General features: G+C 36.5%; 2 protein-coding genes across 4 annotated transcripts; one reads left to right on the top strand and one right to left on the bottom strand.

The window, feature by feature from the left end:
- Window positions 23,518-28,669, top strand: LOC109843004 (probable mitochondrial adenine nucleotide transporter BTL1). The gene is made up of 5 exons (XM_020411925.1): window positions 23,518-23,885; window positions 25,243-25,337; window positions 25,841-26,168; window positions 26,978-27,215; window positions 28,202-28,669. Exons 1-5 carry the CDS (start codon window positions 23,697-23,699, stop codon window positions 28,450-28,452), a joined length of 1,101 nt encoding a protein of 366 aa, XP_020267514.1. The 5' UTR covers window positions 23,518-23,696; the 3' UTR covers window positions 28,453-28,669.
- On the bottom strand, window positions 29,366-41,730 carry LOC109842839 (ADP-ribosylation factor GTPase-activating protein AGD12-like). Of its 3 annotated transcripts, none has more exons than XM_020411742.1 (9): window positions 41,576-41,730; window positions 41,397-41,471; window positions 33,439-33,523; window positions 31,823-31,898; window positions 31,256-31,419; window positions 31,055-31,178; window positions 30,768-30,884; window positions 30,568-30,663; window positions 29,366-29,850 (listed from the first exon to the last, which is right to left on the bottom strand). In XM_020411742.1, exons 2-9 carry the CDS (start codon window positions 41,431-41,433, stop codon window positions 29,569-29,571), a joined length of 981 nt encoding a protein of 326 aa, XP_020267331.1. In that variant the 5' UTR covers window positions 41,434-41,471; window positions 41,576-41,730; the 3' UTR covers window positions 29,366-29,568. The 3 variants fall into 3 exon arrangements, with proteins under 3 accessions (XP_020267331.1, XP_020267332.1, XP_020267333.1); XM_020411743.1 differs by having other exon boundaries at window positions 30,768-30,881; XM_020411744.1 differs by lacking the exons at window positions 33,439-33,523; window positions 41,397-41,471; window positions 41,576-41,730 and adding an exon at window positions 32,926-33,414.

Genomic DNA, 70,359 nt, shown 5'->3' with positions numbered 1-70,359 from the left:
AGAGACAAGTGCCGAGTGCCGAGTGCGGAACTGCGAAGTGCGGACAAAGAGTAAGAGAGAGGAAGTGCAACTGGCGGCTGCGGGCTTGGATTTAGGGTTTCGGTTGAGGTTTGAGGGATTTTAGTGAACAGGTTGTTAGGTCTCATGTTTATGAGACTATTGTCTAATCTTATTTTGATGATTAACAAATAATTCCTAATCTTATTTTCTAGTATTTGTGTTTTCCTCCAACATGCATCTACGTTGGATTTGCGTCTTAACGTCGATATCTTGGAGGTTGGTGGAAATCAGAATGAAGCTTTGCGCATTCAAGTCAAGACTCACTATCGTGCTTCATCTCGCTACCAAGATCGAGCTTCACGAAGATTATATGCTTGGTATAGTGTTTATAGCTTAGGTGTTTACTTTATGTGTTATACTTAAAAGCTCAAACCATACACACACACACACATTATTTCGCAAAACGGTCAAAAAATGTTTAGCTCTATAAATATAAATTAGTTTTCAAAAGTCATCTATTTGGGAAGATAACATGTTTAAAATAATTTCATTAGAATCATGTGTTTAACGATTTCGTATCTTTGTTGATTCTGGTAATATATGAAATCATATTGGTACGTTTTTGCAAAATAATGAGTTTTCACAAATGGAAAATGTTTTTTTTAGAAATTCCTTTTCTAACATGTTATTTTCATATATATAAATATTTCCCAAGTTTTACTATTTTTGGAGTTGATTTGCTATTTTAATTTGAATTTAGGAAATTAGCTTTTCAAAATTCAGGTTTCTGTGAATAGTATTTTAAGTCGACCGATTTTATTCACCGGTTAACCGACCAGTGTAGTTTTTACAGTTTGTGTTTTACAGTCGAAGCAGTCGACCGACTACAAGTATCAGTCAACCAAACAATATTTTTCAGTCGACCGATAAAATTCATCAGTCGACCGATCAACGACTAGTTTTTTATAACGGCTAGTTTTGGCTGCTTTTGTTTGAGAGACTATAAATAACCCTCAAGACTTGGTTTTTTGCGTAGAGTTTTACAAGAAGTTTATTGGGGTGTTTTGCTGTAAGTTTTTGAGAAAAATCAAGTGTTTGTTTATGTGAAGAGAGTTTCACAAAGAGAGATTTCAATTTCATCTTTGAGGAGTTTAACCTCAAATCTTCATATCTCTTTGTTTAGAGAAGTTTTACAAAACTCATTATCTAGCTTATTTTCATTTTTGATTCTCATATATATGTGCTAGATTAATTTGAGTTTAATTTTGTTTTACTCATTGTTTATACACACACCCATTTGAGCTTTAGTATTTCACATTTTGTATATTTGGGTTGTGAGAGTGTTTCGTTGAGAGTGAGCTTACATATCGTTCTCATTTGTATTGGAGAACAAATCTTTTATTTGCACGCATTATGATAACACATTGTAATACACAAGAACACTTAGAGGAGTAGTTGGAGAGAGACTGGGGTCAATTCTAAGAGGAATGAGTTGGTTGTAAAGCCTAGGAAGAGATCGCAAATGTTAGACCCTAGGGGGGGTGATTAGGGTCTTATGCTAATCTAATCCGATTTTATGCCAATTAAAAGTAATTAATTAGTTATCCTAGCAAGTATGAAATACAACAAGATAAATGAGCTAGGCTAAGCAATATGAACAAATGAATATATCCTAGCAATGAGATACACTATGAGATATATGTAAGGATATATAATTAACACAAGGGTAAACAATCTAAACTAGATAGTGGGCAATTAATCAACAAGCAATAAACAAAGGCGATATAAGATATGAACATAAAAATAAGTACGCAATGCAATCATAAACAAACAATATGATTACGGAGTTCGGTCCCCACGACCTACATCTCCGCTCCTCACCTCGAGGAGATCTTCACTATCACAACCGGGTTTTCTACGTTTACCCGAATAAAGTTTACACCACACAATACGGTTTTCTAGTTTACCAAAAACTCTACAACTAAAACACTCCACTCTACACCCTCTCAAGTGTTGAACTAGACGTGTCTCCCTCAAGTGCTCGGATACAACCTCTCCCTAGGTTCGTCAACCGATGCCACTCCTCTTGGGACGATCCCCGACTCTCGCCACACACTTCTCTCGGTGTACAAGTGTATTACAAAGTGATCTTACAATAAAGCACAATACAAAGTGTTTTTTCTTTATAATGGATGAGAACGAATTATAAGCTCACTCTCTAAGTTACACAATCCCACAACCCAATTATACTATGAATGTAAATACAATAAGCTCAATGGTTGTGTATGTGTAAACAAAGAGAAAATAAAATCAACTAAACTCAATATGAATACTAGCTTAATAAAATGATAATCAAACAATATAAAATATAAAGGTAGATTGAGTTTAGAAAACTTCTCAGTTGATCAAGAGTGGAAGGAGAAGAGTTGGATGCTCAAACACCAATAGATGATCTCCTCAAGCTCTTGTGAAATTGATTTCACAAATTCAAACTCTCAAATGCTTAAAAGCTTCTTAAACAAACTTAAACAACACTTAAACCCTTGTTAAAACTTTGTTAAAATATTTCTTGGATGGTTATAAGTGTTGAGGGATGATGGGTATTTATAAGAACTCAAGACAACAACCCAAAGCCAAAGAAAAGCCCAAAAAACAAGGTAAATCCCCAAAAAATTGGAATAAGGGAAAATAGAGTCGTTATGCTACAGTAACTTTCGCGGTCGATCATGGAACTGTAGCGATCGACCGTGGGTACTGTAGCAGTCTGGCAGATCTGATTTTTCTGCGTCTATGCCTTTGTAAAATCGATTAAAAATAGTAAATTAATTCCAAAAATCATGAAATTTTGAGGGAAGGTTTTAGACATGAAGATAAACATGTTAGAGAAAGAATTTCTAATATATCACTTTCCAGTTGAGATAAATAAATGTTTTAACATAATTATATAGTTTCTGAAAAAACTGCTGAAAATACGGTTTTGTAAATTCAATTGAAAATAACAAAACAACTCCAAAATTAGTAAAACTTGGGTAAATGTTTTTATATATGATGATAAACATGTAAATGAAGAAATTTTTCAGATCGCATTTCCCAATTATGAAAACATATCTACTTTGTAAAAACATGCACGGACACATGCACGTACATGAACAAAAAACTTGATTTTTCCAAAAACGAGTTCAAACAATTTGGAAACACTTTAGAATAGATTTGTAGACATTATACGAGATATGAAAATAGTTTGAATAAGTCTTTAATACATAAACACAATATTTTTCTAAATACAATAGAATATGAAACATATGAGTATGAATATGAATATATATTTGTTTCATATCTATGAAATTAAACCAAACCAATTTATCCACTTGATCTTCAATAAGCTTGACTTGGTACACTTGTGGATGAAGCTTGAACTTGAATCTTTAACTTTGAATGCATAGGCTTCACTCCACAATTCCGCCAACCTCCATTGGATATGATCGTGAATGCGCAATTCCATCAATTCTTCAACACGTTGTTTGCCTAGAATAAATACAAAAACACAAATACTAGACAAACAACATTAGGAGTAAATTGTTTGTTAAACATCATTAAAATAAGAAGGCCAACAATCTTCCCTTTTTTGATGATGACAAATAATTTACAAAAGGATATATGCATGAAAGGAAATGAATATATAAATTATAATTCACATGCATATAAACAAGAAAAAATATACTCACAATATTTCTCCTCCTTTGACAACATCAAAAAAGGGACAAAGGGATGAAGAGAGTGAAAACTCCCCCTATCAATATGCATGGGTGAGTATAACACATAGAAAGATATAGGGATTGCTCCCCCTATCAAAATACCTTAATGAATATATGCAATGAATGCTAAGGCATACATATGTGAGCAAGCAAGAAACATGCTAAACACAACTCACATACAAAAAGACAACGAGAACACATATAAATATGTCAAAATAAAAATAGTGTCTCATTAACACAAAAAAAATATAAAAGCCATATAAAAGAATAGATTTATGAAAACAAAAGAATTTGATCAATAAAAAAATCTGTTTTCATGTTCAAAAGTATAATTTTTCAAAACCAAGAAAAGGAAAAAGAACAACACTAAAATACTTGGTTTTAAAAATCAAATTTGTTTTGGACACGAATAGATGATCCATGAGCACACATATAAATATCATCATATAAGTAAAATATAATGAATTCAAAATAACAATTCAAAACAAAATCTTTGACAACAAAATTTCAAGAGAGGCAATAATTTATCAAGCTCTTACGCTTATAACAACCCATATAAGGACTTTTAGTACCCGGTAAACATGATTTGGAAATAAACACCCAATAAACCCGGGGGTTATATAAATACAAACCTCTCATCAAAATAGAAACTAATAATCATGAAAACAAAAGAATTTGATAAAAAAATTATTTTCATGTTCAAAAGTTTAAAGTATAATTTTTCAAAACCAAAATAAAAATAAAAATAAAAACACTAAAATATTTGGTTTAAAATCAAATTTATTTTGGTACCCAAGTATTCTTGGTACCAAAAGGTTTAGGACATGACCCCTATCATTCAAGCTCAAAGCCCTAGGGTTATGAACCCATTTGGGCACATTTAGTGCACGGATCCGGTCATAGCAATAATTATGCAAATGACCCATTCGATTGTAATAAGTGCAATGAAGAGGATACATTTGGTTATGTTGACCATGTGGATGTGCATGAGGAATATTTGCAAATAAATATGGTCTTTTAAGATTATTTTGCAAATGAGAAATATTTTGAAATAATGTTGGTCTACTTGAAATATTTTGTGATTTAGAAAATTTTCGCAAATCAAAACAAAACTTAGCTAAGTGACCAACTCTACCACAAAAATCACAATGATACACATTATCATGCTTATGATGAATAATGGGTGCATGTGTGTGTACATGTGATGAAGAAGAAGCCTTATGAGATGCACATGGAGTATTAGCAATCTTAGGTTTGTGTGCATCATAGCAAAATTTAGCAAGGTGTCCTTTATGACCGCAAATAGAGCATTTGTAAACTTTGCTATACAAGTGTGCATAGTGAGTGGATGATTTAGACTCAGATTTGGCACACATATTCATAAGCTTCTTATGATTATCAATGCATGAAGTTAATGTTAAATCTAAAGATAATATGCGATTTTTGACAAGATTCAACTCAACATTAGGCACGATATCATTGATAATAGAAGTAGAGCATGTATGGTTATCAAATTCATTTCTAATGCATTCTACTTCTAGCATGACATCTTTATTTGCATGAGTTAAACTAGCAATAGATGAGCTCAAATTTTTATTTTCCAAATTCAATATATCATTATTTTCTTTAAGTGTAACATTCCCTTTAGCAATGATATCATATTTAGAACCTAGCAACTCATGATCGAATTTTAATTCTACATGCTTGCTTTTAAGATCAATAAAGTCATTTTGCAATTTTGTATAGGCACGTGATAATCTCTCATATGCACAAGCGAGTTCATTAATAGATAGATCATCATCGGATTCCGAATCGCTTACCACACTAGGGTTATCCCCTAATGGTCGTGTGCATGATGCTCCTCTATCACTTGCTAGGGTTATCCCCTAATGGTCGTGTGCATGATGCTCCTCTATCACTTGAAGTCGATTCCGCCACAACGTGTCGAATCTCCTCTAATTCTCCTTGATGTGCTTCAAAAAGTTTCCAAATCGTGTAAGCACTATCAAAATGAGCAAGTTCGTTAGAAAGTTTCCAAATCGTGTAAGCACTATCAAAATGAGCAAGTTCGTTAGAAATACATAGTTCAAAAGCATTATGCAAGAGTTCTAACATTAACTTGTTCAAAATGAGCAAGTTCGTTAGAAATACATAGTTCAAAAGCATTATGCAAGAGTTCTAACATTAACTTGTTTATTGTAAACATTTTCTTATCATGATTGCTCCACTTGGATTTCTCTAATGTGGGCAAAATGTAAGCACAATCAATAACTTCCCATAAGTTAATATTTCTAGATTCAACAAATATTTTAAATTTAGAGCACCATTGAGCATAAGGGAAATTTCTATATTTTGGAGCAATATTTGGATTATAGCCTAAACAAAATATATTTATATTCATGATATATATGTGAATATATGCAAGCAAGACAAATATAATCATAACTAGATTAGCACAAATAAGATAACTTGGATCTTTAACTCAAGGTGATTAGACCTTAAATCATTTTAGGCCCTAGAGGGGGGGGGGGGGTGATTAGGGTCTTATGCTAATCTAATCCGATTTTATGCCAATTAAAAGTAATTAATAAGTTATCCTAGCAAGTATGAAACAACAAGATAAATGAGCTAGGATAAGCAATATGAACAAATGAATATATCCTAGCAATGAGATACACTATGAGATATATGCAAGGATATATAATTAACACAAGGGTAAACAATCTAAACTAGATAGTGGGTAATATAATCAACAAGCAATAAACAAAGGCGATATAAGATATGAACATAAAAATAAGTGCGCCAATGCAATCACAAACAAACGATATGATTACGGAGTTCGATCCCCACGACCTACATCTCCGCTCCTCACCTCGAGGAGATCTTCACTATCACAACCGGGTTTTTTACGTTTACCCGAATAAAGTTTACACCACACAATATGGTTTTCTAGTTTATCGAAAACTCTACAACTAACACACTCTTTTAATCCCACTCTACACCCTCTCAAGTGTTGAACTATATGTGTCTCCCTCAAGTGCTCGGATACAACCTCTCCCTAGGTTCGTCAACCGACGCCACTCCTCTTGGGACGATCCCTGACTCTCGCCATACACTTCTCTCGGTGTACAAGAGTATTACAAAGTGATCTCATAATAAAGCATAATACAAAGTGTTTGTTCTCTATAATGGATGAGATCGAATTATAAGCTCACTCTCTAAGTTACACAATCCCACAACCCAATTATACTATGAATGTAAGTACAATAAGCTCAATGGTTGTGTATGTATAAACAAAGAGAAAATAAAATCAACTAAACTCAATATGAACACTAGCTTAATAAAATGATAATCAAACAATATAAAATATAAAGGTAGATTGAGTTTAGAAAACTTCTCAGTTGATCAAGAGTGGAAGGAGAAGAGTTGGATGCTCAAACACCAATAGATGATCTCCTCAAGCTCTTGTGAAATTAATTTCACAAACTCAAACTCTCAAATGCTTAAAAGTTTCTTAAACAAACTTAAACAATACTTAAACCCTTATTAAAACTTTGTTAAAACATTTCTTGGATGGTTATAAGTATTGAGGGATGATGGGTATTTATAAGAACTCAAGACAACAACCCAAAGCCAAAGAAAAACCCAAAAAACGAGGCAAATCCCCAAAAAATAGGAACCAGGGAAAATAGAGCCGTTATGCTACAGTAACTTTCACGGTCGACCGCGGTACGGCTATCGTGGGTACTGTAGCAGTCTGGCAGATCTGATTTTTCTGCGTCTCTGGTTTTGTAAAATCAATTAAAAATAGTAAATTAATTCCAAAAATCATGAAATTTTGAGGGAAGGTTCTAGACATGAAGATAAACATGTTAGAGGAAAGAATTTCTAACATATCACTTCCCAGTTGAGAGAAATAAATGTTTGAACACAGATATACAGTTTCTAAAAAAACTGCTAAAAATACGGTTTTGTAAATTTAATTGAAAATAACAAAACAACTCCAAAATTAGTAAAACTTGGGGAAATATTTGTATATATGATGATAAATATGTAAACGAAGAAATTTTTCAGGTCACATTTCCCAATTATGAAAACATATCTGTTTTGTAAAAACATGCACGGACACATGCACGTACATGAACAAAAAACTTGATTTTTCCAAAAACGAGTTCAAACAATTTGGAAACACTTTAGAATGGATTTGTAGACATTATACGAGATATGAAAATAGTATGAACAAGTCTTTAATCCATAAACACAATATTTTTCTAAATACAATAGAATATCAAACATATGAATATGAATATAAAGATATATTTGTTTCATATCTATGAAATTAAACCAAACCAATTTATCCACGTAAAAAAAAACATGTATGAGTATAAATATTTATTTATATGCTTGTAAAAACTTTGTTTGTGGATAAACCAAAATCCAAATTGTGTACATATATATATATATATATATATAACTATATATATATACATAGAAACCAATAAATTGTGTGTGTATATGATATTGAGCTTAACGTACTTAACACACATAATATAACACCTAAACTAAATTACCCAAGCTTGATCTTGATCTTCAATAAGCTTGACTTGATACACTTGCGGATGAAGCTTGAACTTGAATCTTTAACTTTGAATGCATAGGCTTCACTCCACAATTCCGCTAACCTCCATTGGATATGATCGTGAATGCGCAATTCCATCCATCCTCCAACACGTTATTTGCCTAGAATAAATACGAAAACACAAATACTAGACAAACAACATTAGGAGTAAATTGTTTGTTAAACATCATCAAAACAAGAAGGCCAACAGTAAATCCAAACATTTAAGGAATGTGACACGGGTAGTCCAACACTTAGATGAGTGTGGCTTGTGGGATTGACAACGTGTATTGTAAACATTACCGGTGAACATTGAAAACCGTTATTGTGTAGTTCGTGTTGATATAGTAGAGATCTCCTCAAGGTGAGGAGCGGAGACGTAGGCCATGGGTTGACCGAACGCCGTGATCAATTTTTGTTGTTTGCAATTGTGTTTTTGGCACACTATTTCTCTTTATATCTTGTGCTTATTGTTTATATCGCCTATTGTAAAATTGTTTATCCTTGCATATCCTCTTGCATATCATATTGCTAAGGACTTTGCATTATTAGTTTTAATTTGGCATCAATATCGGATTAGATTAGCAATTACCCTATTCACCCCCCTAGTGTACTTTCATAGGTCGGGTATGGTTTCTAATGGGTACGGGTTAAAAATTAAAATGTTATTAGTGATGTGGTCGGTTTGAGCGGTTTGGGTTGAAAAGTTTTCAACCCGATCCGAACCGACTTACAAACAAAACCGAACCAAACTGCTAATTTTTGATCGGTTCGATTGGTTTTTGGGTCTGGATTGAATCATGCACAGCCCGAACCGCTATGGACAAAAGCCAAAAATATCACATTTAAACAAAAAAAATGTGTCAAATTTTGATTGACTTGTCCATTGTCGTGGTCAGGGCTGGCTCTGAGGGTGTGCGAAGGGTGCGACCGCACAGGGCCCCTGAAAATTGGGGGCCTAAATTTTTTTTTGGTAAAATAGGTTGCTTCCAGCTCTGTGACCCTTCTCCTCTCCCCAAAACCAGCTCCCCAAACCAAATCTCTCTCCCCCTTTTCTCAAAAACCTTCTTCCTCCCCAAACTAGATCTCCCCCCCAACTCCAAGACCCTTCTTCCTCCCCAAAACGAAGCCTCCCAAAACAGTATCGAATCGACCTCTCTCTCCGCCACGACACCGCCAGATCCGCTCAGATCTGATCTCCAATGGCATCGAGAGAGGGGTTCGTCTACATCGCCAAGCTCGCGGAGCAAGACGAGCGCTATGACGGTAATATCTCTCGATTCAGGTCTACGACAGCTCTACAAATGGACTCCGATTTCTCCATCAAAAAACGATGAAGTTCCTGCCACACCCGAGGACCCGTCGAAGAGGAAGTTTCGCTATGTTCCGGTATGATTCATCTGTTGTTTTTTATTATAGGGTGAGAAATTTCATGCTTTGGCTGTTCTTTAAAATCCATTTTGTTCATTATGATAATTTCTGTCGATTTATTTCATCCAAAATAGTAATTTAGGACGTGGGTTTTTCTTTTGGATACTCCTGGATGTAAATTTGGTGTTTTATATGGAATCATAACTTGAGTATGATCTGATTTTCGGAGTTCTTAAAAGAGTATTGAAGTGTTCCTGAATTCTTATTCGGCAGAGAGTGTATATTTTTCACGAAAATTCCTTTCTTTTATCATATCTAAGAACCCTAACAGCCACCAAACACCCATAAACCCTATTTTGAATTCTTGGTGAGGATTGGAGGCTTTCAAGTTGGGTTTTTGTTGATTTTTTTTGGCTTTTGGAGTGGAGATCTCCTTCGACGTTGCTTTTAACAAGTTTTTCCTTCAACCCCAGGCGAGTATCATCTCTACTAATCCCCCTCCCAGTTTTTTAAAAATATTTTTGAAGAGTTTTTAATGAGTTTTATAGAGCCTAATCAATTATTTTGTGTATAAAAAAATTGGATCTTTTGTATATATGTATGAAGACTAGGTCTTTTCATGTTAAAGAGATTAAGCACGAATTTATAGAAGTGTTTTAAGATCTGAAAATAATTTAAAATATCGTTTATCTGAATTTAGATGTCTTATGCTTCGTTTTAAAGTTTTGTGCATGATTGAAGGTTTACATATGATTTCTTGTGCAAATAATCATGCTTGTTATGTTCTGCTGAAAATCTGCTGCACATATACTTTTGAGCTAGAAATTTGAAATAACAAATGAAATCCAAATTGAACCAAACTAATGCCAATTGAAAGATATGTGAATCTAGTTTTCAAAACAGAAAACCATACCTAAAGATAATTTTGCTAGAGAAAGATATACTCATTTTACTGATGATATATCCTGCAGAAAATATGCTGCACATATAAAATGTTTGACTGGAAATTTGAAATATCATATGAACTCCAAACTGAGCCAAATTAGTGTCAAATGATATCTATGTGAGTCTAGTTTCCAAAACGAAAAACTATTCTTAAAAAGAGTTTGTCCAGAGAAAGATATTCTCATTTTACTAATGCTATGTTCTGCAGAAAGCTGCAGATGTGCTGATTTGAGTCGACTCATCGGAGTTTTTCCTATTTCGTTTGTATTTCTGCTTGATCAACTACTATGCTTATACTTTCATACAGTGTTCATATATGATCGAGGGTTCTATTGAACTTTTGTTGAACATGAGTAGTTGCCTTGTTTATCGAGTATTAAATTGTAGTATTCATGTTTTCATCTACACATATGAGATGACTTTTCTGACACAAGCTTAGATCTGTACCGTGAGGCATGCACAAGAGTAGAATATGTATACCTTTACTTCTAGTATTCCATGGTTTATATATACAGTCCTCGTGTTGGACTATAATCCATTGAAGTCCTCGTGTTGGACTATAATCCATTGAAGTCCTCGTGTTGGACTATAATCCATTGAAGTCCTCGTGTTGGACTATAATCCATTGAAGTCCTCGTGTTGGACTATAATCCACTAAAGTCCTCGTGTTGGACTATAATCCATTTCAGTCATCGTGTTGGACATTTACATATTTGACCACGTCTTGGACATTTGTTAAGCTATGAGTATGACACTTATCTAAATCAGGACATGACATGATTACATGAGATTTGGACATGATAGCTACCTAGGCTGTACATGACACTTATGTAATTTTGACCTTTGACACTTATTTGGTTATGACATGACACAGTATTTAAGTTTTGAGATGGGTTGTATTTCTCTTTATTATTGTTCCTGTATTAGATTTTGGGTTTGGTGTTTAGGGATTTACAATTTGAGATACAAGGTATATACATGAGGGTTTCCTTGTTTGGATTATTTCGCTCGACGTACCTATGCTCGTGTTGTAAATCTCTAAATACTAAAATCCTCTTTTGTTAGGATCTATGATTTTAGAATATTATGTATTCACTGTATTTTCATATACAACGAGCCCTATCCTTTGGGGTTGGTTGTGATGATGCTCGCTAGCGCTTTGACGCTCGTTGTCCCTCCCCCTTTCAGGTAACGAGCCAGGGGCCCGGAGAGTCGCAGGTTGATGGCGACGCATTTTAGTTTTAGCCGTCTATTTAGTTATATTTTCTTTTGAGCTCCACTGTAGACTTTTGTGTAGACATGTGAGAGTTTTATTCTAGAAATTTTAAAGGCTGTGTGCCTTATTTCCCTTTGTCAGACATTTTGTATTTGAGACTTGTTGAGGACTCCAGTTCATTTATTTCAGACATTTACTTGTATTCCAGTATATTAGATAATGAAATATTAAATCTCTATTATTTCATCAGTTGATTCTTGTATAATCTTTTACTTGCTTTGTACTACACCTGTTGTTGATTCCACTAGAGAGATAGTAAATGTGATGGTGAAACATGTTATTGCACGGTGTGGTGCATGGCAGGTTTAACATTTCTGGTTTCACCTCGGACTGCAGCCTTGTGTGAACCCAGGGGCGTCACAGTAGAGATATAACCTAACCCTCTTTTAGTTTTATTGTAATAATCAAGAGGTTTTCCTTCTGGGGAAGAAAGCCGAATCAGCACTCGTCTTCCTTTCCTAATATTTAAACATTCCTGTTTACCAAAGTCGTAACCCATCCTTTTCATTAATTTTATGGAGTTAGGTTCATGATAATAGAATTGGGGGGATCCCCGGTCTTCCTCTGAACTCTCTCGCTGGAGTAATTCGGGTTTGACTCTACCGAAATAGATTGACTTTTGCCCTTTCCTTCTAGACGGGACCATAAAGAAAGCCTTCTGTGCATCTTCCATCTCTTCAAACATAGTGAAGGATGATTTTATAGGCAAATTGAGTAATACCTCGGCGTACAATGTGCGCCATGAATCAGTACATGCATCTATATTAGACACATTGGACAAGTACGCCAAATTAAAATCTTTATTAATGTACCACTCGCCCTCACTCGTTACATTGTTATTATCCTCACTCTGACCCATTACATTAAAATCCAACTCCCACGGACAATCCTCCTCAGGATTGGGCTCGATGTCAGCTTCTTTGCCACTGTCAGCGGCCTCATTTGATTGCTCTGGCTCTTAGGTATCCAGATCGAAAACCGAATCAGTGTGAAAGTTCTCCACCCCTCTGAAAGGTTTCTTCTTGGCAATTAGAGTTCTGACTTCTCCCTCTTCATCGACATATTTCATGACCTGATGAAGAGTAGATGGGACATTACGATTCGCATGAATCCAGGGTCGTCCTAACAACAAATTATAAGATGTCTGCATCTATAATGTAATAAGTCACTTCGAACTTGAGATCTCCAATTTGACATCTGAGTTTGATTTTACCCAAGGGTCATGTGCTATTGGCATTAAAGCTGAAGATGGTTGTCTGGGTAGAACTTAGCCGGTGCAGAGGAATCCCTAAGACTTGCATGACCCGGTATGACATGATGCTGAGTGCTGAGCCTGGATCTACTTGTATAGGGTTGATTTCAGAAGAGCTAATATACCCTATATAGTACAGAGGTCTATCATGCTTATGTTTAATCTGCATATCTTTCTGAGTGAATGATATGCATGGCAGACTTCTTGCAGCTTGTAGACATTGTATACAAGATTGTTCTTTGGAAGCTTCTGAAACCGGAGTGACCTAAGTAATAAAGCTTTCTGTGTTTGTCGAAGCTTCAATTAGAGCTTCCATTGTGGTCTTGGATAATCGTAGGAGCTCGTATAGGATGATCCTTGTAGGGATGTTAGCCAATTACGCCATGACGTTGAATCGGAAGGGCGTGTTCGATCCTCCAGTATCCTATTGAAGAAGGTTCTGGTTGAAGCAATGCTCTTTCTATTTCCCTTTATCCATTGTCTTCTTAGGAGCAGAACCCTCAACCTCTGGGGCTTGCTCTTCTGCTCCTTGAGCATATTGGCTATAATTTCTCAGATATGTTTTCCCTGATCGGGTACCAGGGTTACCTCCTTGATCTGCTGCAAGGATAATCCTCTCTTCTTCTCAGTCCGTGAGAGGTTTGAGATGATGATCATCCTCAGTTATAAAGGTGCTAATCATATTGGATGACTTCGCCTTGCCTTTCTTCTTCTTTGTGGATGCACTTGTCCACTGTTGGTCTTCAATTAAGTTAGGATGGACCCACATGATTTTTCCTTTTAGAACAGTAAGGGGTACCAAGCCTTTATCCTTCTGACTATGTGGATCAGTATTTTTCATGTGCATTTCTCCCTTAGGGATAGGTATAACGCCATCCGTTGTCGTTACAGGAGAAAAATCTCCGAACTGGACCGATATCAAATTTGTGGATACGGTCTTCTGTTCTGGTTTGAACTTGAGTACATTAGTATCGACTAGGTGTTATAGAATATCCTTAAAGATATAACATTTCCTTGTTGGATGTCCTAACATTCTGTGATACCGGCAGTAGTTAGGATCATCTACTTTTCCTGCTTCATCAGGTTTCTTCACTTCAGGAAGTTTTAGTTTGTTGTTCTTTCGAAGTAGCTGGAATAGGGTGTCCACGTGTTCCTCTTTGAATGAGTACTGTTTGGGTGCCCTCTGTTGATTCGATGTCTTACCCTGTTTTGCAGGTGATGCTCGGGTGCTGGTATCAGCGGCCAGAGTCTCCTTTTCCTTAGGTCTGGGAGCATTGCCTTAGATGCGTTGTGTTTGCAGATTTGGCTTATTAGCTTCTTCAGCTCTGACTCGAGCAACAATCTCTTCCACCTGCTCTCCTTGTGAGACCAACTGAGTGGGGAAATAGAGGCATTACGTGTTAATCCGAGGATTAAGGGTCAGCAGGCCATATTTGCATTATCCAGGAGATTCTTGAAGGACAAATGGTCCCATATATGTTGCATCGCCGGCAGAGTTTATTCAGCAATACCGCGTGATTAGGGTACGGGTGGAGCTTTCTTCGTGATTTCTTTTTCAGCTAGGATCTAATTTAATTTAGAAATTCGGTTATCTTTCATACCTCCGTGGGTAGGCTTCAGCTTGTAGCACATTCTTTAGATATTCTGTTATCAGTATCTACTCCTCTAGGGGAGGTGTCCACTCTATCTATAGGAGATATGTCATCAGATTAGATGAGTCAGAGTTTGTTGTCGATTTGATAGCGTTGTATATGTCCGGGTTCGATGTTATCCTTGGTAAGGTTTGGTTATCCTCCTACCAGGCTAGTATTGACTGCTTTGTGAAGACAGTCAATTTGGAAGCGTCCGATGGGTCCGAGATTATTATAGCAACCTCTCAGGGCTACCATTTTGCGGAGTTGTTTCTGGCGTACATCGAGGAGGCAATGCGACGGGATCTGAGTATTGATTTATTGGAGACTAGAGTTGTCTCAGAGTATCAGGATGTCTTTCAGAACATACCTGAGTTACCTCCTGTGTGAGAGGTCGAGTTTTGTATTGAGTTACAGTCGGGCACAGCCCCAATATCCCGTGCACCCTATCGTATGGCACCAGCTGAGATGAAGGAGCTTCAGACCCAGTTGGACGAGTTGTTAGCTCAGGGTTTTATTCGCCGGAGTCATTCTCCGTAGGCGAGTTGTTAGCTCAGGGTTTTATTTGTAGGAGTTATTTCTCCGTGGGGCGCACCGGTCCTCTTCGTGAAGAAGAAGGATGGTAATATGAGATTGTGTATTGATCATAGAGAGCTGAACAAAGTCACTATCCGAAATAGGTACTCTTTACCTAGGATTGATGACTTGTTCAACCAGTTGCAGAGAATGTAGTATTTCTCGAAGTTTGATCTTCGTTCTGGTTATCGTAGTTACGGATTTGGGAGATGGATTTTCCCAAAGAAGTTTTCCTAATTTTATGTGAATCTTTAGATTTTCTAGTTAGGTCATTTGGGTTGACTAATGCACCGTGGTATTCATGAATGTGATGAACCGAGTTTTTCCGTCCCTTCATGGGCCAGTTTGATATTCTCATATTTTCGAGATCGGAGGCAGCACACGAGTAGCATTGCAGACTCTTCAGGAGCATCAGTTATATGCCAAGTTCAGTAAATGCGGGTTTTGGTTTTTAGAAGTCAGATTGGTTAGCCACGTCAACAGCAAAGAGGGCATAGCAGTGAATCCGGCTAAGTTTACAGTAATTGTTGATTTGGAACCGCTAAAGACGGTGATAGAGATTCGAAACTTCTTGGGTTTAACCGGTTATTATGGGGAGTTCATCCAGGACTTCTCGAAGATTTCGACGCCTCTAACACGCCTTACGAAGAAGGGTGTACAGTTCATTTGGAGCACGGTGTGCCAGAAAGCCTTGATACCTTGAAGGCTAAGTTGACTACAGCGCCGGTTTTGACTATTCCGAGCGACGATAGAACATACGATGTTTACACAGAGGCATAATTGGCAGATTTAGGAGGCGTCTTGATGCAGACTCAAAGGGTAGAAGCATATATTTAGAGTGCACGAGCAGAACTACCCCACTCATGATTTGGAGTTAACAGCGGTAGTATTTACATTGGAGTCACGAGACATTACTTGTATGGAGCACAACTTGAATTGTTCACCGACCACCATAGTTTAAGTATCTTCTCTCCCAGAAGGAAACTCAACCAGAGGCAGCAGCGGTGGATTGACTTTATTGAGAACTATGAATTCGCGATTCAGTATATCCAGGAACAACTAAGATGTACAAAGACCTAAAGAGACAATTTTGGTGGAGTGATAGGCATAGGAAGATTTTAGAGTATGTAGCTAAGTGTCTTACCTGTCAACAAGTGAAGGAGTAACATCAGAGACCGACAATAACACTTCAGTTCTTACCCATTTCGAAAATGAAAGTGGACGGATATTTTTATGGACTATATTGTAGGGTTGCCGAAGTCAAAGAAAGAAAATGATTCTTTTTGGGTGATAATAGAAAGACTAACGAAGTCAGCACATTTTATTCCAGTAAAGACTAACTGTACAGCTAAGACGCATTCGAGGATATTTGTTCGGAAGATAATTCGACTTCATGGAGTTCCAGATATGATGGTATCGGATCGAGGTTCAATGTTCATTTCGTATTTTTAGAAGGGTTTCCAGGATTCGTTTGGCAACAGATTTATCTTACAGTAGTGTATTCCACCCACAGACGGATGATAAGACGGAGAGAGTAAATCAGATGTTGGAGGACATATTGCGGGCTAGTGTCATTTACTTTCAAGGCAGCTGGGAGGATCATATTTCACTGATAGAGTTCGCTTATAACAACAGTTATCAAGCGACAATTGGTATAGCCATGTATGAAGCATCGTACGGGAGGCCTTGCAGATCGCTTATATGTTGGGTAGAACCGGATGATAGTTTAATGCTTGGACCAGAGCTTATGGGACAAAAAAAAAAAACCTTGATCAGAGAATAGATTCTATCCACTCAGAGACGGCAAAAGAGCTATACAGATAAGAGATGAAGACCTTTGGAGTTTCAGATTTGAAGAATTAGTTATGCTAAAAGTATCATCTATGAAAGACGTTCAACGATTTATACATCGCGACTCCCACAATTTGTTTGATCAAGTAAATTAAATTTTTGTATGACTTGTTTATGGCTTATGGTTACTTGTATGGCGATGTTTATACTTAACACTAAAATGAGGGTATTAACACTTATCTCCTAAGTACTTGGAACATATGGTATATATATGAGGGGTTCCTTGTTTGGATTTTTCGCTCGATGTACTTGTTCCCTTTAATTAGGGGTTAAGTGGGAGTATTTACATTTTTTATGGTTAAGTGTAGACATCGAAGATGATTTTCGGGAGCACGAAGATGTTATGCCGCGCGACTTCTGGTACCTATGGAGGAAGTGTATTGATTTATGTGTACGATTATTTGTGTGGTTATATTTTGATTTAACGCTAGAATGAGGATATTTTCACTTAATTCTTAATCTTTCGGAACACATGGTATATATATGGGGGGTTCCTTGTTTGGATTTTTCGCCCGACGTACTAGTTCCATTCGATTAAGGGTTGAGTGGGAATATATTCATCCTGGACTGTTAAATATAAATATCCATATATGCTTATCAAGAGTAAAATTCTAAATGTTTCTGGTTGCGGGTTGAATTAGACCAACTATGTGTTTTTTCTAGTATTATTATTTGATTAAGTATGATTTCTGAATTTCGAGGACGAAATTCTTTTAAGGGGGGAAGAATGTAAAACCCCAAAAATTTGAATACTTTATGATAAATATTAATAAATATGTTATACATTTATAAATAATATATTATGATGTTGGAGTATGCTAGGAATTGATTTGAGATCAATTCAATGTATATATGTATATATGTGAGTACAAATACACAAATCATGCACAAAGGCCAAGAGTGAGAATCTGGGAATTTTGACTAGTTGAGAGTTTCTATGTTTTTCACACCGATTCATTAAGAATCTGGAAAAGTGTATAATACCAAAGTTGTAGGTATCTTCAAGAGCTTTCCAACAAATCTTAGATCACCTTATTCCGAGATCGTATGAGAAAGTTATAGCCAAAATACCGAAGGAGTATTTTCCTAGTCAGACTAGGTTTCCTGGTTCGGGTCTAACAGGTTTGTTTCGGGTTTGTCTCTATAAATACCTATATTTTTCACGAAAATTCCTTTCTTTTATCATATCTAAGAACCCTAACAGCCACCAAACACCCATAAACCCTATTTTGAATTCTTGGAGAGGATTGGAGGCTTTCAAGTTGGGTTTTTGTTGATTTTTTTTTGGCTTTTGGAGTGGAGATCTCCTTCGACGTTGCTTCTAACAAGTTTTTCCTTCAACCCCAGGCAAGTATCATCTCTACTAATCTCCCTCCCAGTTTTTTTTTAAAATATTTTTGAAGAGTTTTTAATGAGTTTTATAGAGCCTAATCAATTATTTTGTGTATAAAAATTGGATCTTTTGTATATATGTATGAAGACTAGGTCTTTTCATGTTAAAGAGATTAAGCACGAATTTATAGAAGTGTTTTAAGATCTGAAAATAATTTAAAATATCGTTTATCTGAATTTAGATGTCTTATGCTTCGTTTTAAAGTTTTGTGCATGATTGAAGGTTTACATATGATTTCTTGTGCAAATAATCATGCTTGTTATGTTCTGCTGAAAATCTGCTGCACATATACTATTGAGCTAGAAATTTGAAATAACAAATGAAATCCAAATTGAACCAAACTAATGCCAATTGAAAGATATGTGAATCTAGTTTTCAAAACAGAAAACCATACCTAAAGATAGTTTTGCTAGAGAAAGATATACTCATTTTACTGATGATATATCCTGCAGAAAATATGCTGCACATATAAAATGTTTGACTGGAAATTTGAAATATCATATGAACTCCAAACTGAGCCAAATTAGTGTCAAATGATATCTATGTGAGTCTAGTTTCCAAAACGAAAAACTATTCTTAAAAAGAGTTTGTCCAGAGAAAGATATTCTCATTTTACTAATGCTATGTTCTGCAGAAAGCTGCAGATGTGCTGATTTGAGTCGACTCATCGGAGTTTTTCCTATTTCGTTTGTATTTCTGCTTGATCAACTACTATGCTTATACTTTCATACAGTGTTCATATATGATCGAGGGTTCTATTGAACTTTTGTTGAACATGAGTAGTTGCCTTGTTTATCGAGTATTAAATTGTAGTATTCATGTTTTCATCTACACATATGAGATGACTTTTCTGACACAAGCTTAGATCTGTACCGTGAGGCATGCACAAGAGTAGAATATGTATACCTTTACTACTAGTATTCCATGGTTTATATATACATTCCTCGTGTTGGACTATAATCCATTGAAGTCCTCGTGTTGGACTATAATCCATTGAAGTACTCGTGTTGGACTATAATCCACTAAAGTCCTCGTGTTGGACTATAATCCATTCCAGTCATCGTGTTGGACATTTACATATTTGACCACGTCTTGGACATTTGTTAAGCTATGAGTATGACACTTATCTAAATCAGGACATGACATGATTACATGAGATTTGGACATGATAGCTACCTAGGCTGTACATGACACTTATGTAATTTTGACCTTTGACACTTATTTGGTTATGACATGACACCGTATTTAAGTTTTGAGATGGGTTGTATTTCTCTTTATTATTGTTCCTGTATTAGATTTTGGGTTTGGTGTTTAGGGATTTACAATTTGAGATACAAGGTATATACATGAGGGTTTCCTTGTTTGGATTATTTCGCTCGACGTACCTATGCTCGTGTTGTAAATCTCTAAATACTAAAATCCTCTTTTGTTAGGATCTATGATTTTAGAATATTATGTATTCACTGTATTTTCATATACAACGAGCCCTATCCTTTGGGGTTGGTTGTGATGATGCTCGCTAGCGCTTTGACGCTCGTTGTCCCTCCCCCTTTCAGGTAACGAGCCAGGAGCCCAGAGAGTCGCAGGTTGATGGCGACGCATTTTAGTTTTAGCCGTCTATTTAGTTATATTTTCTTTTGAGCTCCACTGTAGACTTTTGTGTAGACATGTGAGAGTTTTATTCTAGAAATTTTAAAGGCTGTGTGCCTTATTTCCCTTTGTCAGACATTTTGTATTTGAGACTTGTTGAGGACTCCAGTTCATTTATTTCAGACATTTACTTGTATTCCAGTATATTAGATAATGAAATATTAAATCTCTATTATTTCATCAGTTGATTCTTGTATAATCTTTTACTTGCTTTGTACTACACCTGTTGTTGATTCCACTAGAGAGATAGTAAATGTGATGGTGAAACATGTTATTGCACGGTGTGGTGCATGGCAGGTTTAACATTTCTGGTTTCACCTCGGACTGGTAAATTTGGTGTTTTATATGGAATCATAACTTGAGTATGATCTGATTTTCGGAGTTCTTAAAAGAGTATTGAAGTGTTCCCGAATTCTTATTCGGCAGAGAGTGAGGCTTTATTTTGGTAGAGAACCAGAGGGATGCTACTATTTTTTTTGGGACATAGGAAATGTGGCTTATTGGTCATTGGATGTGCATGAGGTTCTAAGAAACAAAAATAGTTGAAACCATTTAAAGAGGATGAGCAAGAAGGTGGTTATTAGAGAAGTTGATTGCTTGCAGGAAGGTGATGACATTTGCCGATGACGAGCTCTCAAATTTATTGATATTTTGTATATAGAGAAGAGCCTTGTGTTTACTTTTCGCACATGGCCCCTAAAATCTCAGAACCGGCCTTGAAGGTGGTTATTAGAGAAGTTGATTGCTTGCAGAAAGGTGATGACATTTGCCGATGACGAGCACTCAAATTTATTGATATTTTGTATATAGAGAAGAGCCCTGTGTTTACTTTTCGCACAGGGCCCCTAAAATCTCAGAACCGGCCCTGGTCGTGGTTCAGCAATTTTCATCAGGAATGAGGCATCAAGTCTCTCTCAAAATTGTACTAGACCCTTGTGGAAGTCTATTACGTCTTCAACCATCATTGTCAAACCTTTTTCATATGCTCTTTGACAAATATTATATTCTTCTCATCTTAAAAGATCCTTGTTGCATATTTTATTCAAGTTTACGTCTTTTTCAATCTCTCTTTGGGCATTTATTTCATTATATGCCTTGTGTTGTCTAAAGCTGAATTCCTAATGTTTAGAAGTTGAATTTCTCAAGCCATCTAGAGACAGTGTAGTCCGAATATCAAAAACTCAAGTGTTTGATAGAATTTTAGGCAAAAAATGATTCTGTACCTATTACTTGAAGAATTTTCAACCCAAGCAGTTTTATGAGTACGATAGGAGTCCAAAACTAGCAATAATGTCATAATGATACACAACATTAATCCAAATCCATATAATTTCATTTAATTTATAAGAGTACTATGGTTCTAAAAATATGTGATTTTATCTCGCCTGCGAGATTTTCATTATTGAAACTCAGAATATCGAAATATTTCTTGATATTTATACATACATTAGTTTTATAATATTATTTTGAGAAAGGTATTACTAAGGGGTCATTTTTTTGTCAATGGAAAATTTTATTCATTCATAGAAGTAGACGCCTTAGATGCAATCTAATGATGCACGACTTAATGTATATATTAGACTATTCTAATGGATGATTCGTTCCATGCACCGTGATCTACATATCTCAAAATGGTTATAAAATAAAATTCATGATGTTTTTTTTTTTGAAAAGGCAGGTAGGTTAACCTTAAAATAAGATCATAAAACTAAATTTTAATTGTAGATTTGACATCCCATATGTCAAAAGTAGGATTTTTACACCAAAGTTTTTACTTTAAAAAAAATATTAATGAAAATCCTAACTTTTTGTTCTGGGGACTTACATCACCATCAAGAAACTTTAGATCTAATTTAAATAAATATAAGATGCAATCAGATCTGAACCTTAAAATAAGATCAAAGATACGAGCAACCCTAATGTGCTCTGATCCCAATGTTGACTATACAATGAACATGTTGAATATTGAAATCTCTTATTTGGAGGTTACCTGTCCCGAATCTTTTGGAAGGATCGCCACACATCCATTCTTGATCTTTGAACATGACCGGAAGGCGACCACATCAATACGACGAAAAGCCCTCATATATCATCCCGCGACTAGCGCATAAATCATAGAATTGAGAGAGGAAGAAGATGACAATAGTCTATTTTTCTATATTCGTTTTATCTCTACATAAGTGCATATTTATAGAGTAGATGACAAAATCCTAACCATTTAGGACTAGAAACCAGTTCACTAAAGGATTGGCTTGAGCCCAGTGAGGCTCGACCATTCAATTGGGCAACCCCATAAATTACTAGCACAAATAAACAAAGTTAAGAGTCAAGAGGCTAGGTAAAGCGATAGAACTCCCTAGTTTTTAGGGGGGGTGGTAATAGGGCTGTGTAATAAAACTAAAAATGGGGTTTTATATAAAAATCACCTTAACTTTCCTCCAAATTATAACAACTTATCGCTTTTATTGTTTTTTTACATAAACCACCTACATTTGCTAAAATATTTTCAATGTCACATCTTCGCCACTATGTAGCCCAAGAAGAAAAAAAAAACACTTTTTTACCCTTCTCTCTCCACATTCCCCTCTTCTCCCCTCACTCCTCCACTTCCTCTCCTCTCCCTCTCCCTCCTCGTCCACTTCCTTCCTTCCCTCTCCTCTTCCTCATCCACTTCCTTCACCATCTCCTCCATGTCCGGGGGTTTCTCCAAACTCCAATTCTTTCATACCTCCTCCTCCTCATTACCCTCCTCCTCTTCCCTCCTCCTCTCCCGCCAACCTTCCTCCCCCTTTCCCGTCCTCCTCTGCTCCTCTTTTTTTTTTCTTTCTTGAATTAAACTGAGGGATTTAATAGTAAGTTTAGAACTTTTTTGAAACAGAAAGCGCTAAAAAGCGTGACACTAAAAACATCTTAGCAAATATATTCTATTTTAAAAAAAAATAAAGATGGTAAGTTACAATTTGGAGGAAAGTTAAGGCGGTAAAAACCCTTGAAAAAATCCAAAAGAGAGGTAATTTTGTGACAAACTACTCACAGACTGACACAGTGACCCCACAGAGGGGAAAAAAAGCAGAGGACCTGCACCGTTCGCCCTCGAAAAGGGGCCCCCTAAATCCGGTCGGCCCATAATAAAGTGGCCCGCCACGACTCGGAGGAAGAGCCCCAAAAGGCAGCCCAAGTACCTCATAGAAGAGATACCCTTGAAATAAAAAAAGGCGAGATTTTTTTTTTTTTGTTTCACCTCTCCTTTTTTCAAATAAAAAGTTCTTTTCGTTCGGTGCACAATCTCAAAAAACACTTCATGGGTTTCGAATCTTAGGCTTCACTTCTCTCTCTTCTGTCCAAAAGCAGAAGGCATTCAAACATCTGAGAGGTACAATGGATTTGGAATCGGCGTCTCGGAAGAAAAAGCAGCTTCTGCTTCTTTTGGATCCTCCCATTAGTTTGGATATGGCGATTCCAAAGGAGTTCCACTCCGATAAACACGCCGCCGCCGCCGCCGCCGGAGGAGGCGGCGGAGGTCTCTGCCTCCAGCTTCGGGTCCCCAACGTTGGGCAATCGATGAAGGTGATCCTAGCTAATTTTGGATTATTTTCTGGTTTAGTGTGCTAAAATTCTGTTTTTATTGTATTTTATTAGATGGGTATATTCTAGTTTATCATCTGTTTGATGTAATGCCAACAAAAAAAAACCCACTGTTTTTTAATGACAAGTTTGTAATAGAGCTTAGTTGTTTGCTGTTTTTGGTTTCATGGGTCAAAAATATGTTATTTATTGTGTTTAATGAGAATCCTGTTTGATATAGTGCGACAAAGAAGTACCTGTTTTTATGACCTATTTTTATTTATAGAAATGTTAGGGGCACACCCCCAACCACAATCTTATTTTTTTTATTCACGTATTCTTTTTTTCCCCCTGTCTAATGAACTAACTTTTCTCTTTACTGCTTTAGAGTAGTTCTTCTCTATTTGGTGTTAGAATTCCTTTTAAAAAAAGATGGGTATATTCTAATTGGGCTCTTCTGTATGATATAATGCCGCAAAGAAAGAAACAGCCGTTATTTATTTATTTATTCATGTTTGTTGTATCCATGTATCCTTTATTCTTTGAAACAAACTTGAAACTTGATATCAGTTTCTCCTATTTCTTTTATATGGTGGGTTTTGCGAATTAGTTTATGCTCATGCCCGCCCTTTGCGCTCATTGCTAGTTAATTCTTTTTATCAAAATCCAGTTCTGGTTTATTATGCTCATGCCCGCCCCTTGCTCTCATTGTTGTCTAATTCACGGCTCACCCCATTTTTATGTGTAGAGTTATACATGATGATGATAATGATGACGCAACCGAGGGTTTGTGAACTCCACTAATCATTTTACATGATTATTAGATGCATAGTATCATCAACCCAGTTTCTAGAGTGCGTTTACATATTGCAGTGTGTATCAATTGGAACTTCCTCTTGCGAAAGATTATCCAGTTGTGTTCATTTGACTGTTGTCTAATCACGACTACTTACATTAGTTATTAAATGAAATTTATAAAAATTCACTCATATCTCATTTATGAATCTAGTTCATTGTAGGCTGTAAGCTAAACTTATCATCTGTCCTCTTAACCTGATTCTTGCTTAGTGTTGGGAATTAGAGATTTTCTTTCTTGAATGCATGAGCTTAAAGAGCGGTAGCAATAAGGTGATGCCTTGGTGTTTCGTTTTCTTGGTGTGCTCCATAGTCTACTGAACTTTCAAAGAAAAAGATACACATGCGACAATGATGAGATTACAGGAACTTAGTTGTTGATTTTCTTGCATTTATTCTGGAGATTGATTGCTGCCCATGGATGGAATTTAAATGTGAGATATAGATGACAAAAAGTGGATGCTTGCCTTTTATATATAATCATTTTGTTTAAATCATGATGCAGAGCTTCTTTAAGACTAGAGAAGTTGGAGAGTTTGTCAGTGGGGCATTAGCTGGTGCAATGACAAAAGCTGTTCTTGCTCCTTTAGAGACCATCAGGTGCAGCGCTCTTTTTCTCATTTTAACTATTTTTTATTCAAGAAACTTCCTTTGGCAAACAGAGAAGGTTTGTTCAGATTATATACTCATCTGGGATTCCTAAAACTGTGCTCAAGTACCAAGGTTCTCTAGTATGTTACGATAGCTTAAGGAACACTATATTTTTCTGATCACGTTTTAGTTTTAGATCGTCACACACTCATGGATATGCTTGTTCGTGGATCTGTAAGAGCTTTTTAGTTGTTATTGTCTCAATGGACGTAAACTATTGAAATATCTCTAAATAAGTATTTGCGAAAGAACAATATTTGTTTATTCCCCTTTCAAGGAAACATGTAGTAAACCGGAAGCAATAGATTCAAAAGAGATCTAATGGATCATTATGTTCTACTTGACGGTGTCATGCTTTTTCTGTCTAGTACTACGTTGTACAGTAAAGTTCAGTAAACATCGAAAGTATCATTTTAACCGGCCTAATGCTACTATATTCTACGTGCATACAGGACTAGAATGGTTGTTGGAGTTGGATCTAAACATATTGTGGGCAGTTTCATAGAGATTATGGAAGAGAATGGTTGGCAGGGGCTATGGGCTGGAAACGCCATCAACATGCTCCGCATAATCCCTTCTCAGGCAATTGAGTTCACAACGTTTGAATGTGTCAAAAGGACATTAACAACAGCACAAGAAAAATGGAAAGAAAATCCAAAGCTCCAGATTGGTAATATTAACATAGACCTCTCCTTTCAGTGGATTTCTCCTTTTGCTGTTGGTGGCGCAGCTGCCGGCATAGTGAGCACACTCGTGTGCCATCCTCTTGAAGTAATCAAGGTGAATTATTAGTTTAATTTGTTATAGTGGTATTTATATTGGGTAATAAATGGTTTTTTTGTTTAAGATGTTTCTGTAACTTGAAATAGGTTGTCATATTAGAATAGCATTGGAATCTATGTCATCCTCAACTTGAAACTAAGGAGAGTACATCCACCTCAACTGGTATGTTTGGTTAGGTGAGGTTTTAGCAAAAAGGTGTTCTTAAAATATTCTCTCAAGGTTCCCGTTGAGCATTGGAATTTTTTTTATATAAATTAACTCCACCGTCCTCTATTTATAGGCTCATGGGACACTGTTGTTCTAATGCTAGTAATCCATATTTTGGACTATTGAGAGTCTATATAACAGTGATCTATCATTTTATAGATACCCTTAGATGAAAAGAGCAAATGAGGAGAGTGCATGTAGACGGGCGAATTGCATTAGCTATCTCAATTATATTGGTTCCATTAATGGCATTTACGCAAATGAAGAGTTAGGACATTTTTGGAAGTCCTGCAAACATCGCATGTTATGGCTAGGTACAAGTATTCTGCTAGTATATGTTGTTTTGTAAAGAATGGATCATTCAGACGACCGACCTCAATTTTTCTTTAAAATATGCTTTCTAGTTTCAAGGCACTTAATACTTGTTGCACAGATCTGTCCATTATATCATATTATATTCAGCTGAGATCTGTTTGTTATACAAACTTTTATGTTGACATGGCAAATCCATTTTCTGTCTGATATCATGCAAGAATTCTGGTTTTTAAGAAGGCAAAGGTGTAGTTATCATCTACGTACTCGGTTTGATTATGTTGCAGGATCGTTTGACTGTGAATCGAGAGCTTTACCCCAGCATTACCCTTGCTTTCAAAAAGATATGTAAAGATGACGGCATAGGCGGGCTCTATGCTGGTCTTTCGCCTACACTTATGGGAATGCTTCCTTATAGTACTTGCTATTATTTCATGTACGAGACACTGAAGACTAGTTACTGTAAAGCCAATAACAAAAAGTCTTTGAACCGTGCAGAACTACTAATAATTGGAGCGCTCTCAGGTGATTCTACCTTGAGATTGTTTGCTTTATTACAAGTTTTTAACAAAAAGAAAGCAATTTTAACGTGATTCTATGACTTCTAGGAAGTGGAAAAAAAGAGAGAACATGAAGAGGCTAGTCTACCAGGGTTGGTTGGTGAATAATTTATGATAATTAGTCTAATCAATCATTTAGTAGCAAGAATGAATTCTTTTATACTGTAGGAATTTATATTATGAGTATTACTGCGTAAATGACTGGGGTGATTAAATGCTTATTGAAGTAAAAAGAAAAGCATAGTACATTATTGATTTAATTGTGTTCTCCATATTGTTACAGTTTTTTCACATGCAATCTTTGTTTTGTGATTCTTCATATAATTTCTCTATACAAAAATTTAGGGGCAATTTACAGAAAGTTCTAATGGTTACAAGATGAAAAGAAATCTCCCTTATGCTCCAAAAATAATGTCTGGCCCCTTCCCTCTGTAGTTCTATGACGTCAACCTTCATCCAAATTTATGTAAATGAAGGGAATACAGCGTCGCTCTTGGAACCTTATAAAGATATTTGTGATTCCTTCAAAACAGAGGAAAATTTCTGTAATTTATGCAAACGTTAATCTGTTGGGATTTCACTCCGTAAGGTGATAGAGAAAATCAGTCAGGTATTGTGTTTCTTTATCAATTAAACATCCTACTCCCTTAACCTTAAGACATTTCAGGGCTCTGTCCACAGATCTAACTCTGATCTTGACTTACCTTGGCGTACAACAGTAGAAAACCTTATATAGAGGAGCTAATCTACTCTATCATAGCCCTAAGGTCCCTTGAGTTTGAATGGGATACAGCCTCTTATCATGACAGGACTTAGCCTCTTAACCACAATAGAATTCTAACCTTACTAAACTGCATGAAGTTACATACGAAGAATCTAAAGGCAATCCCAACATAATATGCCTGATGTGCAAAATATTTTAAACATGTACTTCTTCATTGTCTTCCTCAGGTTTCACTGCGAGCACAATAAGTTTCCCTCTGGAAGTAGCTCGCAAGCGATTAATGGTCGGATCTCTGCAAGGCAAATGCCCTCCTCACATGGTCGCTGCCCTTTCGGAGGTCATCAAAGAACGAGGCATCCTCGGCCTCTACAGAGGATGGGGAGCAAGTTGTTTGAAGGTCATGCCTTCATCAGGCATCACTTGGATGTTTTATGAAGCTTGGAAAGATATCCTTCTTGTTGATCGACACAAGATATAGCAAACATTATGTGAAAGAATAAACCTTACTGTTTCTGTGTAATTTTCTTGCTGCTGATTTTATTGTGGCAGCAACTGGGCTCTCCATCCAAGGTAAAATCTGGATGTTTGAGGGGAAAGATTGACAATTTGTGGTAACTTGGAACTTGTATGAACAATTGAGCGGATAAGATTGAGAAAACTGAAGATTAATAGAGTTAAATTTTGTTGCGGCTTAATTTTGGTATTAAAGCCGAAGCTTGATTTCGTGGTGAAAGAAAGTTCGTAGTTTAATTCTGTTTGTGATTTTGTATATTTAGTAGATTCTCTATTTACTATTATCTTGAGAAAGATTTGTATGTCATATATTTTGTGAATGAATAAACAAACAACTGTTGCTTCTGATGTCGTTGTGGCAGCAACTGGGAGGTTGACCTCCATAGTTTTCTAGGGAAGAAAACCATGTGGAGAATGAAAGATTAACTAATTTTCTCCCTTTGTTTCATGAGAAAGAAAGTGTGCATTTTGGTAGGTTTGTTGATCTTTTGCGACATTTCGAAATTCCTTTCAAAGCTAATAAAATGTGGATGTTAAAGGTAAAATATTAATAATTTGTGGATTAACTGTGAAATTTGTATGACACTTGGGTTTGTTTTAATGGCTGGATTAGACTGCGAAAACTGGAGTAATTGATGAAATAATAGATTCTATGAAAACTGGAGTAATTGATGAAATAATAAATTCTATGTTGAACGATAGAATCAAATTAAATTGAATCCAGACTTACCCATGGAGTTGAATCCAGACTTACCCATGGAGTTGTGAATATGATAAACTTTAAGTAAATCACAAAATCACAAGCTCAGAAAGAAATACATTTATTCTTCTTTTGTCTATCAGAAAAATTAGAAAATTTACAACCAAACCCATGTAAGAAAAAACTAAGTACAGATTAAGCATTTTGAAATGGAGTTAAACTATCCTTTACTGACAAAAATACAACAATCTAATTGTTTGCTAGTTGACATAATTCATTTTCAGCGGTTACAATTTTTTTTAAAAAAAATTAAGGAAAAAGAAATGAATCAAATTGAGAAAGAACCTTATATATAACAAAATGAAAACAAGCAAATTGAGCCTACTGCATCAAAGGAATCCACTCCATCTCTAAGAACATCTCTCCAGACTCCACATTCTGTAGCTTTAAAGATATCTCTTGCTTTATTTTCCCATCAATGACGTGCACTGTGCTATCATCGATAAGGGCATTGTCCGCTGATTTCAACCACTTGCCAATCTGCATGTCAGAGAGGAGGTCAGGGTCCCCGAAAGCCATCGCAGATTCAATCATTGGCTGAAGATCGATTTCTGCTTCACCCATTAAATCATCAGAAGATAGCATGTCATGATCATAAACTTCCTGTAGCAAGGATGTAAATAAGTTTATATTAGTATTATGAGCACGAGTAGAGTTATAAACTTCAATGGACTGAGAGCTCTGTCTACCAATTTTTTTATGTGTGATTTGCTTTGAGATCCGTGACACATATTTTAATGCTATCTTTGAGATGCGTGCGTTGATGTGTATCGCAAACAAGCACGAAATCTCAAAGCAAAAGTTAAAGATAAAAATGTTGATGGACAGACACTTCAGTACACTTAAACCTTATGAGCAGATTATATGCATTTTTCGAATGTGCAAATTCATGAGTTCTACCCATGATCATTTTTGTTTATATAGATTGAAGAAGAGAATGTAATTATGACAAAATTTTACACATGCAAAGAGCTCATATACGTAAAAGAATTGAGATTAGTTCAAGGCTTTCAGGCATAACATGGAGAAAAAGAAATCCAGTGTCCGTAAGGACAATTCCCACGTCTATGAATAAAAGTTTCACGCCAAGGAATTCTAATACTTAATTATTGTGTATCTTCGATCGTAAATGAGCATAAACAATTTCTGGAAGGAGATTTACATAGTATAGGAAAAGGAAACCTAATTCTACCATCAGACTCACAAGTTCGATGGCCTATAAGCTTTATACGATGATAAGAATCATTATCTAATCAACTTGTTCAGTGAGCTTCATATGTACTGTAACCACCTGCAATCTATTTATCCCATCAGACTTACCAGTTTAAGGGTTCCATAAGATTCAGGGACTGAAAGCTTAAGCTCCTCATTCCAAACTGGATTTAGGTTGCTCTGTACTACCGTTGTCTGCACCTTCTGTAGTTGAGATGAAAAACGTTTGCATGCAACAAAATAAATAACTCAAACTTCTCTTATTGCCAAAACAATAAACCTAAATTTTATCCTAAGATGCTACTAACCTGTTTCCCAAGAGTCAAAACTACATAAGGATCACTGCTTAGCATATCTCTCACAGCCATGTTTGTACCTTTTATTACTTTGGCCTTCAATATTCCCATGAACTCTACCATGCCCTCCTTTGAGAAATTAAAAACAAGAGGTTTCTATCAGTCAGCACTCTTTGACAAAGACAATAGAATAACCAAGATATTTATGATATTACTGATGAAAATGAATGGATAATTGCAAGAGAACACCAGTTCGCTATGTTCAAAAGTTATTTAATGGATGAAATATCAAAACTTACTGTATTTAAGGCGTCAAAATCCACATCCCTCACTGAATCACACGACCTGAAGGAAGAGAAAGAGCTCTTCGAAGAAACAATTCGCAGGCTGGGCTTCAAAAATTCTTGCAACTCATACTTTGATCTACAAGGTGAAATTAAATTGAGTCTCCTAGATCACTCATGAATGATATCAGAAATCAACCTTCAACCTAATTTCACCTGATGAACTTGGAGCGCTCTTCATTACTTGAGTCTGGGCTCGGTTTTGAAAGACCTGATGGTAGGAATGCCTCATAAATTGAATTGGCATAAGAGTTTCCTCCAACCTCAACCATGGACTCAATTTCCTCATCAGACCAGTCATCTAACGTCACGGATAGAACCTGCGTCCCAAATAATTGGAAGTAGAAAATAATCATTGATCAACCACGAATTTTTGAGGAATAATATTCAGAAACTATGAGTATTTCCCTGTGAAGGGACAATAACCCAATAACATATAGACATAGTACACAAGTTTTTCTCTCCCTTTTTTTTCCTTATACATAAAATTGCTGAGACTGCAATACTTATAAATACTAATGTAATTCTCTCTTCTTTCATAGGGGAGGAGCTTAATTCTTCGTGAAGCTATCAGAATTCTCAGTTAGTCTATGAAAAATTCATGTAAAAAAATAATGGCTTATTTGTAAAAAAAATAAAGATGGACAGAATAAAGTAATAGCAACTAATTGTGATTAGCTTCGAGATCCAACTGACAAACATGAGACGAGCAATTCTGTGCACCTTTGAGATATGCGTACCAAGACTTCGATGTACACCTGAACATTTTAGGCATATAAATACCCCAATATTGGATGACCTGAAAAAAAAAATCACGTTTGCTTCAGACACATGCTTACGCCGATATTTAACTGTTTGCATTCAAGTTAAGCTTGAAGCAAGTAACTACAGTCATTGATTTTTTAACAATCTGCATGTACCATAGAATGACCATCAGCATAAAAAAGAATGATACAGGAAAAAAGCTATTGAGCATAATGATAATTTTGTTAATCGAATTGGTTCACTACTCCTAGGGGATTTGATTTAGACGGTACTAGTATTATGATGTATGTGATGCGTGCATGACACCAAATCTGAGAGAGTGTTGTAGTCAAATTGCCAAGAGGATGTATATTTTTATTTTCTTCCTAATTTCAGAGATTTTTTGTTGATTTTCTCAAGTGTGAGGGAGTTTCAGTTGATTTTTCAAGTGTCATTTACATTAATTTTTTAAGATGTGAGGGCATTTTCACTGATTTTTTTCAAGCGTAAGGTCATTTCCGCTGATTTTTCAAGATGTGACGGCATTTCTGAAATTCTAAAATGAAGCCCACAAAAACCAAAAGGGGGGATTATTTTGTATAATATTATAGGTATCTTGTGTTCCTATATGTTTTACATATAAATAGAAGTTGACTATGACACCCCAAGCAATAATATGAAAACACTATAAGGAGTTGGAAAAAAAACATTAAACAGGCATATCAATAGCTACGTGCTAGATCTTCTCATAAAAATATCCATGGATTCATATCCTACACATATATGTCCTTAAGCATGATATTTTTTAGTCGGGGGTGTTATTCATTTGGAATTGTTTGGTAAGACTAGGATTGTTGTCCAAGAATCCTATATTAAAAATACGTCATATATCTACTAACTAAATATGGAACTGTAAAGTGTAAAAACCTACGATACCATAAGACTGCAGATGTATTTTGTGCTCTCTGTAAGTAAATCATAGTGCTTTTATTTAAATAAATTTCCTCACATTTTACTTTACCCATTTCACATAAGAACCCCATTGATAGTTCTTACAAAAACTTCAACCTGAAAATACTCACAGTAGGATATTTGCTTTTTCCAGGGGAACCTGCTGCACTAGATAGACTATCTTCTCTCCAATATATCTCCACTTGAGCATTAGTTGTCACCTCAATTTGCAGACATGATCAATATTAATTTGAATCTAATTTATAATGCTTCAAATGAAATCTGCTATTGTGTAATAGGAATCACGCATTGCAAATCTCATGTATGGCCTCAATCTGTATTACATAGCTTCATTTCATGAGTAGTCCAAAATTAGGGCTAAATTTATTCATCACTTTATCTTACATTTTACTCAAGTCATCATGATCGTCAATAAAAGTCTCAAGAAACTAGTTATATCAAAAAGAAATGATAGCAGATAACAACATTGCTTAATATAAAACTCATACAATTTTAAAAGTAGCAAATTAATCAAATGTAAAATGTCAACAAATATAAGGTAAACTCATACAATATTTATTAAATGCTTACGTGAAGAAAAGTATGCTAATGTATTTGTGTGCGTGCAAGCCAAAGATACTTACGCCCATTTAGGTTCTGGTGCACCACAATCTGCACATATTCGATTTTCGCTTTTATGCAATAGATCCTTCAATTTCCTTAAATTAGCTGTCGGAAGACAATTCGAAATTAGTTAGACAATTTGTATCCAAGTAAGTAGTAAGTAAGCAACTTGTATATGTTCGATAATGATGTTGATGTTGGCAGTAACAATTAGGTTTAGATCTAGCAACAATAAAATTGGGTTCCTTGAGAAAAGCCTTGATCGAACCTTCTACTTAATTTAAAATTATTTCTATGTCATTTATGCCCTATTTAATTTACTAAAAGGTATACAAATGTCTAGGCTATAGTAAAGTTCATCACAGAATCTCTTCACAGTTATTACCATCAATTGGTCATCATAAACCATAATTTGAGCATTTACTTGAAAAGACAAATGCTTCTTCATAGGTTACATAGAAAATTTTCACCTTAGTTCTCAACTCACTCAAAAGTACATAGCAAATGCAATTCATTTGAGGGTGACAATTCAAAATTTAAAATCATTTAAGGGTGACAGCTCATCACAAAAACAATTGTTACTTTCTGCTTGTTAAATTCCACTGTAGTTTCTCTCGCATGCAAAACCAAATCTTAAACAATAAAAGGAAGATAGTTTAATGATTAATTCTCCTCTATAGATTATATTATTGTCTTGACTTTTGGCTATTCTATCCGCTGTTTCTTTGCAATGTGGAGAGTATGATTATTCAATAATTCTATAGTATTTGGAGAAGAAGAGCACATTTTTAGACACTGTGGCATCGAACAAAATTGATGCACACTACTACAACTTCTAGATAACGGGCATTTCATTTCATTCTTTCTTGTTTGCTTGATTTTTAAATTCATTTCATTCATATTCTTCTCAATTCCTTTTCCTTTTTCTTTTTAAGGTCTGAATTTAAATGATTAAGAAATTGAGACGCAGAAAGCATGTAGAATAAACTTGGTTGTACTTGCTAACTTGCAGGTGGTTTTGACTCAATATGTGAGAAACCAGGCACCAAACTACTGCTAGCTAGTGCACGAGACTGTCCTCATCAAGGAAGAAGCGGCCTCTCAGAATTTCCTCACATCCATCATTTTCCAAGCAAGTGGTTGTAACTTGAGAAGAGGTGTAAAGTTAACATATATATTGTTCCATTTCCCATGCTTTTTTAATGCAAAAACACGTTTGAAATGAGGGAAATATGTATTGCAATTATTTTTTATCAACAAACTAAAACTCATACTTGAAATAAAAACGGGAGCCTTAATATTTCATCAAATTCAATCACTAAACACATAAGATTTTCCCATGTTTTTTTTTAATGCAAAAACACGTTTGAAATGAGGGAAATATTTATTGCAATTATTTTTTATCAACAAACTAAAACTCATACTTGAAATAAAAACTGGAGCTTTAATATTTCATCAAATTCAATCACTAAACACATAAGACACGACGTATAGCCGTATAGGCTTAGTTCACATCCCCCTCCCTTCGGCGCTCCGATTCTGAATTTATAAGTTAATAAATCATACAGATAACTATCACAACAGAAGACTCTCCTCTTCACTGGAAAAGCAGCTAACAACCCGCATTTCAAAATTGCACTTATGCCTGACCATTTTATAGTAATAACGTTTAGACTTTGTAGGTTGGTTCACTGTGATCGTGAGGGTCAAGGGGGGACCCACCCACGTGCCCGCTGCTGCTTATCCTTTGCGCGGGCTTGTCCCTTGTGCGGACGAGCTCTCGTCGTGAGCTCGTGTCCGTGCCGCACGCGCCGCCTGCCCACGACGCGCTCGAGTGGACAGCACGAGTTTCGTGTGCCGCCTGCCAGCTTTCGTGCGCGCGCTCTTTCCCGCGATTTCCCCCGCGTGAGCCCGCCTAATTTTTTCTGTTTTCCCCCCTTTCATCTCCTATAAATAGAAGTGGTTATGGAGGTGTTTTGGTGTGAGGAAAAATCTCAAGTGGAGTTTTGAGAGAAAAGAAAGAGTGAGTTGAGAGAGAATTTATAATAGTTTGGTATTCGTCTCATAGTTAATACCCCCTCCCGTGGACGTAGGCAAGTTTGCCGAACCACGAAAATCCCGTGTTTGTATTTGTCTTATCTGTGAGTTACCATAGCTTGTAGGTTTCCTCGATATTTTAGTCTTAGAACTGATAAGAGGAAGAGTGTATATTTCACTTTAATAAAATATATCACTTTCGATTCTTGTTTCCTTTGAGAAATAAGAATTTCACTATCTATTCTAGTTTCCTCTTTGAGAAATAAGAATTTCACTATCTATTCTAGTTTCCTTTGAGAAACAAGAATATAGAGGTTGACTTATGCTTTTGTGTAAGAATTTCACTATCTATTCTAGTTTCCTTTGAGAAACAAGAATATAGAGGTTGACTTATGCTTTTGTGTCAACAAAAACCAAGGCTATCTCTCAGGTGATATCGCTTCCGCGGTGTGAGGGCGTGTCTCTGCGCCCAACAATTGGTATCAGAGCCCTTATTCAGATTGGCGGTGGTTGAGCTACTGATCTGATGTGGTGGTTGATTATTGTGTGGTGAACACAAGATATTTGTTGAAATTCCTAAGAGAATCAGATTTATTTATACAAGCGGAGAATGACGTCAACAAGTAAAACAGTTAAAGTTAGAAAGTACGAGATTGAAAAATTCAATGGGAAAAATGATTTTTTCTATTAGAGGATGCAGATGAAAAATTCGTTAATTTCACAAAAGTTACACAAAGCTTTGGCTGGAAAAGAGAAGAAGCACAAGGACATGTCTGATGAGGATTGGGAGGAGCTGGATCTGGAAGCACGGACGTCGATTATCCTTTGTATTGAAAGGGATGTAGCTTTCTTGGTGGAAGGTGAGGAAACGACTGCGGGCGTGTGGTTAAAGTTAGAGAGCACTTTTATGACGAAGAGTCTAACGAACCGGATCTATTTAAAATCCAAATTATATACTTGTAAGATGGAGGAAGGCTCGTCAATCCAGGAGTACATCAACAAGTTCAATAGGATCTTATCGGATTTGAAAGACATTGAGGTGACAGTGAAAGACGAGGATCAGGCACTTCTACTACTTCTATCTCTGCCGAAGTCTTATGAGAATATGGTTCAAACACTGATGCTTGTGGGTGACAGTTTATCGATGGATAAGACTAGAACGGCGCTTCTAACTGATGATCTTCGAAAAATTACAACTAGTGATATGGCCACTGGTGGTAACAAAGAACAAGCGCAGGGGTTCTTCGCCAGAGGAAGAGGCAATGAGCGAGGAAAAGGCAAGGGAGGAAAGTCTAGATCAAAATCAAGACCTCTTGCGGAAAGACCGTGTTTCAAATATGGTGAGCTAGGGTATTTTAAAGTTAATTGTCCTAACAAGAGAGTAGGTGAGAAAAAGAACAACAACAAGACTGAAAGACGAGAAGACAAAGAAGAGGCGAGCTACGTTTCAGGGGAAGGGAGCGATAAGGAATGCTATGTCGTCACGGGTGACGAGGATACCTCCGGGAAGTGGATTCTTGATTCGGGTTGCTCTTATCACATGTGCCCAAATAAAAAGTGGTTTACTACCTATAGAAGCATTGATAGTAGAACCGTATTGATGGAGAATAACCATGCTTATAAAACGGTGGGGCTCGGTGATATAAAAATTAAGATGCATGATGGAGTGGTCAGAATCTTAACGGATGTACGGCACGTTCCCGACTTACGGAAGAATCTTATCACAGTGGGTGCTTTGGACTCCGGTGGCTGCAAGATTGTTATAAAAAACGGAGTGAAGAAGGTTGTTCGAGGTTCCTTAACAGTGATGAAGGGTGTTCGTCACAGTAATCTATATACTCTCTCGGGTACGACGGTGACGGGAGATGCAGCAGTTGGAGCTGAAGGAAGCGGTGGAGACCCATATGAGCACACACGGTTATGGCATAGACGGCTTGGGCACATGTCAGAGAAGGGCCTGGATCTGCTTGGTAAAGAGGGTTTGCTAAAGAATCTGAAGAAATCTTGTATGGATTTTTACGAGGGTTGTGTGTATGGAAAGGCGCACAGGTTCTAGTTTCTAAGGAGCAAGCACAAGAGCAGAGAGATACTAAATTATGTGCACACGGATGTTTGGGGTCCGGCTTCGACAACTTTCAAGGGTGGTTTCAGATATTTTGTCTCATTCATAGATGATCATTCGAGATATGCTTGGATTTATTTTCTGAAACATAAGAATAAGGTATTTGAGACATTCAAGAAGTGGAAGGCGATGATTGAGAACATGACAGGAAAAAAATTAAAGACATTGAGATCTGACAACGATACAGAGTATACAGATGGTGCCTTCAAGGAGTTCTGTGATCAGGAGGGGATTGCCAGACACTGGACAGTTAGATCTACATCACAGCAAAATGGGGTCGCGGAGAGACTGAATCGAATACTACGGGAGAAAGCAGTGAGTATGCGATCTTATGCTGGTTTGGACAAAGAATGGTGGGCATAGTCGATTGCTACAATTTGCTATATTGTGAATCGATCTTCACATTCAACATTGGACGGTGATACACCCTATCAGGTGTGGTTAGGGGAACATGCAGATTATGAGAGGCTCCGGATTTTTAGGTGTACCGCCTACTATCACGTCAACGAGGGAAAACTTAACGCGAGGGTCAAGAAGATAATTTTCTTGGGGTATGCAAAGGGTGTAAAAGGCTACCGCCTTTGGTGTACAGAAGATTCGAAGTTCGTGATCAGCAGAGACGTTACATTTGATGAGAAATCCATAATTGCTAAGGTACCCAAAGATGATGGTGTTGAAACTGTTGGGAATTCTAAGTCCCAGGTTATTGATATAGAACCTAAAGACCAACCAGGTTCTAGTCGTGTTCAAGTGGGAAATCAGGTAGATGATGAGCTTGAGCAGGAGGAGGTTCAACAACAACAGCTCGAGGATAGCTTGGCTTCCACTAGGCCAATGCGAGCATACAAGCAGGTTCAGAAGCTGGGGGCTGATCAACCCCTGAAGCACTATGGGCATGTTAATTTGGTTGAGTATGCACTCTCGGTGGAGGAAGATGAGCCGGTCTCCTTTAAGGAAGCTATTCGGGATAGAGATAACGAGAGTTGGTTGGCTGCGATAGAGGAGGAGATGGAATCTCTCCGGAAGAATTAAATATGAGAGGTGGTCCCATTGCCCGTAGGAAGAAAAACTATTGGTTGTAAGTGGGTGTATAAAAGAAAGAAAGATCCTTCAGAGCTCAGTGGTACAAGGTACAAGGCGAGACTAGTGGCTAAGGAGTTTGCACAAAGAGAGGGTGTGGATTACAATGAGATATTTTTTCCGGTAGTGAAACACACCTCTATTCGGATGCTATTGAGTATTGTTGCTCATGGTGATCTTGAGCTGGAACAACTTGATGTCAAGACGGCCTTCTTGCACGGAGACTTGGATGAAGAGATCTATATACATCAACCTGAGGGTTACAAGGTTGAGGATAAAGAGAATTATGTATGTCGCTTGAGGAAGTCACTGTATGGATTGAAGCAATCTCCTCGTAGTGGTACAAGCGATTTGACTCCTTCATGCTGAAGCATGGATTTTTCCGAAGCGACTATGATTATTGTGTTTACATTCGGAAGCTTCGTGGAGGTGATTATATCTATCTCCTGTTGTATGTGGATGACATGATTATTGCATCGAAGAACAAGGTGGAGATAGACAAGCTGAAATATCAACTTAGCAATGAGTTCGAGATGAAGGACATGGGCGCTGCTAGGATAATACTGGGTATGAAGATTAGAAGAGAGTGGGCGAATCGATGATTGTTCTTGAGTCAGAAGGACTACATAGAACGGGTGATCGCGAGGTTCGGGATGCAAAGTGCTAAGCCGGTGGTAACTCCATTGGCTCCACATTTTAGGCTCTCTGGTAAACAATCTCTCACTACAGCGAAAGATAAGGCACACATGGAGCATGTCCCTTATGCTAGTGTAGTTGGCAGCTTAATGTACGTAATGGTGTGTACACGCCCTGATATTTCACAGGCGGTTAGTGTGATCAGCAAATTCATGGCGAATCCGGGAAAGACGCACTGAGAAACGGTGAAATGGGTCCTGAGGTACTTAAAAGGTACCGCGGATACGGGTCTGTGTTTTGGTGGAGATACATGGGTCCTGAGGTACTTAAAAGGTACCGCGGATACGGGTCTGTGTTTTGGTGGAGATACATGTCAGATCGACGAGTATGTGAACTCTGATTATGCGGGCGATCTAGATAGACGACGATCTACTACTGGTTATGTATTCAGGATACATGGAACTCCAGTTAGTTGGCGATCGATGTTGCAGGCTACAATGGCACTTTCTACAACAGAGGCCGAGTACATGGCAATGACGGAGGGAGTGAAGGAAGCATTGTGGCTGTGGGGTCTTCTAGACGATTTGGGGATCGAGCAGGAAAGCGTGAACTTATGGTGCGACAGTCAGAGTGCGATTCACTTGGCGAAAAATCAAGTTCACCATGCTCGTACTAAGCATATCGACGTCAGGTATCATTTTGTGCGGGATGTCATAGAGGAAGGCGATATTTCTCTCATGAAGGTGCATACGAATGAGAATCCCGCGGACATGTTAACCAAGGTGGTCACAGGTAGTAAGTTTAAGCATTGCTTGGACTTGCTTCATATCAGCCCGTGTTGAGTTGCTCAAGAGGGCATGGCCCTGCGGGGCAATGATGGAGGTGAGGTAAAAACTATGTTGGAGTATAGTTGTAGAACTACGGTTAGCTTGATCCCGGTGGAGGGTACGTAGGCAGCCGCGGTATAGTGGCGCAGCTGGTTTGACCTGGTTTGGCCTGGATATCTCTCTGGTGGAGTTTGTGGGGTTCTTCTGGTGTTCGTCCATAATTTGAGGTTTATCAAATGATGTGCGAGGTGAAGAATTGTGATCGTGGGGGTTAAGGGGGGGCCACCCACGTGCCCGCTGCCGCTTATCCTTTGCGCGGGCTTGTCCCTTGTGCGGACGAGCTCTCGTCGTGAGCTCGTGTCCGTGCCGCACGCGCCGCCTGCCCACGACGCACTCGAGTGGACAGCACGAGTTTCGTCCGCAGCCTGCCAGCTTTCGTGCGCGCGCTCTTTCCTGCGATTTCCCCCGCGTGAGCCCGCCTAATTTGTTCTATTTTCCCCCCCTTTCATCTCTTATAAATAGAAGTGGTTGTGGAGGTGTTTTGGTGTGGGGAAAAATCTCAAGTGGAGTTTTGAGAGAAAAGAAAGAGTGAGTTGAGAGAGAATTTGTAATAGTTTGGTATTCTCCTCATAGTTAAAACCCCCTCCCGTGGACGTAGGCAAGTTTGCCGAACCACGTAAATCCCGTGTTTGTATTTATCTTATCTGTGAGTTGCCATAGCTTGTAGGTTCCCTCGACATTTCAGTCCTAGAACTGATGAGAGGAAGAGTGTATATTTCACTTTGATGAAATATATCACTTTCGATTCTTGTTTCCTTTGAGAAATAAGAATTTCACTATCTATTCTAGTTTCCTTTGAGAAACAAGAATATAGAGATTGACTTGTGCTTTTGTGTCAACAAAAGTCAGGGCTATCTCTCAGATGATATCGCTTCCGCGGTGTGAGGGCGTGTCTATGCCCAACATTCACGATAACATTCCATTTTTCTATTTCTTTCAAGGAAATAAAATGTTCAGCAAAACATTGGACTCCAATTTACTTATTAGCTCCCCCAGAACTTGAGACGGGACAGAATCGAATACATGTCAATATAAATATAGGAGAAACATGGCATCAAACAAGGGTGAAGAAAGCATCTCCAATATAAATAACACAAAATTGCATCTCCAATATGAGAAAAATCCATATTTTTTAAATTATTAATTATTTAATAATTTGAACAACCATCCTAAATGCATCAATGACTCATTTAATCCTAGAGGAGATCAAATGCACCTCGAGAAGCCCTCGTGGGGGTAGTTCCATTGCTCATCCTTCCAATGTACTTCTATCATCAAGCAATCCAACCCCCTGCAATTTAAATTCCATAGAAATCAACATTCTTGGATCAAAATTGGAAGGGGAAAATATAACAAAAATTAATTTAATTTCAATAGATAAAGAGAGAGAATCACCGATGAAGAATGTGATCGAGATTGAGGGACGATGGATGAATTTGAGAGTTGAATTCGGACGAACTTCGGACATGATAGATGAACGAAAATCTCCTTACTTTTCGCACACAAATGTAGAGAAGTTTGGGGAATTTAACGCAAGGACCTTACGAAATAATGCGTTCACCTTTGGGTTCCTCCTTTCTTTTCGCTTCTTTTAAACGAGGACTTTTAACGGATATAACCTTAGCAATCTTATATATTTCAACATTGTTCCTCATATATGTTTATAATTGCTAATTTATCTTTAAATTGCAGGGAAAGCAAAATATTTTACCCCTTAGAATTACTTTAGTATTTATGATATGTACATTTAATTGCACTTTTATACCCTCCACAGTAATTTGATATTGTCGGCTTCCTCGTCCTCCGACTACAAAATCTACATATTTACGAGTATATAAAGTTAAAACTGTTCTTTTATCCGTCTAGGCAAGAGAATGAGGAAAATATTATAGGTAGGTGGACAAATTTTCAATTTCGACCTATTTAGAACATGTATTGCACAAATCGACTCCTTTTGTACTTATTTTTCAAATTCGACCTAATTTTCGCCGCCTGGCTGAAACTTGGTCGAATTTAAAAAAATTTTTACAAACTTCACGGGACTTGGAGTCCCGTGAAGTTTGTAATTTTTTTTCTTCAAATTCGACCCAGTTTTAGCCAGGTGGTTGAAACTGGATCGAATTTGAAAAATAAGTATAAAAGGGGCCGATTTTTGCAATTAAGTTTGCAAATAGATCGAAATTGAAAATTTGTCCAACAAATTATTATCAGGATGGTTGTGTCTATAAGTGATGAGAGTTGGTGCATCACTTTCTAAACTCTTTCTTTCTTTAACGTGCTTTCTTTCAGTTTATTGCCTTTTGTTCTAACTCACTTCCTATTCTTCTCTAATCCAATTTTCTTGTAGGTCAAGTACAAACTTGACAGAATGAGATCACTATCAAGGTTAGAAGAATTTCACCAAATGAGGCCAATTCAATCGTGCTATTAACTTTTATTATAAAAAAAGAATAGCGTATGCTATAGGACATGTAAGAAGATTTTCTCATATGCAATGATATATGACTGAATTTCTACTAAATTATGGAGTTAATTATAAAGAAAGGACCTCGTTTTTATTTGGCTGAGATATGACCACGTCAAAGAATTCTTGCATATGTCTTATGGTACACATTATTCTCTTTTAGAACATACCCTAGAAATTTATTACATTTAAATGGATAGATACGTGATAAGAATTTTGAAATAAAAAATATCTACTGGTTCTAGCTTAAAAGAAAAACCTTAAAATTACTATTTATGCGACAATAAACACTATCCTTTCTACGGTATACTTTAGAATATTAAAATTGATGTTCATCCTATAGTAAATTTTCAGGCTTAGCCATACTTCAAGTTGTAATGATTTTTTCCTTATGCACGGTTCGTGTATAGTGTAATTTATGAATCTTAGACATGCTTTATATGCTAGAGTGAATTTTTTGGTCCTTTATCCATTGTTCAAGTGGAAGTTAAAGTAAAATTTTTGAACTTTGAAAATAGTGTTAACATTCAATTTGTAAATAATAGTATAAAAAATATCGTTGAAGTGTGTGTGCATATTTTCATATATATGTACACACACACATATATAAATTGTATGATGTTACAATTGTAGGCAAATAAAATTGCCTTTATCCATAACAAAAGAAGCTCAAAGGTTCGCCTGTGAGGTTGAACTTCACCCGAAGTTCGCTTGCAAAGGTTTAAGTTCGCCTACGAAGAACGAACTTTGCCTGAAAGCTAAACATCGCCTGAAGTTCTCCCGCGAAGAATGAAGTTCACCTGAACACTGAACTTCGCCTGAACATTCAAGTCCGCATGAATAAAGTCAAGTTCGCCTGAATACTTGACTCCGCTGACGAAGTAAAGTTCGCCTGAATACTTGACTCCACGGGCAAAGCCAAGTTTGCCTGATAACACGATTTTTCCTGAATCAACCATGCAGATTGAAATTCGCCTGAACTAATCAAGCTTCACCAGGATAGCTCGTGCGAAGCTCATGTGAAGTTAAGTTCGCCTGAACACTTAACTTCGCCTACAAGAGTTAAGTTCGCATGAACACTTAACTTCACCTACGAGGTTCGCCTGCATGCTCCAAATCGACTACAAGCTCGTCAAGCTCGTCTGAACGTGCAAGTTCGCCTGCAGCATCAAGTCCGCCCGTACTGCTTGACCAAGTCAGCCACTAGGGCTTAAAATGTGGAAGTGGTTGTGCCTACTTCTCATGTTCATAAGAAACGGTTACACACCATTCTCCTCTATAAATAGCCACTAATGGCTACCAAAAGAGGCGGCGGGGGGGGGGGAAAGAAGGGGAATGAAGCATTTGAGGGAATTGTGCATTCGACCTTCAAACATCCTAGCTTGGGTACTCAAACTCCGATAAAACTTCTACCACGTGAGGAAGTTTGTTCACAACCTTGTTTGAATCGTCAATGAGAAGCATTCTCCTCTATAAATAGCCACTAATGGCTACCAAAAGAGGCGGCGGGGGAGGAGAAAAGAAGGGGAATGAAGCATTTGAGGGAATTGTGCATTCGACCTTCAAACATCCTAGCTTGGGTACTCAAACTCCGATAAAACTTCTACCACGTGAGGAAGTTTGTTCACAACCTTGTTTGAATCGTCAATGAGAAGCAAACTCGACTCAAGCATCGAGCGAAGCATCCTTTTTCTCCAAAGACCCTACGTTAAACAAAAGAGAGTTCAAATCTATTATTTCTTCTTCTGTGTAAAAGAGATTTTCAATTTATAATACACAAATCAATAAATATAAATTTAGAATAATCTTTTACGACCTACAACAACTTCATCTAGAAGATCCATTTCCAGATCTGATTCTTACAGAATTAACGAGGTAAGAGGAATTAATATATCTCACAATAATATACCTCATCTGATCTATAAAGAGAAAGAAAAACTTTCTCCCACAAGCTCTGAAATGAGTTTCCAAATGTAATAACTGTTTTTATGGATTTTACACCCAACAGTAAATTACGAGGATTTCTTAATATAGAATTCTAATGCAAAGTCACGAATCATTTAGAGAATGGTTCTTTAAGAGTTTCTCTAATAAAGAACAATAAATGTTTAAATCAAGCTATTACAAAACACTTGATAAAAATCAGGAGATAGAATTCTTCGTTCCTTGGTTCCTAAAAATTTTTGTTCAAAAGGAAGAAAAAAGGATCGGAGTACTTGAAGAACATTATAAATTATTAAAATCAAGTATTGGTTTATCAATTAAATCTCTTTACCCTCCAACAGAATCACTAAAGCTTAATGGAGTTTCAACAATGACCCTAGAAGCAACGACTTTCGTAAAACCCACTAAATCCAGTGATGAAACTTTGAAAGAGCTTAATAAGCTAATTAAACAAAGTAATTACTCAAACATACATATTTAAGTAGTTGGTCAGCAACTCACTCGATTCGAAGATGTAATTGATAGACTTGTTCAGAAATTAAACAATATCATTCCCTCTCTAATAAGTTTAGAGAGTGTTAAGGTTCCCATTATACATACAGAGAAAGCCACAATTAAGCCACCTCTAGATATATCTGGATTCAATACAAGTGATAAAGTAACCTCAGAAGTTATTGAAGCTTTATTAAAAAAGCTCAGTACTTCTAAATTACTTACACTTGATGATGAGCAATCTACTTAGTCAGTCATTCATACTGACACTGAAATATCTGACGATGATAATAACTGGGTTAAACAAGATCAGATATTAGAAGTAAAAAACCAATATTTATGAATGGAATATTTATGGTTTATCTGATAATTAAATATATTCCACTATGCATCACATCTTGATGTATTCCACTGTTTGTAGGTAGAATGGTAATTCCGATAAGCTTATAGCTTCCTATATTACTTATGGTTTTACTGGCATTTTAAAGGGCTGGTGGGATAATTACCTCACACTTGAGTCCAAAAATGAAATATTAAATGCCATAAAGGAAGAAAATGCACAACAAAGTGAAGATGCTATATATACATTGATATTAGCTATAACAAATTACTTCACTGGTGTGTTTATAGACCAAGGTGAAAGAATTAGGACACTTTTACAGAACCTTAGATGTCATTCTTTGACCCATTTTAGATTAGATGGTACAAATACACATTCTTAAGTAGAGTAATGAATCTCTACAATACTAATAGCACCATTAGAAGTCCAAATCATTGATGGACTGCCAAATTTTTTGTTGAAAGAGTTCGAAATCAACTCAAAGGAAATCATGGTAGATTCAATCCCTATGTCTCATTTTCTTATAGAACTCTTATCAATACCTGCATCAAAGAAGACTTAGCTTTATGTAATGATATAAATCTTAAAAATTAGCTTAAGTCTCATAGACTTACAAAAAGAAAGAATTAGGTGAATTGTGTCAGCAGTTTGCCTCTGATCAGCCCTATAAGACTGATATAGGAAGACAAATCAAGAGAGAACCTGATAACACAGAGAAACATTATTTCAAAAAGAAAAAGAAAAAAATTCTTTAAAACAAAAGACAGAGATGCTCGTCCTAAGAACCCTAAAAGGAATATCACTAACATTAAATGTTATAAATGCGGTTAGTCATTATGCCAGCGAATGTTATACAAAGAAAAAGATCAATGAAATTGAAGATGAAGGTCTTAAGAAAACTTTATATAAAATAATGATCAACAGTGATACTGTAAGAACAAATGATGAATACTATTCATCCTCTTTCTCATCTTTCTCTGAAGATGAAGAACCTTGCCACCGTACAGTTAACAACTGTCAGATTAAGGATAAATCAGACTATTGGAAAGCCATAGTCGACATGAATGGACTATCTTTGAATGTTATTACTTCAAACAAAGAACTAATCTCAAAGATATTTTCTGAAAAAATGCCTCCAGAATTAAAAAGAGGACTTCTCGATCTCTGCATCAATAAGAATAAAGAGGTTAAAGAAAAACTTAATATTGACAATGTCTATTGAATGTTAGAAGTCATGAAGAGAAGACAAGGTAATACTTCTAAGGTTTTATCCCTATCTGATCTCAACAAAGAGATTCAAACATTAAAGCAAGAAGTAAAACTTTTAAAGTAAGAGAATCAATACATTCTCTCAAAACTTAGTGAAGAAGAAGACCTTAGAGAAACACATGCATCAATAGTCTCTTCTCAGCATAATTCACCAAGAGTCTCTAATAGAGATCAAGATATTCCAGAATCATCCCAAAAGGATGAATTTCTGAATATATTATAACATGTAACATCTCAAAAATGATACATCAAGGTAACCTTAGTCATAGCAAAGGAAGTGTTTATACCAGACCTTATAGCTTTGGTTGATAGCGGTGAAGATCTTAATTGCATTCGTGAAGGCATTGTACCTTTATGAATTCTTTGAAATTACTACACAAACTCTAAATAATGCAAATGGTGACAAACTTGATGTTAATTTTAAATTACCTTCTGCACATATTTGTGTACAAGACACATGTATCCCAATTCGTTGCATACTTGTAAAAAACTTATCACAACACTTCATACTAGGTAACCCATTTCTGGACAATATAATGCCTATGCAGAAAACTGATTCACAAGGAATCCAAGTCAGTTATAATGGAAAGAAAAATCTTATTTGAGTTTATAACTGATCCTGTGATACCCCTGGTTTTAACAAGGCTGCAGTCCAAGGTGAAACCAATAATGTCAAACCTGCCATGTACGATACCGTGCAATAGCATGTTTTACCATCATAATTACTATTTATCTAGTAGAATCAATAATAGGTGTAGGTACAAAATAGGCTAGAGAAAATATACAGAAGAAATACTAAATGACAGATATTCTGAAGAAGTCATCACCACTGAAATAAATAGACAAATCTATGAGAGAAATAACACCTGACTGAATACAAGTGTCTCGACATAGGAAATCAAATGAAATGAAATTTAGGCACATCGCCTTTACAAAACTAGAATGATAACTCAAATGTTCATAAATATATCTACTGTGGAGTTCTGACATAAACTACTAACAATATAGATAAATAACTGCTAAAGTAATTCCATCAACTACAACTCTCCGTGCACCTGGCTCGTTACCTGAAAGGGGGGAAACAACGAGCGTCAAGCGCTAACGAGTAACATCTCAACCAACCCCAGGGGGAAGGGCTAGAAGAAAGAAAAATAGCTGTTAATACATATAGATAGTTAATCATCTACTCCGAAATAAAATGGTGGTTTGATATTTAGAAATTTACAACACGAGCATAGGCATAAACCCCCCCCCCCCCCAAAAAAAAAAAAAAAACTACAACGTAGAGTAATAAAAAAATATAGCTCCATCTCCAACCATAATATCAATGACCTGTCGGATGTCAAATATGTGCCCAACTCGTGGACTAAAATAGGTAAATATCCAATACATGAATTGCAAAAGCTTAAAGTCCAACACGAGGACTGTAATAGATTATAGTCCAACACGAGGACTTCAATAGATTATAGTCCAATACGAGGACTTCAATGGATTATAGTCCAACACAAGGACTTTAACATAAAAGTAATATAAAAAAATCAGCATATTTACTACTCACTCTCGTGCCTCGGTGAGTGAATCTAAAACTCGTTTCCGTAGTCAACTCATATACACAAATCCCAGTGTATTATAATCCCATATAACCTAGGTGTCTCGCTAGCCACACAAACTTATGCAACAACATGAACATGCAGAAAATTCCCCAACGGTCGACCGCGAAGAGACAGAAACCTTTTCTACAGGTTTCTGCTCCTCGAGGTTGATTCAAAAGCCATTATGTGACGATTCTATATACTACAAATCCTATATACGTGATTTAGCATTTTCTAGAATATGTAAAAAAATACAATAAAACACTATAGACAAAAAGAAACCTTTTTAAACACATGTATGCATGTCGACACGTTTGAAAATAATTATCTTTCTTTCAAAACTCTTGTTAGAAAATTTTTCAGATCTAGATCTATATTAAGAAATTCGTAGGTGATCTTTATTAACTAAAAACTTGTTCTTTTTGCAATATACAATATGAAGATCTATCTTTATACATAAAATATCATTTTAGACTTATAAAACACAGGAAAACTTTATTAAAAACGTTTAAAACATAGGTGTAGGATTAGGCGAGATGAAACTCGCTTGAGGGGTGTTGATGAACTCCCAAAAACGATTGAGAACGATCCTCCTTTGCTGAACACCAATGGATCTCGCGCCAGCTTCTCCAAAATCCTCCAAAAATCGTGAAAGAAAGAGGGTTTAGGGTTTGAGAGATAGAAAGGAGGGGGCTGAGGCTATTAGGGTTTAAAAGAGGGTTCTGAGAGCTTCAAAACAGATATATATACTTAGGTATACTCCCGGGTTTGGTATAAACAAAATCAACCCTAAACAGAGATAATCCTGGCGTCTGCACGCCCAGCAGTCGACCGTATAGAAACCTGCACACAGCCTGGGGTTCGGTATATTGGACATAACTTTCTCTTCCGACCTCCGAATGAGGTGATTTAAGATTTGTTAGAAATATATTGAAGAGACCTACAACTTTGATCTTTTATACTTTCTTATATTCTAACTACATCAGTATGTAAAATATAGAAACTCTAACTGGTCATAAATCTCAGATTTCTCTTTTGGCCTTTGTGCATGTATTGCATATATGCACTCATATATTCATAAATATATATTGAATTGATCTCAAATCAATTCTTATCATATTCAAATATTAAAATATATTATTTTTCACCATATAACATATTTATCATTATTTATTATAAAGTATTCAAATTTTTGGGGTTTTATATTCTTCCTCCCTTAAAAGAATTTCGTCCTCGAAATTCCGTAACGTATCTTAGGAATTTATAACATGAGAAAAGAACTAAGAAGGGATAATCCAGACAAGGAAACCCTCCCGTACACGTCTCATAGCATTAATCCCTAAATATAAATCACTAGCAATATCTATACTTAATAATCTAAAATACGGATACTCCCACTTAACCCTTAACTAAACGGAACTAGTACGTCGGGCAAAAAAATCCAAACAAGGAACCTCCCATATATATACCATGTATTCCAAATGATTAAGGATTAAGTGATAATACCCCCATTCTAGTGTTAAAGATAAATATGACTATACCAAAATCATCATAAACCATAAGAAAAATATAATCCAAACAATTTACCTGTTCAAACAAGTGTGGGTAGTCGTGACGCATATCCTCTTCGCGTTCCCAAGAAATCTCCTCAGATCCTTCCGGTTCCATTGGACCTTCACCAAAGGAATCACTTTGTTTCTAAGTCTTTTGTCTTCTCTAGTAAGTATACAAACTGGGACCTTAATAGTAGACAAATCGTCCTGAAGCTCAATCTCTAGAGTATCCAATACTCGCTGTCTCTCCTCATCATGCAAGTGCTTCTTGAGCATCGAAATGTGAAATACATTATGCACATTAGACATCGATGCTGTAAGATCTAGTCTATATGAAACAACCACAATACGCTCAACAATATGAAATGGGCCAATATATCTCGGGGCAAGCTTTCCCCGTCTGCCAAATCGCTGGACACCTTTCATCGGTGATACCTTCAGCATGGCACAATCTCCCACCTGAAACTCTAAAGGTTGCCGTCTATGATCCGCGTAGCTCTTCTGCCTACTCTGAGCTACTAGAATACACTCTCTGATCAATGCTACCTTCTCGGTATTCTATCTCACTAGTTCTGGTCCAAGCAACAAGCTATCCTCCGGCTCTACCTAACATATAGGAGATCTACAGGATCTCCCGTACAATGCTTCATACGGGGTCATACCAATCATCGCTTGATAACTATTGTTATAAGCGAACTCTATCAATGGAATATGATCCTCCCAACTGCCTTAATAATCAATGATATAAGCATGCAGCATGTCCTCCAACACCTGATTCACTCTCTCTGTCTGACCGTCTGTCTAAGGGTGGAATACACTGTTGTGCAATAACCTGCTACCGAATGAATCCTAGAAACTCCTCCAAAAGTGCGAGGTGAAAATTAAGCCTCGATCTGATACAATTATATCTGGAACTCCGTGAAGTCGAACTATCTCCCGGATAAATATCCTCGCATATGTCTCGACGGTATAAGTAGTCCTCACTAGAATAAAATGTGCCGACTTCGTCAACTGGTCCACTATCACCCAAACTGAATCGTTCCCCTTATTCGACTTCGGCAATCTACAATGAAGTCCATAGAAATGTCCACCCACTTCCATTCTGGGATGGATAAAGGCTGAAGTGTCCCTACTGGTCTCTGGTGTTTTGTCTTCACTTGCTGGCATATGAAGCACTTAGCCACACATTCTGCAATCTCCCTACGCATACCACTCCACCAAAAGTGTCTCCTCAAGTTCTTGTACATCTTAGTGGTTCCTGGATATACTGAATATCAGGTACGATGTGCTTCATCAAACAACTCTTTCTTTAGCTCTACACTAGCTGGCATAACCAATCAACCCTTCATTCAAAGGCCTCTATCTGCTCTAATGGTCCAATCGTCCTTGGGCTCTTTAGAAATCTCCTCCTTCTGGAGTCCTCTAACTGAGCTCTAACTACTCTGTCCCTCTAATATAGTTGTACTGATATAACTCCCAAGTGTGTGTTGGCCCCGCCAATCTCTGGCCTAAAATCGAACTGGCTAAGAGTAAGAAGATCTCGATACAACGAGCACCTCAAGGCTGTAACCCGATGTCGACGCTTCCTACTCAAAGCATCTGCTACGATGTTCGCCTTCCCCAGGTGATACTGAATTATGAACTTGTAGTCCTTAATGAACTCAATCCATCGTCGCTATCTCTGATTGAAGGAAGGTACTTCAGACTCTGGTGATCTGTGAATAGCTCGAACTAAACTCCGTACAAATAGTGTCTCCATGCCTTCAGTACGAATACTACCGCTGCTAACTCCAAATAATGAGTAGGATAGTTCTGCTCATGTAACCTTAGCTGTCGTGAGATGTATGCTACTACCCTCTGAGTCTGCATCAGAACACCTCCCAAACCTGCTAACGACGCATCCGTGTATACGACAAATGTCCTGTCACTGCTCGAAATAGTAAGGACAGGCACCGTAGTCAACTTAGCCTTTAAGGTATCAAATGCCTTCTGGCACTCCGTGCTCCAAGTAAACTATACACCCTTCTTCGTAAGGCGTGTAAGTGGTATCATAATCTTCGAGAAGTCCTGAATGAACTTCCTGTAATAGCCAGATAACCCCAAAAACCTACAAATCTCGGTAACCATCTTCGATGGTTCCTAATCAAGCACTGTTGAAACCTTAGCTGGGGCTACTGCTATGCCCTCTCTGCTGACAATATGACCAAGAAACCTGACCTCAGAAATCCAAAACTCACACTTGCTGAACTTAGCATATAGCTGATGCTCTCTCAAAGTCTACAAAGCCAAACATAGATGCTACTTGTGCTTTGATTTCGATCTCGAATAGATGAGAATATCATCGATAAATACAATCACGAATTGGTCCAAATATGGATGGAAGACCCGGTTCATCAAATCCATAAATACCGTGAGTGCATTGGTCAACCCAAATGGCATGACCAAAAACTTGAAGGACCCATATCGAGTCAGAAAGGTGATCTTGGGAATATCCATCTCCCGAACCCGCAGCTGATGATAACCAAAATGAAGATCAATCTTCGAGAAATACTATGCTCCCTGCAGCTGATCGAATAAGCCATCAATCCGAGGTAAAGGATATCTATTCCGAATAGTGACTTTGTTCAACTCACGATAGTCGATACATAATCGCATACTACCATCATTCTTCTTCACGAAGAGGACATGCGTTCCCTACTGAGAATGACTCCGACGAATAAAGTCCTGAGCTAACAACTCATCCAACTGGGTCTGTAGCTCCCTCATCTCAGCAGGTGCCATGCGATAGGGTGCTCGGGATATCGAGGCTGTGCCCGACTGTAACTCAATACAAAACTCAACCTCTCTCACAAGAGGCATCCTAGGTATGTCCTGAAAGACATCCTGATAATCTGAGACAACTCTAGTCTCGCATATATCAACACTCTGATCCTAAAGCATCAACTCCTCAATGTACGCCAGTAATGACTCCGCAAACTGGTTCCCTGAGAGGTTACCACAACTAACTCGGACACATCGGACGCTCGCAAATTGACTGTTTTCACAAATTAGTCGATACTGACGTGGTAGGAAGATAGCCAATCTATACCAAGAATAACATCGAACTCTGACATGCACAGCACTATCAGATCGACAACGAACTCAGACTCGTTTAAACTGATAATACACCTCCTACAAATGCTCTCCAAGAGCGACATCTCACCTAGAGGGGTGGAAAATGATAAAGGAATGTCTAGAGGCTGAGCTACGAGCTAAAGTCTAATCATAAATGTACAAGATATGAAAGAATGCGAGGCCCCTGAATCGAAAAGAATACGGGCTGGAAAGGAGTTCACGAGGAACGTACCCTCCACTACGGCCCTGCTCGCACCATGATCACGAGGGACTACCGCATAGACTCTGCTAGTGGCTGAAGGCTGCTTTTCTACTGGAAGTAGAGCATATGGGACTACATGTCCCTAAGGGACCTCCTGAACTGTGCGAACCTGTCCCTCAATCATTGGAACTACTGGCAGTGCCTCGAGTCTCATTTGCTGGCCTTGACCTTGGCCCTGAAATCGTTTCTGCTGCTGATTCTGCCCTTTCCCTTGCCGGGATCCTGCTGGTGCACTGCGACAGTCTGATGCTCTGTGGCCAATCTTGTGACACTTGAAACATGTGCCCTAAAACTTGCGCTGTTAAGGCGCTCTCTGATCATGCTGGGGTCCTCTCCTATGAGGGTCTTGCTGCTTCTACTGGGTCCTGAAAAAGGCCTCTTGTTCTTGCCCTTATCCTTAGTATTCCCTTCCTTGTCTTTCTGAAACATAGCTGACTCATTCTCCTGTGAAGTGACAGCATTAGCTACCTCTCAAACTGAGTAGAACTTCCTAGAAACAAGGTATCGACGAAGGCTAGGGCGAAGTCTCGCTAGAAACATCTGTGCCTGGCATTCTCCAGTCTGCCACATGCTCGTAAAGTGAAGTAGGCTCATAAATCTGCTCTTGAAATCAGCTACTGACATGTCTCCCCGCGTCAATCTGGACAACTTAAGTTTTTTCCCAGCCCGTGCCGCGGAAGAGATATACTGCTCATCGAAAAAATAGACAAAGTCCTCCCAGGTGAGGGTCATCCTCTGTTCTGGGGTAAACTGTAGCCGGTACCATCTCGCTGTATCCCCTTTGAGATTATAGGATGCTAGCCTCTGCTTCTGAACCGAAGTCACATTAAGTATCTCAAGGGTGTTACCCACATCTTCCTTTTACTTATGTGTTGCAAGAGAATCTGATAATCCCTAAAACTCTGATGCCCTCATATTCTGGTATCTCTCCACTAAGCGGAGCCAAGCCTCCTGCTCTATGGTTCTATCCGCAACTGCATGTGGGGTGGGTATGGGTGTGTCTTCTGGGAAGTTTTCCGTAACAGGAATAGCTGATATACCTGTGGTGGAACTACTGGTGGTGGTGGTGGTGGTGATGTGATGTGATTTGTCATAAGCTCCTCAAGTGCTGCCATCCTAGCAGCTATGGGAGCCATCAGGCCTATCAAATACTGGGGAGCCTGTTGCGGCTCCCGTGGAGCCTATTGCAGCTCTGGTGGAGCCTGCTGTGGCTCTACCTGACCAGCTCTCCGGGTACGAGGTCTACCACGTCCGGCCATCTAAGCATATAGAAGAAAGTTTATAAGTCCTCGAACGAAACATATATGGAATTCGTAAAGATAAGAAATTCGTATCATATATCATTCACGCAAATACTTTTAATATCAATGAATACTAGTCTCACAAAAAAAATATTCGTAATTTTTGAATATACTCCTCACGCATTCTAGAAATTTCTAGTGGGCTCTATACATGAATCTTAAGAAACTCTACTCTAACTCCGCGACTCGACACAGGATGATCCTAAGGATACTGGAACTAGAGCTCTGATACCAACTGTGATGCCCCTGGTTTCAACAAGGTTGCAGTCCAAGGTAAAACCAAGAATGTCAAACCTGCCATGCACTACACCGTGCAATAGCATGTTTTCACTATCATAATTACTATCTATCTAGTAGAATCAACAACAGATGTAGGTACAAAATAGGCTAGAGAAAATATACAGAAGAAATACTAAACGACAGATATTCTGAAGAAATCATCACCACTGAAATAAATAGACAAATCTCTGAGAGAAATAACATCTGACTGAATACAAGTGTCTCGACATAGGAAATCAAATAAAATGACATTTAGGCACATCGCCTTTACAAAACTAGAATGATAACTCAAATGTTCATAAACATATCTACTGTGGAGTTCTGACATAAACTACTAACAATATAGATAAATAACTGCTAAATCAATTTCATCAACCTATGGCTCTCCGTGCACCTGGCTCGTTACCTGAAAGGGGGAAACAACGAGCGTCAAGTGCTAGCAAGTAACATCTCAACCAACCCCAGGGGGAAGGGCTAGAAGAAAGGAAAATAGCTGTTAATACATATAGATAGTCAATCATCTACTCCAAAATAAAATGATGGTTTGATATTTAGAAATTTACAACACGAGCATAGGTACGTCTCCCGTTAGCTTAAATTTTAAATAGGTAAATACCAAATCCTAAAAAAAACTACAATGTGGAGCAATAAAGAAATATAGCTCCATCTCCAACCATAATATCAATGACCTGTCGGATGTCAAATATGTGCCCAACTCGTGGACTGAAATAGGTAAATGTCAAATATATGAACTGCAAAAGCTTAAAGTCCAACACGAGGACTGTAATAGATTATAGTCCAACACGAGGACTTTAATGGATTATAGTCCAACACGAGGACTTCAATGGATTATAGTCCAACACGAGGACTTCAATGGATTATAGTCCAACACGAGGACTTTAACATTAAAGTGATATAAAAAAAATCAGCATATTTACTACTCACTCTCGTGCCTCAGTGAGTGAATCTAAAACTCGTGTCCGTAGTCAACTCATGTACACAAATCCCAATGTATTATAATCCCATATAACCTAGGTGTCTCGCCAGCCACACAAACTTATGCAACAATATGAACATGCAGAAAATTCCCCAGCAGTCGATCGCGAAGAGACATAAACCTTTTCTACATGTTTCTGCTCCTCGAGGTTGATTGAAAAGCCATTATGCGACGATTCTATATACTACAAATCCTATATACATGATTTAGCATTTCTAGAATATATAAAAAAATACAATATAATCACTATAGACAAAAAGAAACTTTTTTAAACACATGTATGCATGTCGACACGTTTGAAAACAATTATCTTTCTTTCAAAATTCTTGTTAGGAAAATTTTTAGATCTAGATCTGCATTAAGAAATTCTTGGATGATCTTTATTAACTGAAAACTTGTTCTTTTTGTTATATACAATATGAAGATCTATCTTTATACATAAAATATCATTTTAGGCTCATAAAACACATGAAAACTTTATTAAAAATGTTTAAAACATAGGTGTAGGATTGGGCGAGATAAAACTCACCTGAGAGGTATTGATAAACTCCCTAATACGAGTGAGAATGATCATCCTTCGCTGAACACCGATGGATCTCACGTTAGCTCCTCCAAAATCCTCCAAGAATCACCAAAGAAAGGGGGTTTAGGGTTTGAGAGAGAGAGAGAGAGAGAGAGAGAGAGAGAGAGAGAGGAGAGGGCTAAGGCTATTAGGGTTTAAAAGAGGGTTCTGAGCTTCAAAACATATATATATATACTTAGGTATACTCTCGAGTTCGGTATAAACAAAACCAACCTGAAACCGAGACAATCCTGGCGTCTGCACGTCCAGCAGTCGACCGTATAGAAACCTGCACACAGGCTAGGATTCGGCATATTGGCCATAACTTTCTCTTTCGACTTCCGAATGAGGTGATTTAAGATTTATTGGAAATATATTGAAGAGACCTACAATTTTGATCTTTTACACTTTCTCAGATTCTAACTACATCAGTACATAAAATATAGAAACTCATAAAGGGTCATAAATCTCAGATTTCTCTTTTGGCATTTGTGCATGTCTTGTACATATGCACTCATATATTCATAAATATATATTGAATTGATCTCAAATCAATTCTTATCATATTCAAACATCAAAATATATTATTTTTTACCAAATATATATTGAATTGATCTCAAATCAATTCTTATCATATTCAAACATCAAAATATATTATTTTTTACCATATAACATATTGATCTCAAATCAATTCTTATCATATTCAAACATCAAAATATATTATTTTTTACCATATAACATATTTATCATTATTTATCATAAAATATTCAACTTTTTAGGGTTTTATAGATCCCTAAACTCATTTATTAAACGAAGTAAAAAATGTTCTCCGTAAAGAAAAACAGATAAATTTTCTTAAAGAAGAAGTAGCATTTATCCAAATAGAGGAACAAATAAAAAAGAAAAAAGAGTTAATAACTCAAATAGAATATCATTTTAATAAAACAGTCTGTAGTAACATCCCTACTGCCTTCTGGGATAGAAAAAACATATTGTTTCTCTACCTTATGAAGATAATCTCAAAGAAAAGGCCATTCCTACTAAATCTAGGCCATTCCCAGTGAATTAAGAATATCTTGATCTTTTTAAAAAGGAATAAATTCTTTATTTGAAAATAAACTTATAAGGAAATCATATTCTCCTTGGAGCTGCACAGCTTTCTATGTTAATAACCATGCAGAACAAGAGAAAGGAATCCTTCACCTTGTTATAAATTACAAACCCTTAAATACGGTTTTAAAATGGATTTGATGTCCTATTCCAAACAAAAGAGATTTATTAAATTGCATTAACGATGCAAAAATCTTTTCTAAATTTGATCTTAAGTTAGGATATTACCAAATACAAATAGAAGAAAATGATCGTTATCATTATAATCTTGCATTTTTTTGTTCCATTCGGACACTTTGAATGGAATGTAATGTCATTCGGGCTTAAGAATACCCCTTCAGAATTTTAGAATATTATGAATATAATACTCATTCCCCATACTGATTTTATCTTGTCATACAAGATGATATTCTGATATTTTCTCAGACATTTGATCAACATGTTAAACATTTATAAATATTTTGTAATTTAGCAATATGAAATGGGTTGGCTATATCAGCCCTAAAAAAGAAATTATTCCAGACTCAGATTAGATTATTTGGTCATAATATTCACAAAGGCACTATAATCCCTATTGAACGAAGCATTGAATTTGCCTCTAAGTTTCCAGGCATAATCACTGATACCAAAAAATTACAAAGGTTTCTTGGTGCATTGAATTATGTAGCAGATTATTATCATAATCTTGTACACGATACTGCCATTCTATATAGCATATTAAAAAAGAATGCTTCCCCTTGGACATATCAAGACACTGCTGCTGTCCGAAAAATTAAATTAAATGTTAAAAGGCTACCATGTGCGCATCTAGCTAATACACAATGGTCTAAAATTGTTGAAACTGATGTGTCAAACATTGGTTATGGATGTATCTATTAGGTATCATGTTTATGAGCCTACTATCTAATCTAGTTTTGATGATTAGGAGCTGGTTGGTTCATTTTCTAGATATAGAGAAATGCAATTCCATGTAAAAGAAACACAAGTTTTGAGTTTTCCTAACTTTTCCAAGAAATAGATTGTTTTAGTTTGGTTCGCACATAAAAAATAGCAGCAAACCAATGTATTTACTTTTATTGTGTTTGGTTTGCATGAAAAAAAGGAAAAAAGTTTTGTTGATTTGACATTTCCCACTTTTCTTGTATTTAGTTGGTTTTGAAGTTTGTTACTAATGTAAGATTACCCCCACCATATATAAATTTATTTGTGCTCGTTATATGAGGTAATCTTAATCATATAAAAGTACGAATGTAACATGAACAAATATCGTTATCCCGAATGAATTATAAATTTCTATTTTTGTTAATGAAATCATACGAAACCTGAAATGGAATGAATCAATTGCTATGAACTGCGTACCTGATTTGACTTAAAATATACATGTTTGAGATTAAAAAATCACACAAAACCTGTTTTCTAAGAACAAATAAACGAGACCTGTAATAACCTGATTATTCATAAATTTATGTAGTACATACCTGAATTAGCCAAAAAAATCTTCTAAAATCTATAAAAATATATAAACAAACTGAATAGCCATAAATATGTACATAATATAGTAAATCGCATCAAATCTGATAATTTATGCATGTTGATGAACTATATGTGCAAAAACCATGCAAAGGAAAATAATTCTTGACATCATGTCAAATAAATCAGCCACACGTATATGTGAATTATGGTTGTGGGCTTAGAACTTGTTCAATATCATCATTGTTAGCCATCCAGTGCAATATCAACAGATATTACAGGTTGCTAATCTAAAAAAATTGTCACTCATCATAGCCTAAATTGAACACATATAGAACTCCAAGTGACTGGTCACAGATTGAACACAACTAGGCTCACAAAACATCTCACATATTCACAAAAACTGGTCAAGAACAAACCTGAACACAACCAAACTCCACGAAACAGAATTGGTCACAAACTGATCAAGTTCATGTACACAACCTCTCTCACAAACCTGAGCCCAAGACTGAACCCCACAAAACAAATACCAACATTCAGGAACAACAACCATGAGCACAAATCTGAACGTGAAAACAAAAGTGCACCTGAACTCAAAACTAAAACTATGTACACAAAACTAAAGTAGCATTTGGGGGTATGCAAAGAGGGTTTGGTAACAGAAATCCCCCAAACAGTCTGCCCAACAATCTCACCAAACATGAACCAAAACAGAACCTGAACACAACCAGGTTTCAGGAACACCAACAAAATAGAAATCCCCCATCTTTCATTAGGGGATATGCACATTTTGGCAAAGAGCCAACACTGAAATATGAACCAAGAAACACCACCAACCAAACAACATGGAGAACCAACAAGTGCACACAAAATAAGGTGCACAAAATACTAAGAAAAATAGCATACACACATGAAACTGAACACAAACAGATAGTATTGGTCACAAAGACAATAGACAATAGCATATGCCCACCAACAACATCAAGTACCAACCAACAACATCAAGTAATCAGCAGCTAGCTACTGATTATGATCGAGGGTTTAGAATTTGGTCAATATTATCATTGTTAGCCATCCAGTACAATGTCAAGAGCTATTACATGTTGCTAATCTTAGAAATTATGACAACCATCATAGCCTAAAAGTAAAAAAAGTCACCAATGTAAACTTATTTCATGAAAACCTACTACACAAAATACCCAGAGCAAATAATTACTTGTAATACCTTGTGGAAATATCTACTAAATGTCTCCCCTAATCTTATAAAATGAGATCTAAAAATACAAATTTTAGATTTATGACCCAGAATGTTCAGTGTCATGATAAGTTATTCTTCCACTGTTACATTCCTTGAGTCTTTTAGCAGGCTATTGTTACTTATTATACTCACTAGTTTAACAAAAGCACCACTTCACATTCTAATATAATTTACGTAACTATCACTAAAACTATTATAAATTCGCCCTATGTGCTAAATTCTAGCTCTCTCTTGTCTTTTTTTCCTTACTTGAAGCACTACGAATTGATTTACGTTTAGCTTGCATTCTCCTTATGGCTGTAATTATTATAATAAAAACAGATAGTGCAACACCTTGAACCATATTAACAACACTTTCTTTATTGGAACAATCCCCATCATTATCTATCTACGATGCAAAAAATATTATACAGTTAGAAACTAAGAGAATTCCAACAAAATCTGAATGAATTGCAATTTACAAAAATTAATGACAAACCAACAAGATTATAAGATGATATATTTTCAAAGATTACAAACTGATATATTTTATTTAAGATATGGCATGTAACCTTGTTTATGTAACAATTGTGTTTGTTTATGTGCGTTATTGCAATTTTTACGTAATTCAAAAATCGAACAAATTGTTATATTTTCAAAGATTATAAATTGATATATTTTCATAGATTTGACATTTAACCTTTTTTATGTAGCAATTGTGATTGTTTATGTGCATTGTGGCAATTTTTACGTAACTAAAAATGTCACGCCCCGCTTCCCAAAATACCGGGGAATCGGAACGTGAACAAGCCCGCGACGTATTAGATTGAGAAAAAAATATACACTATCTTTTTTTATCTCCTCAATCCAATACGCTAAGCGTCTGGAAATAATACAATGCAAAGGCACAGGTCCCCGATCACAATCAGTAAGAATATAATGAACAACACAGAATAAAATAATACATATCACAATGAATATTCATCCCAGACATAATATTCGGGTCAACACGCCCTTATACAAAACTATCTGAATGAAATACTGGAGAATATAAATATATACTGAACGAAAGGAAATGAAAGTGCTACAAAACAAACTAAAAGGAATGACTAAGCTTCGGCTTCTTCTTCTGCTACGTCTGCAAGGCACTCCTGCTGCGAATCCTCTGGCTCCTGGCGAACCTGTTCTTCCTCTTAAGTCTGACGTACACCAGAGAAAACAGGTGTACGTCAGGTGCATGGTGCACGGCAAGATCCCAAAAGGAAGAATAGAACGGTCGTGCGACCAATGCAAATAATGGTAATAATAATGGAAACATGCAACTGAAATACTAATAATCTAAATATAATTTACTACTAGAATAGAATAATCATAATAAATCCAAGAAATCAACCAAGTAATAAGTCGATCATGCAGCTAGCGATCAGAATAATCATCCATGTATAGGGTCAAACAACTAGATGGAGTTAATACTTAAAAATCTATAACTCGAGACGTAGTACATCGAGCGAAATAATCCAAACAAGGAAACCCTCCTGTATATACCATATGTCTTGAATTGTAAATAATTAAATATTAATTCTGATCTATGTACGAAGAGAAACACAACTGGCCTACATCTCACAAGAACTCATACCTAGCCAAGAAACAAGGTCATGTAACTAGCCATTCTATAACAGGTCAATGGTCACATCTCACACAGAGCCAACGCTCATATCACCGGATAACTGACTGTTCACAAACCCCATACGTGCATCCAAACCCGCGAAACGGTTCGGTGAGAGGACTACACGCAATCCGATTCGGCCTGGTTCGAACTCAAGCAAAACTCGGGTGACGAAACGATTTCACTAACCAAGTGCGAAACGGTTCACTTGGCCCAACAAACTAACCCCAGTGCGAAACGGTTCACTGGTTCTAGTCTGGAAGATACATCAACAGTCTTATCTGATCACATGAACATTAACTTCCCCATCCCAACTCTTCTCGCTTTCTAAGTCAACATACACACAGGTTTCTAAGTCTTAAACAGGACACACCAGGCCACACTAGTCATGAATTTCTAACGGTTCTCAAGCATAACAAAGAGTAATAAACACAACTAATCATATACAGCAAGATCATAACATATCACATAATTAAAATTAAGAAACATAAATCATGAAAAATTCATAAAAATCCCTTTTCTAAAATAAATCCTTAAAAATTATTTATAAATGTTCTAAAATAATTCCTTTTATAAAATAAATCCTTAAAAAAATATTTATAAATGTTCTAAATAATTTCTTTTATAAAACTTTCTTAAATTACTGAAATTATTATGAATTGATACTTATTCTAAAATAAATTCTTTTAAAATATAATTATTCTAAAATAATTCTTTTGTCAAACAAATTCTATTATTTTATTATAATTACTTTAAAATGATTTTTCACCAAAATAATTTATTATAATTATTTTAAAATGATTATTTTGTTAAATAAATCCTTAAAAAATCATAAACTAATCTAAAATAATTTTATCTTATTTTATCTTTACAGTATCTATTATCAAAATATTATTTTTAGTATCATTCGTCAAATAAATCCGTACAGGTCATCACAGTATATGTATTACAATGTGAATGGTCATACGTTATTGTCCACAGTCCGTTTCGTTCACGATAGTTCTATACGTTATAGTTCTCAGTCCAATATGTTCACGACAGTTCCGTATTTGTAACGAATAATTATTCGGGTAACGAGTTTGTGATGTAATTAATCTTATGATGACAATCTAAAATTGTATCACAGGAATAGAACTTGCCAAGAGCGGATATAAGAATTGACATGATAAGTCAAAAGAGTATTGGGATCTGCTGATGGTTCGTTGAACTTATCGTCGTTGACACGCGAGCGCGTCGAGGACAGCACACGAACCGGTAGTGATCGCGGGGCGGATGACGGGGGCTAAAGGAGTCAGGCAGACTCAAGGAGGTCGAGGGACTGTAGCGCGAAAGGGGCCTGAGGAGATGGCCAGATGCTGGAGGAGGGGCGTAGACGCGGCGGCAGCGGTCGCGATGAGAAGGCAAGTGCTGGGCGAGGGCTGCAGGCGCGCCGGGCAGGCGAGCAATAGAGACTGGGCGGATAGTGGGGGCCGAGGCGCGACGTGGGTGTGCGTTGTCGAGACTGAGGCGCGGCGGCTATCAGGCGCGGATGGTCTGCGGCAACGAACGGGGGTCGGAGAGTTGGTCGGTGTGAGGCTGGCGGTTCGAGCAGGCTCAGGGAGCACGCTGGAGGTGAAGTTCACGCAGCTGAGCGGAGGATGGGGCGAACAGACGCGGCGCCAGAATGGAGTGCAGGCGCGGAAGCTGGAAGGAGAAGGCGATAGTTCTGAGGCGTTCGAGTGCTGTGAGGTTGAGCGCGGGTGAGCACAGGGGGTCCGCTGCGAGCTGTGAAGGCGGCGTTCGCTGCGGTGGAGGTCTGGGTGTGGGCGAGGCCGGTATAGCGGCGGCGGTCGAAGCAGAGAAGAGGGGCGGCAAGGCTTCAGCGCTGCGGCTGGCGGGAGCCGAGCTCGAGCTCGAGAGAGAGAGAAAAAGAAGAGAGAGAATGAGAGAGCGTGAGCACGAGATGATTGGCTGAGGGGGCTTAAATAGGAAAAAAATTAATAAAAAAATGAAAAAAGATAAAATAAAATACTGAATGAGGTGCGCGTGGAGCCCTTTTTTTGGAAAAAAAAAAAGAGGAGGGAGAGAACGGGGTAGCTGATGGGGGTTTGACGTGGGAAGCAAAAGCTTGGGTTATTTTCAAATGGGTTCATGTATTTAAACGAAAATAATTAAAATAAATAATTTCGGGTACTTAAAAATTAAACTAATTACATAATAATTATTTACATATAAAAACGTACATGTTGAGCTAATACAACAGTTGATACGAAATAGTCAAAATATACACATATTGTATAATTAACGAGAATAAATAATAATAAAAATATATTTACTTACATTTAAAATCAAATAATTATGTGATAATTATCTACACGATAAAACATACCAGTTATGCTAATACGACAGCTGATACGTAATAATTAAAATAATACAATAATTTACACAAATAATACGTAATTAATAATTCAACATAATACAAGAATTAATACGTAATAGTAATAATAATACGACGCATTATTTAAAATAATACGTAATAGTATCAATAACACAACGGATAAATCCCAAAAAAATTTATTGCACTAAATTAATTTATAAATATCAAAATCATTTAAAAAATATATAATCAGATTTTTAAATCATAGAAAATTCTAGAAAATCGAGAAAAATACAAATACTCTTTTAAAAATAATATTTTAAAATACCAAAAATTTATTTTAACTAGTATCAAAATTTTACGGTCATTACAAAAAAATCGAACAATTTGCATATTGAAGATATGTAAACATTCACGTGATGAACAAATTATAAATTACAAATTACAAATTGTAAATTATAAATTACAAATAACTAACATGGATTAATGCAATATCTAAGCAAAAAATATTACAGTAACATAAATAGCATAAAAATTAAATTAACAACACACTACAATAACATTTTCATATTATCTAATTATCAGATAATTAAAATACAAAAAATCAGATAATTAAAATACAAAGTGGGGAAAAATCCACGAAAATGAAAAATCAGACGTGGAGGGGAAAAATCTGATGTGGAGTCGAAGAAAAAGGTTTCCACGGTATTTTAAAGCAAACCAAACAACTCATTAACAAATAATTCTTGATATCGTTTGTCGAGTGTTTATATTTACTTGTTAGGAATCCTACACAAAGATCCTAGTTAGCGGTTGGTTAGAATTAAGCTTAACGATGACATCCTTTGGAGGTTAGAGGAAATCAGAATGAAGCTTTGTGCAATAAGTCAAGATCTAATATCGCTTTATCAGCAACCAATGGGAGCTTAATTGAAGATCAAATTGCTTGGATATACTGTTTTAGGTTTATACTTTGCGTGTTTATACTTAGAGCTCAAAATTCAGACACACACATTTATTTTGATTTATCATTTATTTTGATTTATCATTTATTCTGATTTATCATTTATTTTGATTTATTACCATTGTTAGATTATAGACTTAACAGCATAATTTTATATCTTTCTTCAAGTCTATAAATTTATTTTAAAATATTTTAAAACTTGTTTGAAGAAATTTTATCAAAATCAAGTTTTAACGTTTTCGCATTTTTGAATGGTTTGCAAAATACATGAGTTTCCACAAATGGGAAATTAAATTTAAAAACATTTTTTAACATGTTCTATTACATGTTTATAAATATTTTTCAAAATGTTATCATTTTTTGAGTTGATTTACTGTGTCAAATCGATTTTCCAAAATTAAGTGTTTTAGTAGTTTTCAGAATCTGGAATATCTATTTTAAAACAATGATTTCTCACAAATGAAAAGTTATATTTTAGAAATTCTTTCTCTAACATATTTATCTACATGTTTAGAAACTATTTTCAAAATTTCACAATTTTTGGAGTTGATTTACTATTTTTAATTAATTTTATAAAGTCAGCTACGCAGATTTTTAGGTTTCAGATTCTGTGAACACTGTCGGTGAAGAGTGTGGTCGACCAAATACTGTTTATTAGTCGACCAAACAGTAATCGATTATAATAATGGCTAGTTTTTCTGGATTTTGGTTTTTGGTGATTTTCTTGGGTTTTGGGCTATTGTTTTGAGCAACTATAAATACCCTTCAGCCCTCAACACTTACCATAAACAAAGAAAAATTTTAAAATAAGTTTTTGCAAGTTTATTGCAAGTTTTCAAAGATCAAAAGTGTGTTTTAGTTTTGTGAAGAGAGTTTCACAAGAAGAGGAGATCATCTTAGTTTGAGCTTCAAGCTTCATATCTCCATCTCTCTTGTTTTAGAGAAGTTTTTCTAAACTCATCTTCTAGCTATCTATTATTTTAATTCTCATGTTTATGCTAGATTGATTTGAGTTTAATTTTGATTTTATTATACTCATTATTTATACACACACCCCTTGAGCTTAAGAATTTTCACACATAGTAATTTGGGTTGTAGGTTGTATCTTTGAGAGTGAGTCTAAACTTAGTTCTCATCTTGTTAGAGAACAAATAATTTGTATTTGAGCTTATTTGTTGAGAGATCATATTGTATTATACAAGGACACCGAGAGGAGTGGTTGGGAGAGACGTGGTTGATTCCAAGAGGAGTGACGTCGGTTGTAAAGCCTAAGGAGAGGTTGTAAATCCGAGCACTTGAGGAATGCGACACGGGCTAGGCCAATACTTAGAAGGTGTGTTGTGTGATTGCATTGTGAGAGTTACAAAAGTTTTCGGTGAGCTAGAAAACCGATTGTGTAGTTGTTTTTGAGATTAATGGAGATTCTTCTCGAGGGTGAGGAGCGGAGACGTAGGTCGAGAGTGACCAAACTCCATGATCATATTGATTGTTTGTGTTTGGCATTGGTGCACTTATTCTTGTCTTATTATTTATATCGCTTATTGTCACATTGTTTATATTTGCTTATCCTTGCATATAATTTATTGCATAACATACTTTCTAGGATATTTCTTTAATAAGTTTTAATTTAACATCAATATCGGATTAGATTAACAAATACCCTATTCACCCCCCCCCCCCCCGTTCCCCCCCCCCCCCCTCTGGGGTAATTTTAGTATCCTCAAAGAAGTTGATCTCATTACTAAGAAAGAGCAACTAGTTAGATTTACCTTTGGTAAATGTGATTCAGCCCAATTTAATTACTCCACAATTAAAAAAGAAATGTTGGTGATTGTAAAATATTTTTACAAATTTTGAGATGATATTCTCAATCAGTAATTTCAATTAAAAATAGATTGTAGTTCTGTTAAGACAATTATAGAAAAAGATGTTAAAAATCTTGTTTCTTTACAGATTTTTGCCAGATGACAAGCCGAATTAGTAATGTATCAATTTAAAATTGATTATATACATGGACAAGATACCGACTTTCTAATACGTGAATTTTTACAGGGTACCCATGCGCCGCAATAACTCCTCCCAAAGGGAGGAGGAAGGAATGGAGGTAACAACAGTGGAAGAAGTTATACTCCGACTCACCCAAACTCATGGAAATCTATTTCAAAGAAAGGAAATACTAGTGTCTCTTCATCATCATCTTCTAAAGGGATAGAAGACTTAATTACAAAAGTGAAAATACTTGAACCATTCTCTGCCATAGTCAACAAATAAGTAGAGTGGTGTACTAAAACCATCTCTGACACGGTTCTTCATATACAACAAGAGGACATTCCTCTTATGAAAGATATCGACAAACTATGACAAAAATACTTAGATTCAACATACTATCGTACATTGTCTCTTAAACCTAGAGCATGGATGAAGACAATACTCATCCAAAGATGTATAGAAATCATACATTTTTGGAGTAATGAAAATCATACTGTTCCTCCAAACTTCAGTAAATGTGTAATCAAAGAAGTAATACTTCACAGGGATTGGGCAATGAGTACTAACCAAGAATTTCCCTTACTCAAAAAACCCCAAGCAAAGAAATTTATAATTATAATTACTGGGATCACCAATCAGCCTTTTATCAACTATTCCTCTACCAAAATCCCAGGAACAAACATACATGCTAAGTAAGTTATGTCTAGAAGCCATTTATAAAGGCCTACCCACCTGGTTCTATAATTAGTGGTCTAAATATGATGCAGACCTTAATATAGTACATGAACCCATATCAGGGTTATATACCCCTTAGGTTGACTCTCACCCAGTCATCCAAAAGATGGGCGAGAATCAAATTCTCGAAGATTTATGCTCAACATATTTATTCGTTGAGGCAGAAATCCCATAGATCTGGAATTGGTCCTTAGCTGCATGAGATGAACTTCACCCGCCATCTCTTCTAAGAAAATATCACAACATATAGTGGACGAGTATCAATGTCCAAGACAAAGAAAAATAGATAGAATAAATTATTAAAAGGAATAATATGATCCTTGATAATACTTTAACCCAGAAAAATCAAAATGAAAACCCTATGGTCAAACTAGCAAAAACAATGAAGAGAAAATACCCTCAAGCTACAGAGGCTAAAATTCAGCAAAATGCCTTGAGCATATAAAAAGACAATTTGTAATGATCGTAAATTTCGATACTAATTAAAATAACTTTTTTGGTATTTTAAAATATTAAATTATTATTTTTAAAAGAGAATTTGTATTTTTCCTCGATTTTCTAAAATTTTGATATTTAAATGATTATTTTGGTAAATTATTTATTTAAATGATTTTGATATTTATAAATTAACTTAGCGTAGTAAATTTTTTTGGAATTAATCCGTTGTGTTATCGATACTATTACGTATCATTTTGAATAATACGTTATATTATTGTTATTACTACGTATTATTTTGTATAATATGTTATATTATTAATTACGTATTATTTGTATAATTTGTTGTATTATTTCTACTATTGTATATTATCGGTTGTAGTAGTACAACTGGTACATTTTATTATGTAGATAATTCTTCCATAATTATTTGTTTTTAAATATAAGTAATTATATTTTTTATTAATTATTCATGTTTAATTATTCAATTTGTTGTATTATTACTACTGTTGCATATTATCTATCATATTAGTATAACTGGTACGTTTTGATGTGTAGATAATTTTCACATAATTATTTAATTTATTTTGTAATTAATATTATTTTTAATTATTTTTTAAAACCCTAAAATTTCCTTATATATATATATATATATATATATTATATATATAGTATATATTATTATATATTTATATTATTATATATTATAATTATATATATATATATATATATATTATATTTATATATATATATATATTATATATGTCCTCTCTTCCTTATCTTCGTTTCTCTCTCGCTCGTGTTAACCGCAGTCGCCGCCCCCGTACCCTCTCTTTTCTCTCTTCCCGACCGCCCACCCGCTGCCTTGGCCGCCGCTCTCCCTGTCGGCCAAGCCATCACCAACTCCTTCAGCACAACCGACCTGCCCTAATCCCCATCACCCGCTCCCAGATCCGGCCAACTAACCTCCCTCGCCCGCCTGCACCACCGTCGCCTGAGCGTCACCTATTCCTTTCCCACTTGCCCCCGCTTCTTGCCATTCTCCCATCGAACCCACCGCTTCTCCCTAGATTCGACCTCGACAGAACCTATAGCCCTGGGCCCTGACCGCTTGCTGTCAGCTCCTCCCTCGTCGTCCTGGATCTTAGGATCACCGATGCCCACCAAGCTGGTGCTCTCCTCCACCATAAACCTAGCCCCATCGCCCTCGAGCTCCGGTCACGACATCTCTGCCTCCAACCGCCGACCAGAGCTCCCCACTCATCGCCAAACTGCCCTCCTCCCCGCTGAGCTTCCCTTCGATGACCATGAGCTCCCTCCTTCTACCTCAGCCACTCATGCCATCTCTGAGCTCCCATCGCTGATATGAGTTGCCGTGCGAGCACCTTTGATTGCGGAATTATCAAATGTGGGTTGAGAAGAAAATAACAAGAACATAAGAACAATTCAGTGGTGGTGAAGGAAAATACCTTTTCTAGATTATGAGAATAAAATAACTTACAATCTCTCACAATCTTACTAGAATTGAAGAACAATCTCTCTCAATTCTCCAAATATAATCTAATCTCTCCTGATTGTTTTAAAACCATAAAACAATCTCTTTTATATGTGGAACAACATGGATGGCAAAATGGTAAATAACCAAGCCTAAACCCCACAGGAAAATGTGTAAACAGAAACCCAAACAAACCAGAAAACTATCTATGAGTCGACTTACGTATATGTATAAGTCGACTCATGTCATATGGGTCGACTCATGATAGTCATGAGTCCACTGGTCAGAAACTATATCAACACCTGCTAGGCTTCGTGAGTCTACTCATGACAGTCGTGAGTCGACTCATGACAGTCATGAGTCGACTCATGACACATGGGTTGACTCATGACACATGGGTCGACTTATACAGTGATGAGTCGATTGGTCAGAGACTTTTGACAAAACGGCTGAGTTTCATGAGTCGACTTATGACAGACATGAGTGGTAGCATCGCCGGTGCGACCGTTAACACCTCTGGAACATATTTGGGTAAGTCAAGTGGGTTGTTTGA

The sequence above is a fragment of the Asparagus officinalis genome, chromosome 5 (genome assembly GCF_001876935.1).
Source record: "Asparagus officinalis chromosome 5, Aspof.V1, whole genome shotgun sequence".
Lineage (NCBI taxonomy): Eukaryota > Viridiplantae > Streptophyta > Magnoliopsida > Asparagales > Asparagaceae > Asparagus > Asparagus officinalis.
Note: the sequence above shows the minus strand (reverse complement) of the source record. Positions and strands in the feature narration are given on the sequence as shown.

Excerpts from the sequence above, each read along its gene's own strand:
- LOC109843004 (XM_020411925.1), top strand. The coding sequence starts at position 23,697 with ATGGATTTGGAATCGGCGTCTCGGAAGAAAAAGCAGCTTCTGCTTCTT. Across the intron at positions 25,338-25,840 it reads GCTCCTTTAGAGACCATCAG|GACTAGAATGGTTGTTGGAG; the intron begins GTGCAGCGCTCT and ends ACGTGCATACAG. Across the intron at positions 27,216-28,201 it reads AATAATTGGAGCGCTCTCAG|GTTTCACTGCGAGCACAATA; the intron begins GTGATTCTACCT and ends TGTCTTCCTCAG.
- LOC109842839 (XM_020411742.1), bottom strand. The coding sequence starts at position 41,433 with ATGAGCAATGGAACTACCCCCACGAGGGCTTCTCGAG. Across the intron at positions 30,664-30,767 it reads TTTTGACTCTTGGGAAACAG|AAGGTGCAGACAACGGTAGT; the intron begins GTTAGTAGCATC and ends TCTCAACTACAG. Across the intron at positions 29,851-30,567 it reads CTTATGGAACCCTTAAACTG|GAAGTTTATGATCATGACAT; the intron begins GTAAGTCTGATG and ends TCCTTGCTACAG.